General features: G+C 37.2%; 1 pseudogene across 1 annotated transcript; it reads right to left on the bottom strand.

Moving 5' to 3' along the window:
• Nucleotides 1-24,945: 24,945 nt before the first annotated feature.
• Nucleotides 24,946-49,331, bottom strand: LOC308609351 (transmembrane emp24 domain-containing protein 7-like; annotated as a pseudogene). Its single transcript has 2 exons — nucleotides 49,263-49,331; nucleotides 24,946-25,457 (listed from the first exon to the last, which is right to left on the bottom strand). The product of its transcript is annotated as a transmembrane emp24 domain-containing protein 7-like (transcript).
• Between the last annotated feature and the right edge of the window lie 22,758 nt (nucleotides 49,332-72,089).

Here is a 72,089-nt window from a genome sequence, read left to right on the forward strand (position 1 = left end):
ATCTTTACTATCATTATTCTGAATTATTTTTCATGTAGACTGCCTACTTCCTCTTCATTTGTTAGGCCTGGTGCATTTTTATCTTGCTCCTTCACCTGTTGTGTGTTTCTCTGTCTTCTCATTTTGCTTATCTTACTGTGTTTGGGGTCTCTTATTTGCAGGCTGCAGATTCATAGTTTCCGTTGTGTTAGGTGTCTGTCTCCAGTGGCTAAGGTTGTTTCAGTGTGTTTTGTAGGCTTCCTGTTGGAGGGGACTTGTGCCTGTGTTCTGGTGGATGAGGCTCAATGTTGTCTTTCTGGTGGACCAGTCCAAGTCTGGTGGTGTGTTTTTGGGTGTCTGTGGCCTTTTTGTGTTTTTGGGCAGCCTCTCTGCTAATGGGTGGGATTGTGTTCCTGTCTTGTTAGTTGCTTTGCATAGGGTGACCAGCACTGTAGCTTGCTGGTCGTTGAGTGAAGCTGGGTGCTGGTGTTGAGATGGAGATCTCTAGGAGATTTTTGCCATTTGATATTATGTGGAGCTGGAAGATCTCTTGTGGACCAGTGTCCTGAAGTTTGCTCTCCCACCTCAGAGGCACAGCACTGACTCCTGGCTACAGCAGCAAGAGACTTTCATCCACCCAGCTCAGAATAAAAGGGAGAAAATGTAGAAAGAACTAATTAGTAGAAGAAAGAAAGAAAGAAAGAAGGAAAGGAAGGAATGATGGAAGGAAGAAGGAAGGAAGGAAGGAAAGATAGAAATGAGGGAGGGAGGGATGGAGGGAGGGAGGAAGGAGGGAAGGTAAGAAAAAGAGAAAAAGAGAAGATGAAGTAAAATAGAATAATGTATGATAAAATATAACAGTGTTATTAAAATTAAAAATAATATTCAAAAAAATTTTTAAGTAATTAAAAAAAAAGGTAGGATAGAGCCCTATGACAAATGGTGGAAGCACAGCTCTACAGACAAAATCTCACACAGAAGCATACACATACACATTCACAAAAAGAGAAAACGGGGAAAAATCATAAATCTTGCTCTCAAAGTCCACCTCCTCAATTTGGGATAATTTGTTGTAAAAATAGGAAAAAGGGAAACTATCATAAATCTTGTTATCAAAGTCCACCTCCTCAATTTGGGATGATTTGTTGTCTATTCATGTATTCCACAGATGCAGGGTGCATCAACTTGATTGTGGAGCTTTAATCCACTGTTCCTGAGACTGCTGGGGGAGTTTTCCCTTTCTCTTCTTTATTCTCACAGCTCCCGGGTCTCAGCTTTGGATTTGGTTCCGCCTCTGTGTGTAGGTCGCCGAAGGGTGTCTGTTCTTCACTCAGACAGGACGGGTTTAAAGAGCAGCTGCTTCTGGGACTCTGGCTCTCTCAGGCTGTGGGGAGGGAGGGGTACGGAGTGCAGGGGGAGCCTGTGGTGGAATAGGCCAGCGTGACGTTGCACCAGCCTGAGGCACGCCGTGCACTCTCCTGGGGAATCTATCCCTGGATCCCAGTACCCCAGCAGTGGCGAGCTGCACAGGCTCCCCAGAAGGGGGGCGAGGACTGTGACCTGCACTCACACACAGGCCTCTTGGCGGGGCAGCAGTAGCCCCAGCATCCCATGCCCTTCTGTGGGGTCTGCGCTTTTAGCTGTGGCTTGCGCCTGTCTTTGGAGCTCCTTTTAGCAGCGCTCTTAATCCCCTCTCCTCATGCACCAGTAATCAAAAAGGGAAGCAAAAGTCTCTTGTCTCTTCGGCAGCTCCAGACATTTTCCCAGACTCCCACCCAGCTAACCCTGGTGCGCTAGGCTGTGTTCACGTTGCCAACCCCAGTCCTCTCTCTTCTGGTCTTGTTTATGGTTTCCTTTGCTGTGCAAATGCCTTTAAGTTTCATTACGTCCCATTTGTTTATTTTTGTTTTTATTTCCATTTCTCTAGGAGGTGTGTCAAAAAGGATTGTGCTGTGGTTTATGTCATAGAGCTTTCTAAGTTTTCCTCTAAGAGTTTGATAGTTTCAGGCCTTACATTTAGGTCTTTAATACATTCTGAACTTATTTTTGTGTATGGTGTTAGGGAGTGTTCTAATCGCATACTTCTACATATACCTGTCAAGTTTTCCCAGCACCACTTATTGAAGAGGCTGTCTTTTCTTCACTGTATATTCTTGCCTCCTTTATCAAGGAAAAGGTGACCATATGTGCGTGGGTTTATCTCTGGGCTTTCTATCTTGTTACATTGATCTATATTTCTGTTTTTGTGCCACTACCATACTGTATTGATTACTGTATCTTTGTAGTATGGTCTGAAATGAGGGAGCCTGATTCCTCCAGCTTCATTTTCCGTTCTCAAGTTTGCTTTGGCTATTCAGGATCTTTTGTGTTTCCATACAAATTGTGACATTTTTTGTTCTAGTTCTGTGAAAAGTGTCTGTGGTATTTTGATAGGGATTGCATTGAATCTGTAGATTGCTTTGGGTAGTGAAGTCATTTTCACAATGTTAATTCTTCCTCTCCAAGAACATGGTATACCTCTCCATCTATTTGTAACATCTTTAATTTCCTTCATCAGTGTCTAATAATTATCTGCATACAGGTCTTTTGTCTCCTTAGGTAGGTTTATTCCTAGATATTTTATTAGTTTTGTTACAACGGTAAATGGGAATGTTTTCTTAATATCACTTTCAGATTTTTCATCATTAGTGTATAGGAATGCCAGAGTTTTCTGTGCATTAATTGTGTATCTTGCTACTTTTCCAAATTCATTGTTTATCTCTAATAGTTTTCTGGTAGCATCTGTAGGATACTCTATGTATAGTATCATGTCATTTGCAAACAGTGACAGCTTTACTTCTTCTTTTCTTATTTGGATTATTTTATTTCGTTTTCTTCTCTGATTGCTGTGGCCAAGACTTCCAAATCTATGTTGAATAAGAGCAGTGAGAGAGGGCAACCTTTTCTTGTCCCTGATCTTAGTGGAAATGGTTTCAGTTTTTCACCATTGAGGATGATGTTTGCTGTAGGTTTGTCATATATGACCATTATTATGTTGAGGAAAGTTCCCCCATGCCTACTTCCTGCAGGGTATTTATCATTAATGGCTGTTGTGTTTTATCAAAAGCTTTCCCTGCATCTATTGAGATGATCATATGGTTTTCCTCCTTCAATTTGTTAATATGGTGCATCACGTTAATTTATTTGCATATATTGAAGAATGTTTGCATTCCTGGAATAAATCCCACTTGACCATGGTGTATGATCCTTTTAATGTGCTGTTGGATTTTGTTTGCTCGTACTTTGTTGAGGATTTTTGCATCTATGTTCATCAGTGATAAGAGCCTGTAGTTTTCTTTCTTTGTTCCATCTTTGTCCGGTTTTTGTGTCAGGGTGATGGTGACCTCATAGAATGAGTTTGGGCGAGTTCCTCTCTGTGCTGTATTTTGTTTGAGAAGCATAGTCGTTAGCTCTTCTCTAAATGTTTGACAGAATTTCCCTGTAAAGTCATCTGGTCCTGATCTTTTGCTTTCTGGATGATTTTTAATCACAGTCTCAATTTCAGTGCTTTTGATTTGTCCGTTTTTATTTTCTATTTCTTCCTGATTCAGTCTTGGCAGGTTGTGCATTTCTAAGAATTTGTCCATTTCTTCCAGGTTGTCCAATTTATTGGCATAGAGTTGCTTGTCATAATCTCTCATGATACATTGTATTTCTGAAATGTCAGTTGTTACTTCCCGTTTTTCATTTCTAATTCTATTGATTTGGGTCTTCTCCCTTATTTTCTTGATGAGCCTTGCTAATGGTTTATCAATTTTGTTTATCTTCTCAAAGAAGCAGGTTTTAGTTTTGTTGATCTTTGCTATCATTTCCTTCATTTCTTTTTCATTTATCTCTAATCTGATCTTTATGATTTCTTTCCTTCTGCTAACTCTGGGGTATTTTTGTTCTTCTTTCTCTAATTGCTTTAGGTGCAAGGTTAGGTTGTTTATTTGAGCTGTTTCCTGTTTCTTAAGGTAGGATTGTATTACTATAAACTTCTCTCTTAGGACTCCTTTTGCTGCATCATATAGGTTTTGGGTCATCGTGTCTCCATTGTCATTTGTTTCTAGGTATTATTTAATTTCCTCTTTGCTTTCTTCAGTGATCGCTTCGTTATTAAGTAGTGTATTGTTTATCCTCCATGTGTTTGTATTTTTTTAAGATTTTTTCCTGTAATTGATATCTAGTCTTATAACGTTGTTGTCGGAAAAGATACTTGATACGATGTCAATTTTCTTAAATTTGCCAAGGATTGATTTGTGCCCCAATGTATGATCTATCATGGAGAATGTTCCATGAGCACTTGAGAAAGATGTGTAATCTTCTGTTTTTGGATGGAATGTCCTATAATATCAATTAAGTACCTCTTGTTTAATGTGTCATTTAAAACTTGTGTTTTTTATTTATTTTCACTTCGATGATCTGTCCTTTGGAGAAAATGGGGTGGTAAAGTCCCCTACTGTGAATGTTATACTGTCGATTTCCCCCTTTAAGGCTGTTAGTATTTGCCTGATGTATAGAGGTGCTCCTATGTTGGGTGCATAAATATTTACAGTTGCTGCATCTTCTTCTTGGATCGATCCCTTGATCATTATGTAGTGTCCTTGTTTGTCTCTTGTAATAGACTTTATTTTAAAGCCTATTTTTTCTGACATGAGAATTGCTACTCCAGCTTTCTTTTCATTTCCATTTGCATAGAATATCTTTTTCCTTCACCTCACTTTCAGTGTGTATGTGTCCCTATGTCTGAAGTGGGTCTGTTGTAGACAGCATACATATGGGTCTTGTTTTTGTCTTCATTCAGCCTTCTGTGTCTTTTGGTGGGAGCATTTTATCCATTTACACTTAAGTTAATTATTGATATGTATTTCCTTTTCCCATTTTCTTAATTGTTTTGGGTTTGCTATTGTCAGTCTTTTCCTTCTCTTGTGTTTCTTGCCTAGAGAAGTTCCTTTAGCATTTGTTGTAAAGCTGGTTTGGTGGTGCTGAACTCTCACAGCTATTGCTTGTCTGTAAAGGTTTTAATTTCTCCATCAAATTTGAATGAGATCCTTGCTGGGTAGAGTAATCATGTTTGTAGATTTTTCTCCTTCATCACTTTAAATATGTCCTACCACTCCCTTCTGGCTTGCAGAGTTTCTGCTGAAAGATCAGCTGTTAACGATGTGGGGATTCCCTTCTGTGTTATTTGTGGTTTTATCCTTGCTGCTTTTAATATGATTTCTTTGTGTTTAATTTTTGACATTTTGTTTAATATGTGTCTTGGCGTATTTCTCCTTGCATTTATTCTGTATGGGACTCGCTGTGCCTCCTGGAGTTGATTGACTATTTATTTTCCCATATTAGGGAAGTTTTCATCTATAATCACTTCAAATATTTTCTCAGTCTCTTTCTTTTTCTCTTCTTTTTCTGGGACCCCTATAATTCGAATGTTGGTGCATTTAATGTTGTCCCAGAGGACTCTGAGACTGTCCTCGTTTCTTTTCATTCTTTTTTTCTGTATTCTGCTCTGCAGTAGTTATGTCCACTATTTTATCTTCAAGGTCACTTATCCGTTCTTCTGCTTTAGTTATTCTGCTATTGATCCCTTCTAGAGTATTTTTAATTTCATTTATTTTGATGTTCATCATTGCTTGTTGCCTCTTTAGTTCTTCTAGGTGTTTGTTAAATGTTTCTTGCATTTTCTCTGTTCTATTTCCAAGATTTTGGATCATGTTTACTATCATTATTCTGAATTATTTTTCGTGTAGACTGCCTATTTCCTCTTCATTTGTTATGTCTGGTGGGTTTTTATCTTGCTCCTTCATCTGCTGTGTGTTTTTCTGTCTTCTCATTTTGGTCATCTTAATGTGTTTGGGGTGTCCTTTTTGCAGGCTGCAGGTTCGTATTTCCCATTGTTTTTGCTCTCTGTCCCCAGTGGCTAAAGTTGTTTCAGTGGGTTTTGTAGGCTTCCTGGGGGTGGTGCCTAGTGCCTGTGTTCTGTTGGATGAACCTGGATCCTGTCTTTCTCTTGGGCAAGTCCATGTCTGGTGGTGTGTTTTGTGGTGTCTGTGGCCTTATTATGTTTTTAGGCAGCCTCTCTGTTAATTGGTGGAGTTGTGTTCCTGTCCTGCTAGTTGTTTGGCATAGGGTGTCCAACACTGTAGCTTGCTGGTCTTGAGTGAAGCTGGGTCTTGGTGTTGAGATGGAGATCTCTGGGAGATTTTTGCCATTTGATATTACATGGAGCTGGGAGGTCTCTTTTCGACCAGTGTCCTGAAATTGGCTCTCCCACCTCAGAGTCACAGTATTGACTCCTGGCTGCAGGCCCAAGAGCCTTTAATCCACATGGCTCAGAATAAAAGGGAGAAAATATAGAAAGAAAGAATGAAAGAAAGGAAGAAAGAAAGAAAGAGAATAAACTAAAAGTAAGATAAAATAATGTTATTGAAATAAAAAGTAATTATTAAGAAAAAAATAATTAAATTAAAAAAAAAACGGACAGACAGATCCCTAGGACAAATGGTGAAAGCAAAGCTATGCTGACAAAGTATCATGCAGAAGTGTATACATACACACTCACAAAAAGAACAAAAGAGTGAAAAATAATATATCTTTCTACCAAAGTCCACCTCCTCAATTTGGGATGATTCATTCTCTATTCAGGTATTCCACAGATGCAGGGTATATCAAGTTGGTTGTGGAGACTTCTCCAGTGCTCCTGAGGCTGCTGGGAGAAATTTCCATTTCTCTTCTTTGTTCGCACATCTCCCTGAATTCAGCTTTGGATTTGTACCCGCCTCTGCATGTAAGTTGCCTGAGGGCATCTGTTCTTCGCTCAGACAGGACGGGTTTAGAGGAGCAGCTGATTGGGGGGCACTGGCTCACTCTGGCCGGGGGGACATAGGGGTGCGAGGTGAGCCTGCAGTGGCAGTGGCCAGTGTGACATTACATCAGCCTGAGGCGCATCATACATTCTCCCAGGGAAGTTGTCCCTGGATCACGGGACCCTGCCAACATAATATCTCATCAGTAAGGCCACTGCAGTCCATAGCATTTCCAACTGTGTGGTTCTTGTCAAGTTCTATAGGGTTCCGTAATGGTGACTAGGACTGTTGGTGTCCTCAGAGTCACCTCCTTGTCCAATGGCAAGACACCAATGCATACAGCATTGGTGGTTGAGACCAGTGGTGGTCAGACTCTCAGCTGTGGGTGTGTTATGACTTTGTTAAATTAACATTTGTTCAGTAGAGCACAGAATGTTCAACAGTGAGCCATGGTTCGAAATAGACTACAAAAAAAATGGAAATTGAGAAATTTGTTACTCACAGGTCCTGGTGGAAATACATAACATGCCTTGTTGGACTACATAAGAAGGTCAAGGCAGAATGTAGACAGAGAAATATGGGACCTGGGCCTCATGTGTTTATTAAGTTCCATAGGTGGAGTACATTGTGGTTTCCCAGCTAGCCTGGGATGGTCAATAAAAGCTAGAAGAGAGGAGTTTGATAAGCTCCATAAGGGTCTTATTTAAGAAGTGTATAAGGCATACAGGCCCTAGGAAGCAGGGAAGACTGTTGATAACAAGGGCTGTTGGGGAAGTCATATCAGAAACTTAAATTTGCTTATGGATCTGCGGCTGCTATCTAGGGAATGCACTTGCATGAGGGAGCTATTGTCAGTCTAAAGTGAACAGCTGGGGGTGATATCTGTAGGTGCACGCAGTGGTATTGGCCAGTGACAGGAGATAGGCCAAATCCAGGCCCACAAACAGCTGGTATCTTGGCTGTCAGCATGCACTTCCATAGTTATAGGGTCTCACCACTGGCATAGCACATGGCAGTAGAGGCTGATGATGAGAGTTAGGACAGCAGCATGTATGTGCACAGCTGGAGGATTTATCCCCAAGTAAACTTTTGTTTGAAGGGGTCAGCCGAGGTGGGTTTAGGCTGGTGATTTGCACTCATGCATCTTCAGATGCTGCCTGCATGGATCATGTGCTCCAGCAGGGGTGAAAGGGAAAGGAAGTGAGAAGGGACTCAGGATGCTGGTGTCTGTGGTCAGGAGTAGTTCTTGAATAAAAGCAAACAAAGGGCTTCCCTGGTGGCACAGTGGTTGAGAGTCCACCTGCCGATGCAGGGGACATGGGTTCATGCCCCGGTACAGGAAGATCCCACATGCCGCAGAGCGGCTGGGCCCGTGAGCCATGGCTGCTGAGGCTGCGCCTCCAGAGCCTGCGCTCCACAATGGGAGAGGCCACAACAGTGAGAGGCCCACGTACCGCAAAAAAAAAACAAAAAAAACAAAAAGAAAACAATAAAATCTGCAGTGGATCCATGGTGGCTGTGCTGGTCTTTGCTTAGTTCAGTGGTGACAATTGCTGGAGTCTTCTCCAAGACTGGAAACTTCTGCAAGAACAACCAACTGGAAACCGTGCTTGCTCCCACTGCATGGCTACTACTGGTAGTCTCTGCTATTCTTCCTTGTTCATATCTGTTTCTGTAAGTCACAGATTTGCCATTGTCTGGGTGAGGTGAAACCAAGGTAGGTCCTTCATGCTGTGCTCTAAAAGGTGGGCAAGGCTAGACACTCATCCCACTCTCCTTTTCTCAGTGAGGGTAATTCTTTCTAGCTGAGGAGTTCCCCCCAGGTGCTGAGACATGCTGGCCTGGGAGATGAAGTGATGCAGGCAAAATGAAGCCGCTCCATCTTCCCTTTTTGTGCATTTATTCTCAGATTTTTTTGTTCCACTGTGTTGCTGAGGTTTCTTAAATGGACGCCTATGCTCTCACAGAGCTGTTTTGTTCATGGATAGCTGTCTAACTGTTGATATTTGCAGTGAAATAGAGGCTGGGGTCTCCTACTTTGCCATCTTGGTGACATCACATTTTTTAATACTGACTTGCACTTATTCTAGTCTGCCTTTTATTCTTTATATGCTAAGTGTCTGTCTCCTTCCATTAAACCATAATCCCCTAGATGGAAGGGTTAATGAAACATTCCTTTCTGTGAGTTATATAGTCCCTCACATAATAGGGATTCAATAAATATACATTGAATTCAATTAAGTCAATGATTAGATAGGGAGACTGGGTGGGTTTTCCTATCAATGTTATTTAAACAAGAGTCTCTGTTTCTTTTGTGTAATCTAGTGTGATACATAAATATGTGGTTTCAATTATTTTATTATGGTCTCTATATTATTTTTCCCCAAAGCACATTCTTTCCAATTTGAAGCCAACAAAGTGATCAGAGTTGTTATGAGATTCCTCCTGCTAGTGGTTAAATTCATAAGGTTATGTTCCTTACATTCCTTTCTTAATGGAGATTATTTTTAAATTGATATGTTAACAGTATTCTTCAGAGTGTAGTATCAATGTCCCATTACTAAGAATTATTTAGAATCATTGCTTTTGAAAATGGAAGAAACCACAAAAGATAAATTCACTCTGAATCCTTCCCTCAAGGACACAAGGTTTTATTATCTCAATTTTACAGAAAAGGCAATTAAGGCCTGGAGATGTTAAGTTACTTCAGATCATACTGCTGGTCAGTAGCAGATTCAGTTGCAGAATTTTCAATCAAAATTTCTTTCCCTAATAACACTTTACTTCCCTCTTGGGACAACAGAAAATCACTAGTAAAATTTATGTTTCAGTGCACCAAATGATAGTGTTGGTCTGATGGAGCAATTGAGGTGCATTAAATGATACAATGGTTCGTTAGAAGAAAGAGCTACTTAAGGTTAAAGTATACTTGCTAAAAAAAAAAAAAAGTAAGAAAAAAAAACTAAAAAATAATACTCACCATAGTGTTAAATTCTGAAAAGGAAACCTAGTTTTTAGCTTTATATGATTGCTTTATATGATTTTATTTTAAAAAATATGAAATGTAAAATGTTCTTTTACTCTCATCTTATGGATAGTAAATATGTATTAATTTCAATCATTTATTCAATATTCAACATACAGGTATATGTCCTGTACAAGATATAAAATTGTAGAAGGCAGTTTAAGGAGATGTGACCAAGAGGACTCACCATCAAATACACATGAGACTAGACTACTTGTAAATGTCATTTTTAACTCTGATACCCTGTGAGCTTATGCATGTATAAACTCACTTCTGCTTTTCTGCTGTGTTTTTCTTTCTTTTTTTGTTCTCTCCCAATACTGCCTGCTCAAATCTAGGTTACTGCACTTGCCATCTTAACAATTTCTAGACTTTTCATACACTTTTTAAAAACGGAAATATAGTTGTCTTATAATACTGTGTTAGTTTCAAGTATATAGCAAAGTAATTCAGCTATATATTTTTCAGATTGTATTCCATTATAGGTTATTACAAGGTATTTAACATAATTCACTGTCCTATATCATAAATCATTATTGTTTATCTATTTTATGTATAGTAGTTTGTATCTGTTAATCCCATACTGCTAATTCATACCACCTTCCCTCTCTCTCCCCTTTGGTAACCATAAGTTTGTTTTCTATGTCTGTGAGTTTGTTTCTATTATGTATATAGATTCATTTGTATTATTCTTTAGATTTCACATATAAGTGATATCATATAGTGTTTGTCATTGTCTGAATTACATCACTAAGTATAATATTCTCTAGACCCATCCATATAGCTGCAAAGGCAATATTTTATGCATTTTATGGATGAGTTATATATATATATATATATATATATATATATATATATATATATATATATATATATATATATGCCTCACATCTTCTTAAGCCAGTCGTCTGTTGATGGGCACTTGGGTTGTTTCCATGTTTTGGTTATTGTAAGTAGTGCAGCTGTGAACATTGGGATGCATGTATATTTTTGAATAAGAGTTTTCATTCTTTCCAGATATATGCCCAGGAGTGTGATAGCTGGATCATATTGTAGCTCTATTTTTAGTTTCTTAAGGAACCTCCATACTGCTCTCCATAGTGTCTGTACGAATTTATATTCCCACCAACAGTGTAGGAGGGAATCTTTTTTCTCCACATTCTTTCTAGCATTTATTGTTTGTAGACTTTTTGATAGTAGCCATTCTGACTGGTGTGATGTGATACCTCATTGTGGTTTTGATTTGCATTTCTCTAATAATTAGCAGTGCTGAGCATCTTTTCATGTGCCTGTTGGCCATCTGTATATCTTATTTGGAGAAATGTCTATTTAGTCCTTCTGTTCAATTTTTGGTTGGGTGTTTGTTCTTTCAATATTGAGTTGTATGAGCTGTTTGTATATTTGGATATTAACCCCTTGCTGGTCACATCATTTGCAAATATTTTCTCCCATTGTATAGGTATCTTTTCATTTTGTTGATAGTTTGCTTTGATGTACAAAGGCTTTTAGGTTTGATTAGGTCCTGTTGATTTATTTATTTATTTTTCTTCTATTTCTTTTGCCTTGGGAGACTGACATAATAAAATATTGGTATAATTAATGGCAGAGAAAGTTTTGCCTATGTTCTCTTCTAGGAGTTTTATGGTGTCATGTCTTATATTTAAGCCTTTAAACCATTTTGAGTTTATTTTTGTATATGGTGTGAGAGATTGTTCTAATTTCATTAATTTACATGTAGCTACCCAGCTCTCACAACACCACCTGTTGAACAGTCTCTCTTTTCTCCATTGTGTATTCTTGCCTCCTTTGTAGTAGATTAATTGAATGTAGGAGTGTGGGTTTATTTCTGGTCTCTTTATTCTGTTCCCTTGATCTATATGTCTGTTTTTGTGTCAATACCACATTATTTTGATTACTATAGCTTTGTAATATATTCAGAAGTCTGGAAGAGTTATGACTCCAGCTTTGTTTTTATTTTGTTATGCTTTTCCCCCTTCAGGATTGCTTTGGCAATTCTGGGTATTTTGTTGTTCCATATAAATTTTAGGATTATTTGTTCTAGTTCTGTGAAAAATTTCCTGGGCATTTTGATGTGGATTGCAATGAACCTGTGTTTGCTTTGGGTAGTATGGCCATTTTAACAACATTAATTCTTCCCATCCAAGAGCATGTGATACCTTTTTATATTTTTGAGGTGATTTTACTTGGGATTTTTTTAACATTCTGATATTTCATTATTCGTGTAAAAAATGCCACAGACATATACACACACACACACACACACACACACACACACACACATATATATATATATATATATATATATATATATATATATATATATATATATTAATCATGTTTCCTGCTACCTTACTGAGTTCATTTATTAGTTCTAATAGTTTGTGTTTGGAGACTTTAGGGCTCTCTATATAGAGTATCATGTCCTCTGCAAATACAAGTTTTACCTCTTTCCTTCAAATTTGGATACATTTTATTTCTTTTTCTTTTCTGATTGCTATGGCTAGGACAGCCAATGCTATGTTGAATAAAAGTCATGAGAGTTGGCCTCCTTATCTTGTTCTTGATATTAGTGGGAAGGCTTTTGGCTTTTCACCACTGTTTATTATTTGTGGGTTTGTTATAAATGGCTTTTATTATGTGGAGATATATTCTCCCTATACCCACATTGGTAAGACTTTTTACCATGAATGCATGTTGAATTTTGTCAAATGATTTTTCTGTGTCTATTGAGATGATCATGTGGTTTTTGTTTTTCTTTCATTAATATGATGTATCACCTTGATTAATTTGCATATATTCAACCATTCTTGAAATCCCAGAATGAATCTGACTTGATCATGGATCATGGTGTATGATCCTTTTTATGTATTGTTGGATTCACTTTTCTAATACTTTGTTGAGGATTTTTGGATGTATATTCATCAAAGATTGACCTGTAATTTTTTCTGTTTTGCAGTCTCTTTGTCTGGTTTTGTTATCAGGGTGGTGGTGACTTCATAGAATGAATATGGAAGTCTCTTCTCTTTAATTTTTTAGAATAATTTAAGAAGGATGCATATAAGTTCTTCTTTGCATGTTTTCTATAATTCTCCAGTGAAGCTGTCTGGTACTGTATTTTTGTTTGCAGGAAGTTTTATTATTATTATTATTACAGATTCTATTTCACTCCTAGTGATTGATCTATTTAAATTATCTGTTTCTTCTTGACCTAGTTTTTGCAGGCTGTATATTTCTTCAAACTTGTCCATTTCTTCTAGGTTATCCAATTTATTGGCATATAACTGTTCATGGTATTCACTTATGATTTATTTTTACTTACGTAGTATCAGTTTTCGTTTCTCCTTTTTCATTTTTTATTTTCTTTATTTGGGTCGTCTCTCTTTTCTTCTTGGTGAGCATGTTAGAGGTTTGATGATTTTGTTTATCTTTTAAAAAACCAGCTCTTGGTTTTATTGATAATTTTTATTGTCTTTTATCTCTGCTTGATTTATTTCCTCTCTGATCTTCATTATTTCATTCCTTCTGCTGACTTTTTTTTCTGTTTATTTTTATTTTTATTTTTTTTTTGCTGTATGCGGGCCTCTCACTGTTGTGGCCTCTCCCGTTGCGGAGCACAGGCTCCGGACGCGCAGGCCCAACGGCCATGGCTCACGGGCCCAACCGCTCCGCGGCATGTGGGATCCTCCCAGACCGGGGTACGAACCCGTGTCCCCTGCATCGGCAGGCGGACTCTCAACCACTGCGCCACCAGGGAAGCCCTCTGTTTATTTTAGATAGTAGGTCTGGTTGTTTATTTGTTTTTTTGTTTGTTTGTTTCTTGAGGAAGGCCTTATTGCTATGAACTCCCATCTTAGAACTGCCTTTGCTTTATCCCATGAATTTTGTTAGGTTGTGTTTTTACTTTCATTTCTCTTGAGGTATTTTCTGATTTCTTGTTTGATCTCAACTTTGACCCATTGGTTTTTCAATAGCACATTTCCTAGTCTCCATGTGTTTGGTTTTTTTCCCATTTTTTCTTTCTGTGCTTGATTTCTAATTTCATTCTGTTGTGGTCAGAAAAAAAAATGATTGAAATAATTTCTGTCCTCTTAAATTTGTTGAGAATTGATTTGTGACCTAGTGTGTGGTCTATCCTAGAGAACATTCCATGCATGCTTGAAAAGAATGTGTACTCTGTTTTGTAGGGGGATGTACTGTCCTGTAGATATCAATTAAGTCCAACTGGTCTATTGTTCCATTTAGGACTTCTTTTGCCTTCCTGATTTTCTGTCCAGGCAATCTGCCCTTTGATATCAGTAGGGTTTTAAAGTCTCCTAATTCTATTGTGTTATTGTCCATTTCTCCCTTTATGTCTGTTAACACTTGTTTTATATACTTAGGAGCTCCTCTATTGAGTGAACATATGTTAATGAGTGTAATATCCTCTTCTTGTATCGATCCCTTTTTCATTATATAATGTATTGCTTTGTGTTTCCTTATAGCCTTTGTTTTAAGGTCTATTTTGGCTATGAGTTTTGCTACCTCCACTTTCTGGTCATTTCCATTTGCATGAAATATCTTTCTCCATCTCCTCACTTTTTGTCTGTGTATGTCTTTCACCCTGAAGTGAGCCTATTGTAGGTAGCATATTATAGGTTCTTTTTTTTAATCTAATGTGCCATCCTATGTCTTTTGATCAGAACATTTAGTCCATTGAGAATGTGTAATTTTGACATCAAATTTTTATCTTCATGCCTATCTTTTTACTGTTAATTGTCGCTGTAATCACTTTTAAAATATTTTTACTATTTTTTAGTCTATATATTTTTTTATTTAGGAGACCTTCAATCCTTTTATCAATTTCCTACTGTGATTTTCCCTTTTCTATAGATTGTTGCTTCTTTTATATTTAGGGAAAACTCTTAAATATTTTTTAGGGTAGGTTTAGCATTGTTGTATTCTTTTAGTTTTTGCTTGTTTAAGAAATTCTTTATCTGTCCTTTTATTCTAAATTATAATCTTGCTGGTTAGGCTATCCTAGGTTGCAGTGTTTTCCCTCTCAGGACTTTGAATATATCATTCCATTTCTTTCTGACCTGCGAAGTTACTGCAGGTAAATCAGCTGATAAACCTTATGGGGACCCTTGTAAGTGACTGTTTTCTCTTGCTGTCTTTAGAATCTTCTCTTTATCAAATTTTGCCATTTTATAATGATGTATCTGGTGTGGGTCTGTTTGAGTTATTCTTGTTTTGGACCCTCTGTCCTTCCTGTATGTGGATATCTGTTTCCTTCTTTAGTTTGGGGAAATTTTCAGGCATAATTCATTCAGAAGCATTTTTGATTTCTTCTCTCTATATTCTACTTCTGGAATCCCTTTTATGCATAAATTGGCACACTTTATATTACCCCATAGATTTCGTATGTTGCTTTAATTTTTTTTGTCTTTCTGTCTGCTGTACTTGTTGGGTGATTTCCATTAATCTATCTACTTGTCACTTAATTGTTATTTTGTGCTGTTTCGTCTGCTGTTTGTTGTTTTTAGATTGGTTTTTATTTTGGAAATTTAATGTCTATTTTTGATTGGTCCATCTTAATAGTTTCTAGTTTCTTGTTAAAGTGATCTGCATTTCTATCGATATTTTTTTCTTAATTTCTGTGGCATTTATATTACCTCCTTTTTGAACTCAGGTTTTAGTAGATTGTTGAAGTCTGTTTTGTTATTTGATTTTCAGGGGATTTCTCTTTTTCTTTTAATTGTGAATAATTCCTCTGTCTTTTTTCATTTTACTGAACTCTCTGTCTCTATGAATTTAGTTGAAATAGTTACCTATTTACAATGGAGAAAATACACTCTCTTCAGTAAATGAAGAGAATAAATGATGCTGGGAAAACTGGACAGCTACATGTAAAAGAATGGAATTAGAACATTCTCTAACAACATACACAAAGATATATACGCAAAATGAGTTAAAGACCTAAATGTAAGACAGGATACTATAAAATTCTTAGAGGAAAACTTAGGCAGAACACACTTTGACATAAATCACAGCAAGATCTTTTGTGATCCACTTCCTTAGAGTAATGAAAATAAAAACAAAAATTAAAAAATGGGATTTAATTAAACTCAAAAGCTTCTGAACAGCAAAGGAAACCATAAACAAAATGAAAACCCACATAATGGGAAAAAATATTTGCAATTGATGGGATTGACAAGGGATTAATTTCCAAAATTTACAAAGAGCTCATTCAGTCAATATAAAAAAAAAAGAAAACAAAGAACCCAATCAAAAATGGACAGAAGGCCTAAATAGACATAACTACAAAAAGACATACAGGGAGAGGAGAAGATGGCAGAAGAGTAAGACGCGGAGATCACCTTCCTCCACACAGATACATCAGAAATACATATACACGTGGAAGTGCTCCTATAGAACACCCAATGAACACTGGCAGAAGATCTCAGACCTCACAAAAGGCAAGAAACTCCCCACATACCTCGGTAGGGCAAAAGAAGAAAGAAAAAACAGAGACAAAAGTTTAGGGACAGGACCTTCACCAGTGGGAGGGAGCTGTGAAGATGGAAAGGTTTCCACACACTATTAAGCCACTTTGCGGTGGAGACTGTGGGTGGCGGGGGCGGGAAGCTCCAGAGCCACAGAGGAGAGTGCAGCAAAAGGAGTGCGGAGGGTAAAGAAGAGAGATTCCTGCAGAGAAGGGGCAGCACCGAACAGCACTCACCAGCCCGAGAGGCTTGTCTGCTCACCCGCCGGGGCTGGCAAGGGCTGGGAGCTAAGGCTCGGGCTTCAGTTGGATGGCAAGGAGAGGACTGGGGTTGGTGGCATGAACACAGCCTGAAGGGGGCTACTGCACCATGGCTAGCCAGGAGGGAGTCTGGGAAAAAGTCAGGACCTGCCAAAGAGGCAAGAGACTTTTTCTTCCCTTTTTGTTTCCTGGTGTGCGAGGAGAGGGGATTAAGAGTTGTTGCACTGCTGGTGGGAATGTGAATTGGTACAGCCACTATGGAGAACAGTATGGAGGTTCCTTATCAAAACTACCAATAGAACTACCGTATGACCCAGCAATCCTACTACTGGGCATATAACCTGAGAAAACCATAATTCAAAAAGAGTCATGTAACAAAATATTCATTGCAGCTCTATTTACAATAGTCCAGAGATGGAAACAACCTAAGTGTCCATCTTCAGATGAATGGATAAAGAAGATGTGGCAAATATATACGATGGAATATTACTCAGCCATATAAAGAAACCAAATTGAGCTATTTGTAATGAGGTGGATGGACGTAGAGTCTGTCATACAGAGTGAAGTAAGTCAGAAGGAGAAAGACAAATACCATATGCTAACACATATATATGGAATTTAAGAAAAAAAATAATGTCATGAAGAACCTAGGGGTAAGACAGGAATAAAGACACAGACTTACTAGAGAATGGACTTGAGGATATGGGGAGAGGGAAGGATAAGCTGTGACAAAGCAAGAGAGTAACATGGACATATATACACTACCAAACGTAATATAGATAGCTAGTGGGAAGCAACCACATAGAACAGGGAGATCAGCTCGGTGCTTTGTGACCACCTAGAGGGGTGGGATAGGGAGGTTGTGAGGGAGAGAGATGCAAGAGTGAGGACCTATGGGAACATATGTATAAGTATAGCTGATTCAGTTTGTTATAAAGCTGAAACTAACACACCATTGTAAAGCAATTATACTCCAATAAAGATGTTAAAAAAAAGAATAGGAAGTCTCATAAATTGTTGGTGGGAATGTACAGTGATGCAGCCACTGTGAAAACCACTTTAGTGTTTCCTTCAAAAGTCAAATAGAGTTACAATATGGCCCAGCAATTTCATCTGTAGGGATATACACAAGAGAATTGAACACTTATGTCCACACAAAAACTATACATGAATGTACATAGCATTATTATTCACAATAGTCAGCAAGTGAAATAACCCAAATATCTATCAACAGATGGATAGATAAAATGTGGTATATCCATACAAATGGATATTACTTAGCCATAAAAAGGAATGAAGTACATATGCATGCTACAACATAGATGAACCTTGAAAACAGTATGCTAAGTAAAAGAACCTAGGAACAAAAAACTATATTTTATTATTTCATTTTTATGCAATGTCCAGAATAGGCAAATTCATTGAGACAGAAAGTAGACTATTAGTTGCCATGGGATAGAGGAATAAAGAATGGGGAGCTACTGCTAATGCATACAGTTTCTTTTGGGGGTGATGAAAATGTCTGGAATTATATAGTAGTAATTGTTGTACAATTTTGTGAATTGTATGCTTTAAAGTGTAGATTTTATGGTATGTGAATTATGCCTCAATAGTAAAAAAAAAGTACATGTGTTGGAAACAAAAGTGTCAGCTATATGCTTAAGAGCCATTATTATATTATAATCAAAACAAGAAAGCCTTTAATATCTCTTCCCAAAGGGTGTGTATATATATATATATATATATATATATATATATATATATATATAATTTATACTCTTATCTACTTTCATATTTCATAGAAGGTTTGAAATGATTTACAATAATGACACATATTATAATGAACAATTAAGACTAAATTTAAGGGACTGAAAACATAAAGAAAATGGAAATTTTTGGCAATTTTGCATCAGTTTCAGTTCTGAGATTTCTAGCAACCAAGACACAAAGGGAAATATTAAAGGCTATTATAGTTATTATATTCAATACAAAGCATCATACTACTCATTAAAAGTGAGGAAATATCTCCTGGGTCCTCCTAAGACAAATAATGGATCCTTGTATTAGGATCACAGAGTGTTACAATAAATAGCTCATGTTATGGAGATTTTCAATTGAGTTGCAAAATTTTTCAAGTAACTATTTTTTTTCTTTTGCATTGATCCTTGATGAAAGCAGTTTTAATGGGTGAAATCAGATCAGCACATGAGTGGGTATTAGGCAGTAAAACAGTTGAATTGGGAAGTTCGGTTTGTACAGAAAGTGTCAGGTTGGGTATCACGTGTATACAGCTGGGACCCAGGCTGGGAATGCTGGTCAGTTTGTTCTGCCAGGTCCACTAGAGCCTTGAAGCATTGGTCTCCTATTTATTCATGGCATGAAGGGTGTGCCAGGGAGAGTAAGGCTTTCAGCAAACAGGTACCCTGCCTTTGGGAGGTGTCAGTTACAAGCTCCAAGTCTGTTATAAAGAGAGACGACAGGGTAACCACTTCTCTCCCAGAAACCCTCTTAGTTCTGATAATTAGGAAAGCAAGGGAGCTAGAAAGACCTGCCTATGAGGAAAACTGTGTCCTTTGAAGTTTGTCTTGAAGAGAGGAGAGATCGTTGAATCCAGGTTACTTTAATTCTTCATTAAAGTTAAAGTAATATCACTAAAGGGACCTTCTCACTAACTTTCTGAAGTAGCCTCCCACTGACTTCCTTCTCCTGCAACAAGCTGAGCTATTTGTTCCTCTTAGTAACATCTAGATGTTGGATAAAAATAATTTGTGCACAGATAACTTCTTCTGGAGACTGATTGCTCCTAAAAATCAAGGTAACCACATTGTTACAGAAGTTATCTGGAGTGGTTACTGAGGAAGACTTAATAGTTTATTGAGAACTAGGCTTGGCCCATCATTCTTCCAAAATTACCCAGCTTGGTGGGTTATAGTGGAAAGATGATAGCCTTTTCCAGTGAGCTGACATGAATAGCAAAATTTTCTTCTGGGACTGGAATGGGAGCTCTGTTTGGCAACTCCCAGAAGGGCCTTTGCAAAGTTGATGAAAGAAAAAAAACTCAATACTCCTGAGGTATTTTTTTTTAATGTCTGAATAGATATGCATTTTCTACTCTATATATGCATACCCAGCTGAATATAGACAATTATCAAACTTTAACCAGTTGCATACAGACTAGACTAAGCCTGTATTATTTTTACAACAGGTAACAGTGGTGATTTCAAAAACTTTAATATATCTCAATAATTTCATGAAAAGTTATCCATGGGTGGTGTTAGAGGTTTATATGCAAGTTGGTCTCATTCTGCTGCTTGGATTCCTAGTGATAGTGTCATCAACAAGTGGTCACTGAGATCCATGAAGCAGATTTCGTCCCAGGTGTTGTTCTTCAATGGCTGACAAGGTGTCATTTTTCATGTGAAAATTCTCTAAAAGCCAAGTTGACATGTGAACCTGGAGTAGCTATCTGAAAACCCTCCTTCGTGCATCTCTCTTGCTCTTGCTCATCACATTGTACCTGTGAATACAAGGCTCTGACTCAGGGACAAAGGGAACCAATACAAACAGGCTAACATTCCTTGAAGAAGGGAGTAATCAAGTCACAGGTCCAACAGGTTTGATGATGGAAATGTGCCTTTCTGGAAGAGGTAGAACAGTAGTGGCCAGGCTGGGTGGAAAGACAGAAAAGAATCTGGAATCCAGTAATGAAAACTCTTCCCCTAGATATTTGCAAGAAGAGGGAACAAGGATCCCTGCTGCCCTACTTATTTTTTTCTTTTTTTTAACATCTTTATTGGAATATAATTGCTTTACAATGGAGTGTTAGTTTCTGCTTTATAACCAAGTGAATCAGTTATACATATACATATGTCCCCATATCTATTCCTTCTGGTATCTCCCTCCCTCCCGTCCTCCCTATCCCACCCCTCTAGGTGGTCACAAACACCGAGCTGATATCCCTCTGCTATGCGGCTGCTTTCCACTAGCTAAATATTTTACGTTTGGTACTGTATATATGTCCATGTCACTCTCTCACTTTGTCCCAGCTTACCCTTCCCCCTCCCCGTGTCCTCAAGTCCATTCTCTAGTAGGTCTGCATCTTTATTCCCATCTTGCACCTAGGTTCTTCATGACCATTTTTTTTTAGATTCCACCTATATGTGTTAGCATATGGTACTTGTTTTTCTCTTTCTGACTTACTTCACTCTGTATGACAGTCTCTAAGTCCATCCACCTCACTACAGATAACTCAGTTTTGTTCCTTTTTATGGCTGAGTAATATTCCATTGTATATATGTGCCACATCTTCTTTATCCATTCATCTGTTGATGGACATTTAGGTTGCTTCTATGTCGTTGCTACTGTAAATACAGCTGTAATGAATATTTGGTACATGATTCTTTTTGAATTATGGTTTTCTCAGGGTATATGCCCAGTAGTGGGATTGCTGGGTCATATGGTAGTTCTATTTTTATTTTTTTAAGGAACCTCCATACTGTTCTCCATAGTGGCTGTGTCAATTTACATTCCCACCAACAGGGCAAGAGGGTTCCCTTTTCCCACACCCTCTCCAGGATTTATTGTTGGTAGATTTTTTTTTTTTTTTTTTTTTTTTTTGCAGTACACGGGCCTCTCACTGTTGTGGCCTCTCCCGTTATGGAGCACAGGCTCTTGATGCGCAGGCTCAGTGGCCGTGGCTCATGGGCCTAGCTGATCCGTGGAATGTGGGATCTTCTCAGACTGGGGCACGAACCCGTGTCCCCTGCATCGGCAGGCGGACTCTCCACCACTTTGCCACCAGGAAAGCCCTGTTTGTAGATTTTTTGATGATGGCCATTCTGACTGGTGTGAGATGATATCTCCTAGTAGTTTTGATTTGCATTTCTCTAATGATTAATGATGTTGAGCATTCTTTCACGTGTCTATTGGCAATCTGTGTATCTTCTTTGGATAAATGTCTATTTAGGTCTTCTGCTCATTTTTGGATTGGGCTGCTTGTTTTTTTAATGTTGAGCTGCATGAGCTGCTTGTAAATTTTGGAGATTATTCCTTTGTCAGTTGCTTCATTTGCAAATATTTTCTCCCATTCTGAGGGTTGTCTTTTGGTCTTGTTTATGGTTTCCTTTGCTGTGCAAAAGCTTCTAAGTTTCATTAGGTCCCATGTGTTTATTTTTGTTTTTATTTCCATTTCTCTAGGACGTGGGTCCAAAAGGATCTTGCTGTGATTTATGTCATAAAGTGTTCTGCCTATGCTTTCCTCTAAAAGTTTGATGGTTTCTGGCCTTACAGTTAGGTCTTTAATCCATGTTGAGTTTATTTTTGTGTATGGTGTTAGGGAGTGTTCTAATTTCATTGTCTTACATGTAGCCGCCCAGTTTTACGGGCACCACTTATTGAAGAGGTTGTCTAAGGCTCATCAGTAAGTGTATCAGTAGTTATGTCAGTTTGCTTTTCCTGAATTTCTCAACCTTATACAACCCTTACTTTTTTAATGTCACTTTATACACAGTTGACATTATGTGGAGTTTTAAAATACCAAAGTTTTTGCTATCCAATGTTAAAATTATTTTTTTTTACTTAGAACATGTACTCTATAATATAATAGATTACTAATAAGTTTGAAAAAGAAAGTTATTTGTGGTAATACCCTAAAATCATGATGTTTTGATAAAAAACAGATAAAATAACTGCATTATCTATGCCAAACTCAGCAGAGTGATGATACCCAACTCTGCTTAATTATGGTATAAGTATCTCAACACAGCAGAGCAGACAGGCAACCAGCAAAGGATATTTAACATATGCCCATGCTTATCAATCCTGTTAACATTAGTGTTTCAAATTTTCAAATCTAAATATAGAGGGGCATTTATAAATTTGCAGAATATAATATAAGAATTATAATTATATACAATCCTGTTTGAGGACAACTTGCTTTAGCTGGCATATGTAGTGGGGTTTTTCAGTAGAGTATTGATAATGATAACAATGACAATAAACTGTGTGTTTTAATAGTCTTTACAGTATAAAATGATGGGAAACAACATGTGAACATTTGTTCATCTTTATTGCCATACACACACACACACACACACACACATATCTTCAGCAAGACTGAAGGGCTTGTGGTAGGCTAAATAATGGTCCCCAAACGTTATCCACTTCCTAATATCTGGAACCTGTGAATGTTACTTTATATAGCAAAAAGGACATTTAGATGTGATTAAGGATCATGAGATGAGGGGATTATCCTGGAGTATCTGGGTGGGCCCGAGGTAATCACAAGAGGCTATGAGAAGGATTCAGAAGGAGATTTGAGTACAAGAGATGAGAAAACAGAGTGAACACAGAAACAGAGATTGGGATAATGCAGCCAGTAGAAGAGGCAAGGAACAGACTCACCCTGAAGCTGCCAGGCTTTACTTTACCCTCATTAACACTCATATTTTTACTTGTTCCCTTTAGAACTATAAGAGAATAAACTTATACTGTTTTAAGCCACTAAGTTTATGGTAATTTGTTATAGCTTCAACAGGAAACTGATAGGGGGCTCAAGGTCACAGTGCCTATATTGCTACTTGCCCTTCAATGCTTTAACTTCAAATTCTGACTTCTGCATTATCCATCACACCAGACACTTGACAGAAAGCAAGCCAATATAATAACCCTAATAGATCAATCTGCACAAATTTAAAATTCACTTCTAATCTATTGGTAAGTATTGTTTAAGGAATAGTTATTTGGTCTTCAAAAATTTTAGAATTAAAGGTTTAAAAACATGTTCATCCCTTGAAACATTGTAGCGTTTGAAATTAAGAAGCAGAGCAACTTTAATTTGTTTTGCTCATACATGCTGAAGTGTATATGCTTTTAAACACAGCTTAGAATTAAGAGTTAACTTCTAATAAGTAGTGGTAAGGGCTATCCAACCAGTTTTCTATGGTACCACATATCAAAGTCTCTAAAATATGACAGTCTCATTAGCACTCAGCACTTTAGGGTGAGGGAGAGAGGCATGGCTAAAAGCAGTTGCAAATTAATTTTTAAGAGCAGAAAAGCTTTAAAGACCTATACAATTTTTCATCATCTCATATTCTATTCCAGAATACTTGGAACAAAGTCTTATTTCAATCAGCTCAATCTATGCAAGCTATAAAATGCAAAAACAGTCTAAACCCTATAGTGTACAGAATATGCACTATTTAACACTCATTAAATGAAGTGCAGTCAATGAAGATTATTAAATAAGAAGCACACACAGCATTCTGAATTTTTAAATCACCTTAGGGCCACTAACTGGAGATTGTACAAATTACATGTGCAAGACAAAAAAAAAAGAAAAAAACAAAGAAACAAACTTCTCAGTGCATCACACCAATCAGGATAAAATGTATGACATTTTTATGATACTAATATTACATTATAACTGTCAATTTTAACTGGGAATGACAAAGAAATGAAATTCATATAAGAGCAAGAACCAGTCAATTAAAATGCTAAAATAAAACAGATCACATGTTTTCTTTATAAAAAACACTGAAAATGTAATGTGTGCAGGTAACTCACTAAAAATGTTCTCATTCATTTGCCCCCTAATAAAAGTGCCTTAACTTTTTTCCTGTAAATATTCTACCTGTTATAACAGTCTGATCTTAAGGCTTGTGTAAACTCTAATATGTTATTGAAACATAATATTTTTTGGCTTGATAAGAATGTCTTTATGGATAAAAAACATATCTGGTTATAAACCATAGAAGAAAGCCCCCAAAACAAAAATGTGACATTTTCTAAGCTAGTGATAAATAAATTAAACCATGATGTATCAGTTTAAAATTATATCAATATTAAATGACATTTCTATGTTCGATTTTTTCCCATAAAATTAAACAGTGCAGAATAGGGCTTGGGCTACTATTAATCACTTTTGATTCTCTTAAAAACAAAATTTTATTTGCTATAAACAATTAAAAGACAATTATCTTCCTTCACAACACACGTGGACATTAAATGTAAGGTTTTAAAAATATCCACAACCTAAAAGAAAACTACTTTTAAATGGCTAAAAGGAATCAAAATACCAAAGTTTAGTGTACAGAGGAGTAGATATAAACAACACCAACATCATTGGTGTTGAGTTTTGAATAGCTCAAAATAATTTCCAAAGTTTTTCTACCTGTACAAATAAAAAAAAAGTGTCCTTTCCAAAGTTTGAGGTTATGCACTGCACATCACCCCCCAACAAGTGTATGAATAAGGTTTTAAAAATGTTGCCAGTATTTAGTTCTTCTGTACATAAAATTAGAGGACAGCAATAGTACAGTGATTAGGGTGCATGAATTCTCAAAACGTAGTTATGATCCAACATGAGTTGTGGTGGTTCTTTTAACAGAGAAAAACTTTTCAGAAGAAATACCAGCCCTATGATAACCACCAGAAGAATGCGGGCTTCTACTGACCAAGGACACTCATATTTAGATCCTTGGCTGGCTTAGGCCTTGAGCTTCTTTCAAACGGAAATGAGTCTGAAAGTTGATGACAGGCTTCAGAGTTACGTGAATTGAAACACAGGCATATTCCATCTGGGTAAGAACCCTGACTCAGTTCTCACTAGGAAACAATGGTGGGTCTTCTCCAACTTCAAAATTAAAATATACGATTTTATGGATTTTATGTGTCAAAGCAGAATATTCATTGCTGACACAAAATTTGTATGTCCCAGTTTTGGAGGCTGTTTCTTCATCTTTTTGTATAACACATTGCCATCAGGACTGACAGATCGACGATCTACATCATAGTGACTGCCAGTAGTAGCCTGGAACTCGAGGGTGTACTTGGTGACAGGCGTAATGTCCTAGTAGAAGCCCTGCTAGGCATAGTTGGGCAGTTTGAAGCTGATCTCAGTGCCAACAGGTGGGCACCATTAGCAGCAGTGGCACAGTGACCTGCGGCACCCGCCCAGCTCTGTGCTGACACCATCCACGGCATCTGGAGAGGCTGTGGCAGCTGCCTCTACAGAGCTGTGGGGAGACTAGGGTCAGGTCTGCACCGACTCAGGGCACTCACTGCAGAGTCTCTCTGAGCCTAGGAGAGATTAAGGATGAGCAGTGATCCACTGGGTGTGGGTGAGGGGTGCTGAGCAACCAGGGTCTAGTGCTGGGAACAATCCAGGAACCAAGACTCCTGAGTTTTTAAAATGGATAACGTCCACAAATTTATGCTGACAATATGTACTCCATTTAAGAACCTAAAGGAAAACCATTTGTCAGTGAAGTCTGCTGAAACACAGAATACTGCAAGGGATTATATATATAAATTGTTAAAAAATAAACACGGAGCATTTTACAAAATAGGTCACAAATTCAAATCCAATCACTTATAATATACTGGATATGAAATAACACAGCTTTGAATCCAAAGTGGTTGGGTTTGAATCCAAGCTACATATAACTTTACCCTTATACCTGCAGTGTCTTTGTAAAATGAAAACAATAACATCTACCTTGTAGAGCTGTTTTAAAGATTAAATATGAAATGCTTATAATATTACCTGGTACTCAATATATGAAAATTATTAATATTACTAGAAGATGAAAAGATTAACTTCTTACTGCAACCAGGTAAGGTACAGAAAATTCTATATACAAACAGACACATCCACAATTGTCAAATGAAGTTTCTGGTCTTGGCTAGAGCATATTTGCAAGGAAACTTATCAGAGGGCAACATTGCAACAAGAAGCTTATGATTAAGTCCAGAAAACTCTAAACAACTTTAAACTACTTCAATTATTTGAAGTCCTCCCTACCCAACACCAAGAAGCCAGACAAATCAACTCCAACAATGTTCTTTCTGGTGCTTTCTGCAGGAGTGTACCTAGAGAGAAGCAAGAGAAGTCAATGTGTGTTCTGACTATTGAGTGATAGATTATCTGGAATTCACCAACTTGCTCAGTATCCTTTGACCTGTATTCTCCTTTTCAGGAATGTTCTTAGATAAATAGTTTGTCATCAGACTTTGTCCTACATCCTAATTTGCCTTCAACCCATTCCAAACTTCTCCTTCCCAAGTCTATTCAGCTTAAAGGTTTACTAACAATTTCGGTGGTTGCTGATTAAGGACGTAAAACGTGACCTCCCTGAAGTATTTGTATTTCTACAGTGGACAATATAAGACTCTCTCTCTCTCTCATGCACACACACACACACACAATTTCAACGTTTAACAGAATGATATTATACTAATGAAATGGCATATAATATGTATGGGTATATGTAGGCATATGAAATTTTATAGATATGTTTATTTGCATTTCTGCTTTATAAATATACATGATATTTGCATTATTGCTTAGAAATGTACCTGTATTTTGATAGAAAAAATAAAAAAAGAATTTCTAACCTGAGTTCTGTCTCAAAGAATCTCCCCTGAATAACTCAGAAGTCATTTAATTTATAGTAATGTCATTTTTTTTGCTGTCAAATGTATCCTTTCCTCCTCTCCTTAACCTTAAGGAGCAGCTGGGGTTCAAATTGCACACTTGCTTGCTTACTGGAATTTTGCTGTTAAAAATTTCATGCTCCCAGGCATGGATTACACACGGTCCGGAGAAGAACATAGCCATGAGAATGCTATTCCCAAACCAGCCAGCGCTGCGTGTCTGTTGTAGCATTTGTCCATTTTCATTTGTTCTTCATAATGCTGTGTTTTTTGTCATTCACATACAACTTCAGTAACTGTCCAGAGTGATTTGGCATTGATAATACAAACCATTTCTCGACCTGCTTTAACATAGTTGTTTTTTATCCCTTTATAAAATTAGATTCATTGTTAAATTTTGCTGAAAAATAAAATGGTAGTGTTAATTTTTAGAAACGTACTAATTAGTTCTGCCTTGAGTTACCTCAAGGTGTATTTATGTGTGTGTGTGCATATACACATGTTGTGTACATACTTCTAGGTAGGTTGAAAACTTAGGCTTCCATATAATTATGAATTGTTAAATTGACTGTATCACTTTACTAGGGTTTCTGTAACAAAGTACCATAAACTGGGTGACTTAAACAACAATTTATTGTATCAACGGTTGTGGAGATTAGAAGTCTGAACAAAAGGTGTCAGCAGGGTTGGTTCCTTCTGAGGGATGTGAAGGAAGGATCTGTTCCATGACTCTCTCCTTGGCTTATAGATGGCTGTTTATATGTCCACCTAATATTCTCCCTGTGTATTTAATCCTGTCTCCAAATTTCACCTTTTTATAAGGACACAAGTCATATTAAATTGGGGCCAACTGCAATGGCCTCATTTTAACATGGTAAAGACCTATCTCTGAATAAGGTTATATTATGAGGAACTGCAGGTTAGGACTTGAACATATAAATTTTAGAGGAATACAGTTTGGCTCATAACATTGAGTGAGATCTTCTTTTCAAAGATTATTTCAATGTCTTTAAGCAAAATTGAATAAACAGTTAGCCAGATTATTTAAGTATGAGTTCCATTTTTACTTTTAGGAGGTAGAGATTATGAACTCAGTCGCCTGATCAGTGTTTTGAATACAATAAATATTCAATAAATATTTGGAGAAGGAATGAAAGCATCATAGTCCAGGAGAAATAAATGGTGACATCATGAGCTTCCTTGATTTGTTTTATTTATTTATTTATTTTTTGAACCTGAGGGTATGGGTTGATGATATTCTGCTATGGGGGTTTAAGATAGGAACCATATTCAATTACCAAAACTCTTATTTGGAATAATTTTTCCACAGAGTTTCCTAGTGTAAGGCTTAGAACAAGAAGCTCAACAGTTTCCCTGGACTTATGGGTAAATTGAATTTTGAAATGTTTTATTTTAGCTTCTTTCTTGGTTTTGTCTTTGAAAGTCAATGTAAGAGGGTCTTGAGGCTTATGGAGAAAAGGTTGGCAATTTGGCTGAAAAACTGAGGCAGCCAATTTTTGATTCCTGATCTTACAAATGGTAGATGGAGGCACTGCTCTAATTATGAGCCAGGAACAATTTGAAGATAGAGCTCACATTCAACTAATTAAAGTTTAATTTTGACTGAGAGTAAACCCAAGTAGTCATTCACTCCTCCCTATGAAATTTGTTAAAGTTACTCAATCAATCCAAAGGGAATGGGAGTACAGTGATCACTTCTACTATAGCCTCTCCTTGCCTGCTTGCTAAAATATGGAATATCCTTTGGAAAGTATGAGGCTTATGTGTTTGCCTGCAGATCTATTCTATGTCTTCTAAAGAGAAAACCCTCTTCTCTAAGATCTGCTTTCATCTGAAGTGAAACTATTATATCACTAAAGTTAATATATATATATATACATATTTATTTTATATTTTTTATTTTTTATAAATGTATTTATTTATTTTTGGCCGTGTTGGGTCTTTGCTGCTGCGTGTGATCTTTCTCTAGTTGCAGTGAATGGGGACTACTCTTCATTGTGGTGCATGGACTTCTCATTGTGGTGGCTTCTCTTGTTGCAGAGCACAGGCTCTAGGCACACGGGCTTCAGTAGTTGTGGCATGCAGGCTCAGCAGTTGTGGCTCGTAGGCTCTAGAGTGAAAGCTCAGTAGTTGTGGCACACAGCCTTAGTTGTTCCGTGGCATGTGGGATCTTCCTGGACCAGAGATCGAACCCGTGTCTCCTGCATTTGCAGGCAGATTCTTAACCACTGCACCACCAGGGAAGCCCTATATTTTTATTTTAATATTTAGACATTCATGTGTTTTCCAAAACCCTCCAAATCTTCCTCTGCATTCTCATGTTTCTGTCATTCAAGATGATTATTGTCAGGCAGTATTTTAGATTAAGCAAATTAAAGAAAATAGTATTCGTGGTGGTGGTACATGCATGTTAGAAGTACATGCTTATTTGACATTAAACTTTTAAATATCTTCTCGATTTGAAATGAAACTTTAAAACAAAGAACCAAAACTGTTAGATCTAACTCAATACAATCCTTTCATTAGAATCCCTTAAAACTCTTAAGAAAGTTTGTAGGTACAGGCCAAATTAAAATTTTCCTTATGCTGTATTTGCTGTTTAAAGTTAGAATAACAAGTCTGATGAAATGGCCTACCTAGCATATTTACATATAATATTTGGATGTCACATGCTGCTCCCACCTCACTAACCTAGTACAAAATGGGTTTGCACCTGTCTCTATTTAGAGGTGGAAAGGTAGCCTTGCATGAAAGTTTTAAAAAGTTGTCTGACAGCCTGAAGTTTTATGCACCCACCTTCTGTAGAAACAGAGACAGGGAAATAGGCAAAATCCAATTTTTTTCCAGTAAAACTCTGCTTTATGAGCATGTGTTAGCAATAACAATAGCTAACATATATATGGCATCCACTATGTGTCAGCAGAGCCACTGTACTGTCCAAATCAAGGAGTTACCATTCACACTACATTCTATGTAAATAGCATCCACTGGAGTTATACAATGCAGAGGTACTGATTTTCAGTCTCTGTTCTAAGCACTTTACATATATTACCACAATATAATACTCATAACAACTCTAAGAGGTAAGTACTATTATGTCGACTCAACAAATGCAGAAACTGAGGTACAGAGTATGTAAATACTTTGCTCATGGTCACATAGTAAGTGACAGAAAGTAGATTCAAACTCAGACAATCTAATTGTAGAAGCCATGGTTTGTAACCACCACACATACTGACTCTGTGAAGCTTGGAAAGAGTATATGGCTTTGGAAATGAGGAGATAGCAGTGACTGAATAAAGAATGTCTGAATGCAGTTAGCATGCAAACTGCATGCTTGAAAATTTCTTCACATTTGCTAAACATGAGGTACAAATTTGATTCTGAACTTTTAAGCTTTCAATGCAAAGAAGGAAACCTTATCAGTTGTATGATTCACATTATCTAAATGACAAATATAGAAGCAGAGTTATTGCTACTGAGATCAGAAAACTATTGCTACGAAGATCAGAAAACTAGTCATTTTATGAGCAGTCTTGAAGAGTATGTTATTAACGATATCATCAACAGCACCTCCATAGTAAACACAGTAACATGTTTCTTAAGGCGTATTTCTATTAATATTGCTTACTGTAAATTGATGCCATAAAGCCAAAGTTATCTTCCCCCTAAATTATTATTGAGCTATACTTGGTCAAAGTAAAGTAACCCTGTCGTCCATATTCACATTTTTCTGGTGGTCTTGCTTAAGCCAACAATAGACTGCAAAGCATCCAAGGAAAAGAAAGGGACTTCTGTGTAAGTATAAGCTCTTTCCATTCAGAATTTGAAAATGTTGAGCAACACAAATTTCCAGGTTATACTCTGTGATGAGAAACTGATATGCAGGTAAAACATGTTAATTATATGCAGGTTCACCTGCTTTAAAAGTTGATGACCACTTTGTCATGGACTAGTTCTGCTACCAAGAATTCTGAGTGTGTAATCCAAGGAGAATCAGTGCCGTGTGAGTTAAGGTTAAGCATCTGAACTTTTGAGCAACTCATTCCTGATCCCAAGCGATTTAGTTACTATGTGACCTGGGATAAGCTACCAATCTCTTTAAATTTCCTTCTTCACTGGTAAAATAAAGATAATAATACCTATCAATACCTACCATTAAGTATTTAAAATTGTAGGGATATAAATATTTTTGTGTCAGAAATATATGATTATTGATTACTTTTTCGATATTCTGCACAAACTTTATATATAACAGGTAGAATCAGGCTTAGGAAAAATAGAAAAAAAGAGCATTACCTTCAGTTCCCCACCCTCCTTCTTTCTAGTTCTAATTATAGTAATCCTCCTTGCTTCTACCAGGAAAAAGCAGAACAAAAATCATTAATACTGAGGCATTAGTGAGTAAGTGTGGCAGTATAAAAGAGAGATTTTTCTTTACTCCAACAGACACATTCTCAAACTCTGACACTTACTTTTGTATTGTAAGACACAAATTTCTCATTTAGTAAACAAAGGCAATAAATCCTTCCCCACAGGTTTGTTGAAAGGATGGGAGGTAACCAATGTGAAAATATTAAAACAGTGGTGCCACATATAAGGTGTTCAATAAATGGTAGTTATTACTGGTATTGCTATTACGCTGCTATAATATTTAGCCTTGGAGACATGAACTTTAGACACAATTGTTATCCTAACTCATGGCGTGTCCTTGGGTGATATATAAATGTACTTAATAAATTACAAAGAATCATTTAAGTAGTATAGTAGGTAGGATTTAGTTTTTAATAGTAGTAGTATTTGTATACATTCATTTTTTAATATTATTTTCTGTTATAGTTTATCACAGGCTATTCAATATAGTTCCCTGTGCTATACATTAGGACCTTGTTGTTTATCCATTCTAAATGTAAAAACTTGCATCAACCAATACCAAATTCCCAAACCATCCCTCCCCCTCCTCCCCTCACCCTTGGCAACCATAAATTTGTTCTCTATGTCTATGAGTCTGTTTCTGTTTTGTAGATAGGTTCATTTGTGTCATATTTTAGATACCATATATAATTGGTATCATATGATATTTGTCCTCTTTCTGACTTTTGCATCCATGTTGCTGTAAATGGCATTATTTCATTCTTTATTATGGCTGAGTAGTATCCCATTGTATATATGTACCACATCTTCTTTATCTATTCATCTGCCAATGGACATTTAGGTTATTTCCATGTTTTGGCTATTGTAAACAGTGCTGCTATAAAAATAGGGTTGCATATATGTTTTTGAATTATAGTTTTTTCTGTGTATATTCCCAGGAATGGGATTGCTGGAACATATAGTAATTCCATTTTTAGTTTTCTGAGGAAACTCTATGCTGTTTTCCATAGTGGCCGTACCAACTTACATTCCCACCAATGCTGTAGGAGAGTTACCTTTCCTCCATATCCTCTCCAGCTTTTTCTATTTGTAGACTTTTTAATAATGGCCATTCTGACCCATGTGAGGTGGTACCTCATTGTAGTTTTGATTTACATTTCTCTAATAATTAGTGATGTTGATCATCTTTTCATGTGCCTACTGGCCATCTGCATGTTTTCTCTGGATAAATATATTAAGGTCTTCTGCCCATTCTTCGATTGGGTTATTTGCTTTTTGTTGTTGTTGTTGAGTTGTATGAGTTATTTGTATATTTTGGAGATTAAGCCCTTGTGTGTCGCCACATTTGCAAATATTTTCTCCCATTCAATAGGTTGTCTTTTCATTTTTTTAAGTTGTTTCCTTTGCTGTGCAGAAGCTTGTAAATTTGAGCAGGTCCCCTTTGTTTACTTTTGTTTTATCTTTATTGCCTTAGGAGACTGACCTAAGAAAACATTGGTACTATCTATGTCAGAGAATATTTTGCCTATGTTCTCTTCTAGGAGTTTTACAGTGTCTTGGCTTATGTTTCAGTCTTAAAGCAATTTGAATTTATTTTTATGCATGGGGTGGTGGTGTGTTCTAACTTCATTGATTGACATACAGCTGTCCAACTTTTGCAGCACCGCTTGCTGAAGAGATTATCTTTTACCCATTTTATATTCTTGCTTCCGTTGTTGAAGATTAATTGACCGTAAGGGTGTGGGTTTACTTCTGGGCTCTCTATTGTGTTCCATTGACCTATATGTCTGTTTTTGTACAAATGCCACACTCTTATGATTACTGTAGCTTTGCACTATTGTCTGAAGTCTGGGTGAGTTATGCTTACTGTTTTTTTTTTTTTTCCCTCAGTATTGCTCTAGCAATTCTGGGTCTTTTATGGTTCCATATAAATTTTTGGAATATTTTTTCTACTTCAGTGAAACATTTCATGGGAAATTTGATAAGAATCACATTAAATTTGTAAACTGCTTTGGGTATTATGGCCATTTTAACAATATTAATTATTCCAATACAAGAACATGGAATACCTTTCTATTTTCTTGAATTCTGTTTTATTTCCTTTATTAATGTTTTATAGTTCTTGTCTTTCACCACCTTGGTAAGTTTTATTCTTACTTATTTTAAATTTTGGAGTGCAATTTTAAAAGGTATTGCTAATTTATATTCCCTCCAACAGTTCAAGAGGGCTCCCTTTTCTCCACACCCTCTCCAGCATTTATTGTTTGTAAATATTTTTTAACATCTTTATTGGAGTATAATTGCCTTACATTGTTATGTTAGTTTCTGTGTATAACAAACTGAATCAGCTATACGTATACATATATCCCCATATCCCCTCCCTCATGCATCTCGCTCCCACCCTCCCTATCTCACCCTTCTAGGTGGTCACAAAGCACTGAGCTGAGCTGATCTCCCTGTGCTATGAGGCTGCTTCCCACTAGCTATCTATATTATATTTGGTAGTGTGTATATGTCCATGCCACTCTCTCACTTCATCTCAGGTTACACTTCCCCCTCCCTGTGTCCTCAAGTCCATTCACTACATCTGTGGCTTTATACCTGTCCTGCCCCTAGGATCTTCAGAACAATTTTATTTTTTTTAGATTCAATATATATGTGTTAGAACGGTATTTGTTTTTCTCTTTCTGAATTATTTCACTCTGTATAACAGACTCAATGTCCATCCACCTCACTACAAATAACTCAATTTCATTTCTTTTTATGGCTGAGTAATATTCCATTGTATATATGTGCCACATCTTTTCTTTTTAACATCTTTATTGGCGTATAATGGCTTTACAATTGTGTGTTAGTATCTGCTTTATAACAAAGTGAATCAGTTATACATATACATATGTTCCCATATCTCTTCCCTCTCGCATCTCCCTCCCTCCTACATTCCATATCCCACCCCTCTATGTGGTCACAAACCACCAAGCTGATCTCCCTGTGCTATGCAGCTGTTTCCAACTAGCTCTCTATTTTACGTTTGGTAGTGTATATATGTCCATGCCACTCTCTCACTTTGTCACAGCTTCCCCTTCCGCTTCCCCATATCTTCAAGTCCATTCTCTAGTAGGTCTGTGTCTTTATTACCGTCTTACCCCTAGGTTCTTCATAACCTTTTTTTTATTTTCTTGGATTCCATATATATGTGTTAGCATATGGTATTTGTTTTTCTCTTTCTGACTCACTTCACTCTGTATGACAGACTCTAGGTCGATCCACAGCACTAGAAATATCTCAATTTCGTTTCTTTTTATGGTTGAGTAATATTCCCTTGTATATATGTGCCACATCTTCTTTATCCATTCATCTGTCAATGGACACTTAGGCTTCTTCCATGTCCTGGCTATTGTAAATAGAGCTGCAATGAACCTTTTGGTACATGAGTCTTTTTGAATTGTGGTTTTCTCAGGGTATATGCCCAGTAGTGGGATTGCTGGGTCGGAAGCAAGAATATACAGTGGAGAGAAGACAACCTCTTCAATAAGTGGTGCTGGGAAAACTGGACAGGTACATGTAAAAGTATGAAATTAGAACACTCCCTAACACCATACACAAAAATAAACTCAAAATGGATTAAAGACCTAAATATAAGGCCAGACACTATCAAAGTCTTAGAGAAAAACATAGGCAGAACACTCTCTGACATAAATCACAGCAAGATCCATTTTGACCCACCTCCTAGAGAAATGGAAATAAAAACAAAAATAAACAAATGGGACCTAATGAAACTTCAAAGCTTTTGCACAGCAAGGGAAACCATAAACAAGACCAAAAGACAACCCTCAGAATGGGAGAATATGTTTGCAAATTAAGCAACTGACAAGGAATTAATCTCCAATATTTACAAGCAGCTCATGCAGCTCAATATCAAAAAAAGAAAATCCAAAAATGGTCAGAAGACCTAAATAGACATTTCTCCAAAGAAGATATACAGATTGCCATCGAACACATGAAAGAATGCTCAACATTATTAATCAGTAGAGAAATGCAAATCAAAACTACAATGAGATATCATCTCACACTGGTCAGAATGGCCATCATCAAAAAATCTAGAAAGAATAAATGCTGGAGTGGGTGTGGAGAAAAGGGAACCCTCTTGCACTGTTGGTGGGAATGCAAATTTATACAGCCACTATGGAGCACAGTATGGAGGTTCCTTAAAAGGTGTTTGCAGATTTTTTTATAGAGGTTCCCTAAAAAAACAAAAATGGCACTACCATATGACCCAGCAATACCACTACTCAGCATATACCGTGAGAAAATCATAGTTCAAAAAGAGTCATGTACCACAGTGTTTATTTCAGCACTATTTACAATAGCCAGCACATGGAAGCAACCTAAGTGTCCATTGACAGATGAATGGATAAAGAAGATGTGGCACATATATACAATGGAATATTACTCGGCCATAAAAATAAATGAAATTGAGATTTTTGTAGTGAGGTGGATGGACCTAGAGTCTGTCATACAGAGTGAAGTGAGTCAGAAAGAGAAAAACAAATACTGCTTGCTAACACATATATGTAAAGCTAAAAAAAATAGTTCTGATGAATCTAGGGTCCTGACAGGAATAAAGACAGTGACATAGAGAATGGGATTGAGGACACGGGGAGGGGAAGGGTAAGCTGGGGCAAAGTGAGAGAGTAGCATTGCCATATATACACTACCATGTGTAAAATAGATAGCTAGTGGGAAGCAGCTGTGTAGCATAGAGAGATCAGCTCAGTGCTTTGTGACCACATAGTGGTGCTATAGGGAGGGTGCGATAGGGAGGGTGGAAGGGAGGTGCAAGAGGGAGAGTATATAGGTATATATGTTTACATATAGCTGATTCACTTTGTTATACAGCAGAAGCTAACACAACACTCTAAAGGAATCATACTCCAATAAAGTTGTTAAAAAATAATAATTTATTTTAAAAAGGTATTTTTTTTACATTCCCTTTCTGATATTCCATTGTTAGTGTAAAGGAATGCAACTGACTTCTGAATGTAAATCTTGTATCTTGCTACTTTGCTGTATTCATTTATTAGATCTCATAGTTTTTGTGTGGAGTCCTTAGGGTTTTCTCTATATGGTATGATGTCATCTGCATATAATGACAATTTTACCTCTTCCCTTCCAATGTGGATAGATTTTATTTCTTTTTCTTATCTATGTTGAAGTGAAGTTGTGAGAGTGGGCATTCTTGCCTTGTTCCAGATCCTAGTGAGAAGGCTTTCTGTTTAACACCTTTGAGTATTATATTTGCTGTGGGTTTGTCATAAATTACTTTTATTAGTTTGAGATATGTTCCCTCTATTCCCACTTTGGTAAGAGTTTTTATCATGAATGGATGTTGAATTTTGTCAAATTATTTTTCTGCATCTATTGAGAAGATCATGTGGTTTTTGACTTTTGTTAATGTGGTTTATTATATTGATTGATTTGCATATGTTGAACCATCCTTTTGAACCTGGGATTTATCCCACTTGCTCGTGGTGTATGATCTGTTTTATGCATTGTTGGATTCTGTTTGCAGATATTTTGTTGAGAATTATTTGCATCTATATTCATCAAAGATATTGGCCTGTAGTTTTCTTGTTTGGTGGTCTCTTTGTCTGATTTTGGTATCTGGGTGATGGTGGCTACATAGAATGTCTTTGGTAGTGTTCCCTTCTCTTCAATCTTTGGGAAGAGTTTGAGAAGATTCGGTATACCTTCTTATTTGTATGTTTGGTAGAATTTACCTTTGAAGTCATCTGGTCCTGGATTTTTGTTTGTAGGAAGTTTTTTGTTTTATTACAGATTCTATTTCACTTCTTGTGATTGATCTGTTCAAATTATCAGTTTCTTCTTGATTCAATTTGGTGGTATGTATGTTTCTAGAAAGTTGTCCATTTCTTCTAGGTTGTCAAATTTGTTGGCATATAATTGTTTATAGTATTCTCTTATTTAATTTTTTTTGTATTTCTGTGGTATCAGTTGAGATTTCTCCTTTTTCATTTCTTATTTTGTTTATTTAGGTTCTCTCTCTGTTCTTCTTGGTGAGCCTGGGCAGAGGTTTGTCAGTTTTGTTTACCTTTTCAAAGAACCAACCCTTGGTTTTGTTAATTTGGTTATTATTTTTTTAATCTCAGTTTTATTTATTTCCTCCCGGATCTTTAGTATTTCCTTCCTTCTGCTGACTTTAGGCTTTGTTTGTTCTTCTTTTTAAATTATTTTAGATGATAGGTTAGGTTGTTTACTTGAGATTTTTCTTGTTTTTTGATGAAGGTGTGTATAGCTATGAACTTCCCTCTAAGAACTACTTTGGCTGCATCCCATAGATTTTGTATTGTTGTGTTTTCATTGTCATTTGTCTCAATGTATTTTTTAATTTCCTTTTTGACTTCCTCTTTGACCCATTGGTTCTTTAGTGGCAAGTTATTTAGTATCCAGGTAAATTTTTTATCATTTATTTTCCTGTTTTTGATTTCTAGTTTCATGCCATTGTGGTCAGAGAAGATGCTTGAAACAATTTATATACTCTTAAATTTGTTGAGGTTAGTTTCATGCCTTATGATGTGGTCAATCCTAGAGAATGTTCCGTGTGCACTTGAAAATAATGTATATCCTGCTATTTTTTGGATATGGTGTCCTGAAAATATCAATTAAGTCTCAATGTTCTATTGCATCATTTAAGACCTCTGTTGCTTTATTGATTCTTGGTCTGAAAGATCTGTCCATTGATGTGACTGGGGTGTGAAAATCTACTATTATTGTATTCCATTTCTCACTTTATGCCTGTTAGTATTTGTTTTATGTATTTGTGTGCTCCTATATTAGGTGCATGTATATTGATGAGTGTAAAATCCTCTCCTTGTATTGATCCTTTTATCATTATACACTGTCTTTTTTTAAATTTATTTTTATTGTGGTAAAAGTCACATAATATAAAACATACTATTTTAATCATATTTAACTGTACAGTTCAGTGGCACTAAGTATATTCACATTATTGTGCAACTCTCACCATCATCCCCAAATTTTTCACCTTCCTAAGCTGAAACTTTGTCCCCATTAAGCACTAACTCCCAATTCCCCCTCCCCACACCCTCTGGCCCTTGGCATCTACCAATGTCCTTTCTGACTATGAATCTGACTATTCTAGGTACCTCACATAAATGGAATCAAATGGTATTTGTCTGTGCCTACTGTATATTGGAATTCATTTTTAAGGTTAACTTAATATATCTCCTACAAACAGATTGTACCTTCTTTTTTTCCCCTGTGCTATACAGTAGGTTCTCATTAGTTATCTATTTTATACATAGTAATGTACACATGTCCATCCCAATCCCCCAATTTATCCCACCCCCCCTTTACCCCCTTGGTGTCCATACGTTTTTTCTCTACATCTGTGTCTCTGCTTTGCAAATAGGTTCATCTGTACTATTTTTCTAGATTCCACATGTATGCATTAATGTACGACATTTGTTTTTTTATCTTTCTGACTTACTTTACTCTGTATAATTGTCTCTAGGTCCATTCACGTCTCTGCAAATAGCATAATTTCATTCCTTTTTATGGCTGAGATTAGTATCCTTTTTATCTTTCTTTATAGCCTTTGTTTTAACATCTGTTTTGTCTGAATGAGTATTGCAATTCCCACTTTCTTGTCATTTCTGTTTGCATGAAATTTATTTTCCCATCCCCTCACTTTCAATCTATATGTGTCCTTTGCACTAATGTAGGTCTCTTGTAGGAAGCATATTGTAGGCTTTTGTTTTTTTATCCAGTCTGCCACTCTATGTCTTTTGATTGGAGCATTCAGTCCTTTGACACTTAAGGTAATTATTGATATATATATTTATTGCTGTTTTGAACATTGTTTTCCAGTTGATTCCTTGTTTCTCCTTTGTTCCTTTCTTTTTCTGGTTTGATGATCTCTTTTTATTTTATGCTTCTCTTCTCTTTTTTAGGTTTTTGTGAATCTATTGTAGGTTTTTGATTTGTGGTTGCCCTCTTTTTCAAGTATGTTAACCCTTTTCTATATCTGCTTGCTTTAGACTGATAGTCATATAGGCTCAAACACATTCTAAAAAAAAGAAAAAAAATCTGCATTTTCTTACTCTCCTTCCCCACATTTTATGACTGTATTGTCACTTTTTATATATTTGTGTTTATCCCTTTGCTGTTCCTTGTGTTTTTCATTGCTTTTACAAATAGTTTTTTTTTCTTTTTGATCTGTATACTGGATAACTTAAGTGATTTATTTTCCAATTGTGATTTCCTCCTTCATATTTCTTCTTGATTCTTTTCTATTTGGAGATGACCTTTAAATATTTTTTTAGGATAGGTTTAGTATTGCTTTATTTTTATTTATTTATTTTTTTTAGTTTTGGCTTATCTGAGAAGTTATTTCTCCTCTTATTCTTAGTGATAATCTTGTTGGGTAGAGTATCCTAGGCTGCAGATTTTTCTCTTTCAAGACTTTGAATATATTTTGCCACTTGCTTCTGGCCTGCAGTTTTCTGTAGAGAAATCAGCTGATAGCCTTATGGGGGTTCCCTTGTAAAGAACTCTTTCTTTTTCTCATGCTACTTTTTAAATCTTCTTTAACTTTTTTTTCCATTTTTATTATAATATGTCTTGGTGTAGGTCCATTTGAGTTCATTTTGTTTGGTACCCTCTGTGCTTCCTGTATCTGAATATCTGTTTCCTTCTTTAGATTTAGGAAAATTTCAGCCACAGTTTCTTCAAATACATTTTCAATCCTCTTTGCTCATTCTTCTCCTTCTGGAATCCTTATTATGCATAGATTGGCCCACTTTATATTATCCCATCAGTCTCTTATATTGCTTTCCTTTTTTTTTTCATTTGGCTTTCTGTCTGCTGTTTTGATTGGGTAATTTTCATTAGCCTATCTTCCATGTCACTTATATTTTCTTCTGCATTATTCATTCTGCTATTCATTGCCTTAAACTCAGCTTTCATCTCAGAAAATGAACTTTTCTAATTTTGCTTGACTTCCCTTATAGTTTCTAGTTCCTTTTTTCAGTAATCTGTATTTCTTTTGATAGCCTTTCTTAATTCCTTTAGTATTTTCATTACCTCCTTTTTGAACTCAGTGACTATTAGACTGAAGAGGTCTCTTTCATTATTTGTTCCTTCAGGGGAATTTTCTTGGTCTTTTAAATGAGAGTGGTTCCTCTGCTTCTTCATTTTGCTTATATTTATCTTACTCTGTGAGTTTAGGAGAAACAATTATCTACTGTAGTCTTGGAGGGTTATTTATAAGTGGGAGCATCCCTGTGTAGCTTACGTGGGTTTGATTTTTTTTTTTTTGACATGAGAGTTGTTTTTGGTTTGGATGCTTGCTGTCAATTTCCTCAGTGTGTGTTTGCTCTTATCCCCTTGATAGGGGGTGTGCAGGTGCACAGGTACATGCTCCCAGGAAAGCAGGTGCAGTGGTTGGTTCCAGTAGTGTGTCCCTATACAGCTACAGCAGCTAAGGTGGTGCATCCCTGGGGAAGTTGGCCTCAGATTGTAGGACCCTAGGGAGTGACAGCATGTTGCGCACCCTGCAGGGAGGTGGGGGAAGTGGTTGCCACCATGTTGTGGGGCCCTCACAGCAGAAGTGGTCTGTGCACTCCCACAGAAATTGGGCCTGGATCATGGGACACTTGTCATTGGTGGGCTGTGCCGGCTCCCTGGAAGGTTGGGGTAGTGACCTTCACCCACATTCACAGGAGTGGCGGCAGCAGCAGTCATCTGCATCAGCCTCTGGAGTCTGAGATGGCAGCCCACAGCTTGCACCTGCCCCTGGAGCTCATGTAGGTGTTGCCCTGACACCTGTGAGCATGCAGAGAAAGAAGCTTCTATGGCAGGCCTGCCCTTCTCCTTGCATGCCCTCTAAAATTATACCTTATTTTACTGGCAGGCCCAGGCTTCTTCCTGGACTCCCTCAGTTGTGGCACACTACACTCTAGCCCACTCAGGAGCTCAAAAACCTCAGTACCCAACCCCACCCACTCCAGCAGGTGAGTGGACAAACATCTCAGGCTGGGGAGTGCCAGTCAGCCCTGATCCTCAGTGCAGGTCTCTCTCTGCTTTGCCCTCTGCACACCTGTTGCTGCACTCTCCCCTAAGGCTCTGAAGCTCTCTCTATCCCCGTTATTAAGGGGACTTCCTAGTGTCTGGAAACCTTTCTTCTTTCACAGCTCCCTGCCAGAAGTGCACATCCTGTCCTGATTCCTTTTTCTCTTTTTTTTTCTTTTGCCATAACCAGTTACGTGGGTATTTTCTTGCCCTGGTGTCTTCTGTCAGGGTTCAGTAGATGTTCTGTGAGAGTCGTTCCACATGTAGATGTATTTTCGATGTATCTGTGGGGAAAAGGTGAGCTCTGCATCCTACTTCTCTGCCATCTTGATCTGGTCTTGTAGTAGTAGTATTTGGTAAAAAGTGAGTGAATGGGAAAACCAACAACTACTGTATGCTGATAACTTTAATGTAAATTATCTTATTTAATACTTACAATAAGTGAAGTTGAGGTTATTTACTGCATATCTGTTGGGAAACCCCACACAGTTTCTCTATTGCATAGCCTCAGGACTCAAACATAGATTAAAAGTCACTGTTCCCCTTCCTATCCTTCTTCTTTTCTTGTATGAGGCTTTAGGATGTTACATGGGGCCTACTTTCTGCTCCTTTAGGGGCTAGTACTTACCACTCTACCCAGTGATGTCCTTCTCTTATTTTCTCAAGCTTAGCTCTGAAGTGGAATTCATGTCTGAGTCAGTGGAGTTTGAAGAGATAGAGGTTGTGGTTCCATCTTGGAGAAACTGAGTTTCACCTAGGAACACAGTTCACCCCAGTTCAGGGAACCACGTTCTAGAAGGAGGGAATTCACTCGTCTATATGATGAGAAGATATAAGGTTCCTCCCTTCCTCTATTCTTTGCCTGTGCTCTAAACTTAGAAATGTTGAGGGTGGGAAAAGGGGAGCAGGGGGGATTCTCATATTTTTATGGTGCATATTGCTCCTCTAGCCCCTTTATTCTATTCTCATGGAACAGTACATAGACATTTTATTTTAAGGAATTTACTACAGCTGGCACAGGGGAAACCGATGAAACAACAAAAAAGAAATAATTATAAGGAAGACTATTTAGTTTTTAAAATTACTTTTGTGTAACAAGTCACCACAAATTTAGTATCTTAAAATAAAATCCATTTATCACTTCATAGTTTATTTATTTATTTATTTATTATATATATTTTATTAGTTTCTGCTTTATAACAAAGTGAATCAGTCATACATATACATCTGTTCCCACATCCCTTCCTTCATGCATCTCCCTCCCTCCCACCCTCCCCATCCCACCCCTCCAGGCGGTCACAAAGCACCAAGCTGATCTCCCTGTGCTCTGCGGCTGCTTCCCACTATCTATCTACCTTACGTTTGGTAGTGTATATATGTCCATGCCTCTTTCACTTTGTCACAGCTTACCCTTCCCCCTCCCCATATCCTCAAGTCCATTCTCAAGTAGGTCTGTGTCTTTATTCCCGTTTTACCCCATAGTTTTTTAAGGTAGAAGACTGGATGGACCTGACTGAGTTTTGTTCACAGGATGAGATCGAGGTGTTGTGCAGACTGAGTTTTTATATGGGAGACTTAGGGGAAAACCATTTCCAAGCTCATTTTCATTGTTGACAGAGTTCATTTATCTGCAGTTGTAGAACTGAGGTTCCTATTTCTTTGCTGGTTATTAGCCAGAGACTGCTTTTATTTCCTAGAAGCCACCCATATTCTTTGACACATACCCCCTTCATAGTTCAAGCCAGCAAACGTGCATCAAATCCTTCTCATCCTTCAAAGTTTTCAATTGCTCTGTCTAAGACATATAGACTCAGAATTAAAGTGATAATATGAATAGATCAGGTCCATCCAGATAATCTCCCTATTTTAAAATCAGTTGTGCCTTCTGCACATTATTGGATTGGGTTGTTTGTTTTTTTGTTGTTGTTGTTATTGAGCTGCATGAGTTGCTTATATGTTTTGGAGATTAATCCTTTGACAGTTGCTTCATTTGCAAATATTTTCTCCCATTCTGAGGGTTGTCTTTTCGTTTTGTTTATGGTTTCCTTTGCTATGCAAAAGCTTTTAAGTTTCATTACGTCCCATTTGTTTATTTTTGTTTTTATTTCCATTTCTCTAGGACGTGGGTCCAAAAGGATCTTGCTGTGATTTATGTCATAGAGTGTTCTGCCTATGTTTTCCTCTAAGAGTTTGATGGTGTCTGGCTTTACATTTTTGTCTTTAATCCATTTTGTGTTTATTTTTGTGTATGGTGTTAGGGAGTGTTCTAATTTCATTCTTTTCCATGTAGCTGTCCAGTTTTCCCAGCACCACTTATTGAAGAGGCTGTCTTTTCTCCACTGTATATTCTTGCCTCCTTTATCAAAGGTAAGTTGACCATACGTGTGTGGGTTTATCTCTGGGCTTTCTATCCTGTTGCATTGATCTATATTTCTATTTTTGTGCCAGTACCATACTGTCTTGATTACTGTAACTTTGTAGTATATTCTGAAGTCAGGGAGCCTGATTCCTACAGCTCCGCTTTTCTTTCTCAAGATTGCTTTTGCTATTCGGGGTCTTTTGTGCTTCCATACAAATTTTGAAATTTGTATTTCTAGTTCTGTTAAAAATGCCACTGGTAGTGTGATAGGAATTGCATTGTACGTTTTGATTGCTTTTGGGTAGTAGAGTCATTTTCACAATTTTGATTCTTCCTATCAAAGAACATGGTATATCTCTCCGTCTATTTTTATCATCTTTAATTTCTTTCATCAGTGTCTTATAGTTTTCTGCGTACAGTTATTTGTCTCCTTAGGTAGGTTTACTCTGAGATATTTTATTCTTTTTGTTGCAATGGTAAATGAGAGTGTTTTCTTAATTTCACTTTCACATTTTTCATAAATAGTGTAAAGAAATGCAAAGATTTCTGTGCATTAATTTTGTATCCTGCTACTTTACCAAATTCATTGATTAGCTCTAGTAGTTTTCTGGTAACATCTTTAGTATTCTCTGTGTATAGTATCATGTCATCTGCAAACAGTGACAGCTTTACTTCTTCTTTTCCAATTTGGATTCCTTTTATTTCTTTTCCTTCTCTGATTGCTGTGTCTAAAGCTTCCAAAACAATGTTGAATTATAGTGGTGAGAGGGGGCAAACTTTTCTTGTTCCTGATCTTAGTGGAAATGGTTTCAATTTTTAACCATTGAGGACAATGTTGGCTGTGAGTATGTCATATATGGACTTTATTATGTTGAGGAAAGTTCCCTCTATGCCTTCATTCTGCAGGGTTTTTATCATAAATGGGTGTTGAATTTTGTCAAAATATTTCTCTGCATCTATTGATTTGATCATATGTTTTTCTCCTTCAATTTTTTTTAAATGATGTGTCACATTGATTGATTTGCATATATTGAAGAATCATTGCATTCCTGGGATAAATCCCACTTGATCATAACGCATGATCCTTTTAATGTGCTGTTGGATTCTGTTTGCTAGTATTTTGTTGAGGATTTTTGCATCTATGCTCATCAGCGATATTGGCCTGTAGTTTTCTTTCTTTGTGACATCTTTGACTGGTTTTGGTATCATAGTGATGGTGGCCTCGTAGAATGTGTTTGGGAGTGTTTCTCCCTCTGCTATGGAAGAGTTTGAGAAGGATAGGTGTTAGCTCTTCTCTAAATGTTTGATAGAATTAGCCTGTGAAGCCATTTCTCCAAAGAAGATATACAGATTGCCAACAAACACATGAAAGAATGCTCAACATCATTAATCAGTAGAGAAATGCAAATCAAAACTACAATGATATATCATCTCTCACTGGTCAGAATGGCCATCAGAAAAAAATCTACAAACAATAAATGCTGGAGGAGTTGTGGAGAAAATGGAACACTCTTGTACTGTTTGTGAGAATGTAAATTTATACAGCCACTATGGAGAACAGTATGGAGGTTCCTTCAATAACTCAAAATAGAGCTACCATACGACCCAGCAATCCCAGTACTCAGCATATAACCTGAGAAACCATAATTCAAAAAGTGTCACGCACCAAAATATTTATTGCAGCTCTATTTACAATAGCCAGGACATGGAAGCAACTTAAGTGTCCCTCGACAGAGGAATGGATAAAGAAGAGGTGGCACATATATACAATGGAATATTACTCAGCTATAGAAAGGAACAAAACTGAGTTATTTGTAGTGAGATGGATGGACCTAGAGACTCTCATACAGAGTGAAGTATGTCAGAAAGAGAAAAACAAATACTGTTTGCTAACACATATATATGGAAACCAAAAAAAAAAAAAGAAAATTGTCAGAAGAACCTAGGGGCAAGATAGGAATAAAGTTGCAGACCTACTAGAGAATGGACTTAAGGATACGGGGAGGTGGAAAGGTAAGGTGTGACAAAGTGAGAAAGTGGCATGGACATAAATACACTATGAAACGTAAAATAGATAGCTAGTGGGAAGCAGCTGTATAGCGCAGGGAGATCAGCTCAGTGCAGTGTGACCACATAGATGGGTGAAATAAGGAGGGTGGGAGGAAAGGATATGCAAGAGGGAAGAGATATGGGAACATATGTGTATGTATAACTGATTCACTTTGTTAGAAAGCAGAAACTAACACACCATTGTAAAGCAATTATAGTCTAATAAAGGTGTTAAAAAAAAAGACCTGGCACAACCAAATAAAAAAAAAATACAAAGAAGGCATTCTGGAGATGGTTAGTGGTGATGGTTGCACAATAATGTGAGTGTACTTAATGTCACTGAATTGTTCAATTAATATGCTTAAAATGATAAAATTTTGTTATGTATATTTTACCACAATAAAAAAAACTTCAAAAAAATCAATTTTGCCATATAACACAACCTAATCATAGGAGCAAGATATATAATATTCCCAGGTATTATTCAGGACCTTACATAAAGAAGCAAGGATCTTGCAGCCCATCTTAGAATTCTGCCTAGAATAAAATGTTAATACATCATTATAGGTGTGTCTCTTATTTACTACTACTACTACTACTACCTTTCTTCCTTCTTCTTCACTTCCTCATAGTACAAACAATACCATGCTGTTGTGATAACAACAACAACAACTAACTTTTTTTGAGTGTTTACTACGGGTTCAGGCACAGTTGTAAGCACTTGGCATGTATTAACTTTTGCAATTCTCACATGACCTTATGAACAGTGAGGTGCTGTTCTTAACTACCAGCGGTCTGGGAGAGAAAAAGACCCCTGATGTGTAATGTTTCTGGTTTCTGTGGTACAAATATTCCACTATGGTCAATTTCAATCTCGCAGCATGATGCCATTTAATTCAGATTTGGGAAGACATGTGCAGTAGCACAGCATCATATAATATTTCCATCATACCGAAAGAAGACCTTAAGAACATAGATAATAGTAAAATAATTAAGAAGTGTAGAAAATAAAAATTAACTTGGGATATAAAAATTCACCCTGCTATTCATCATGCTGGAATAAAAGACAGAGATAAAGCCAGCTGCAATGTTAAGAGAAATCAATGCTTTTCCCACCAACATCTGCAACTGTAAAATGTCATATCATCCCCCTTCTTTCTGTGTCTCCTGCTGTCTTACTCACTAGAGAACACTGTTCCCTAAAAGACTTTAGAAACTTGGTTGTTTGTAATTATATCATTAATAATGAAATATCCTACTCTTGCCTATGAAATCTAAGTCACTTTGACCCAGAGAAGCATCCTTGATTTTCCAGCTCAGATAAAGAGATTCAGATGAAGACTTTCTAGCATAACATCCCACATCTATCTTAACATTATATTTCTAAGGAAACAGGACCCTGAGTCCACTTTGCTGTCCATACATGATGTTGGTCCCTTTACATGCAACTCTGCTTTGCTTTGAGACTATCAAAACACTCTTTCATTTAAATTTCACTTAGCTCCATAAATCTATCTCCAAAATTCTGTAACTCCATCTTGTCCTCTGTTTGGGAGATGCCCCATGATTCCTCTGGTTTGTGATCTCTTTCATTGCAATGGGCCAGTAAGTCTGATTTTGTCAGAATGCAGGTTTATTCATGGTGTCCTTAGGCTTATTATACTGGGAAAAAGTGATGAGTTTTAAGTATTTATTCACTTTTTCTTAAATACAACTTACTTTATATTAAGTTTATATGATTCAGTTTTTTTTTTTTTTTTTTTTTTTTTTTTTTTGCGGTATGCGGGCCTCTCACTGTTGTGGCCTCTCCCGTTGCGGAGCACAGGCTCCGGACGCGCAGGCTCAGCGGCCATGGCTCACGGGCCCAGCCGCTCCGCGGCATGTGGGATCCTCCCAGACCAGGGCACGAACCCGTGTCCCCTGCATCAGCAGGCGGACTCTCAACCACTGCGCCACCAGGGAAGCCCGATTCAGTTTTTAATAATGGCTATGTTTAACCTCCAGTTCACAAAATAACTGAAAATCAAATATTGATTTTTTATGAGCAGGTGTTATCCAGCTATATCACACTATGAGTTAGATTTTATCATCTCTATTTTACCAGTGAAGGAACTGACACTCAGACAAGTTATGTAATATGACCTGTGACCTGGGTCACACAGCTAATAAATAGCAGAGCTGGAATTTCAACCCCAAATTTTAGCTCCCGACTCTGTGCTTTTAATCACCTGCTTCCTCTAATATGTTAAGTTAAAGTTGCATGAGGATTTTGTCCTTTGTTTTCATCTGTGAGAATGGAGCCTGTCAACTTTGTGGCCTCCTTTCTCCAGGAAGACTTTACTGTAGACTGGATAGTCTACAGATGAAATTCTTCCAAAATATCAGATATCATCTTTGCCCCAAGTGGGTGATTTGCTGCCATTAGGTTTCTGTCAGGTTCAAAACAGTGCTCTCTAGGAATTTACTGTCACTTTAAGCATCAATTTATTTATCTTTAAAAAGTAGCCTGTAATGCTAAGCCCAGAAAGAACCTTAATTCTAAAATGGTGTATTTTTTAAGGCCCACTAAGTGCCATGTGTTTTGTGTACATTATATCAGGGAAGGAGATATTATATCCCAATTTAAAGATTAGAAAATTCAGCATGTTGCTCAATATCAACCATTTAGCAAAATGGGGAAATTAGGATTCAAGCTTGGGTCTAATTAACTCCAAAGCTCATGTTCTTTAACTAGTTCAGATTTGGGAATATCTGACTGATTTCCCTCTCAGAAAAGCATACTGTAAAGAAAAACATAAGGAAAAAAAATAATGTGAACCTTCCTGAAAGGCTTGGAGTTTTCTGCAAATGTAAACTGTGCCTACAGGGGAGTTAGTCCCCGGTTAAACTTTTTAACACTGTTCCACTATACTCACTCTCATCAGTCAACCGATTCCTTTTTTACCTACAGCCTGAACTTTAGCCTTGAGAAAGGAAAGGGTAAAATCAGACTCTGACTTTTGCTGCAATGTGAACTTGAACATGGATTAGTCATACTCATCTCTCCAATACATTTAGTCTCCTGAAGAGGAAGCAATTACCTTTTAAATTGAACACTTACCCTGTGTACAAAGTTCTGGCCCAAGGAGGGAAAAACAGAATCTTAGTTTTTGAATGCTGACTGCTTCACTGAGGTGCAATTTCATTATATGCTTTTGTTTGTACACTTTGGAATGGTTTTCAGCTGCTAGTTAAATTCAGCTTTCTCTAGCCAGATTTTAGAGCAGAACCCTCTTTAAAATAAATGATTGCTTTTAAAATTTAGTATCAAAGTACCCAGACCTCAGCCACGATAATCTCAGCCTGGTAGAATTCTGGGAACACGCTGTCATCACTGCCTTCCATTTCTCCTGAAAGGTTGATTGCTCAAAGATTCCAGTAATAACACACTGCTGCCTGGAGACTTAAGTAATAACATATTTTAAATTTTGGTCTGAAAGCTTAGTAATATTAGTGATTTCACTCATTACTCAGCATTGTGATATATTAGAAGATGAGGTTAACATAATCCAAAAGGTGGTGAATTGTGGTTTCTCACCATTGCATTTTAATAAGGAAGAAATATAAAAGTGAGCTTTTGCATTGTTTCATCTGCTCCATGAGTCACCTCAAAATGATTCTTTTAGTGTTTATCTCCTTTGAAAATCCAAAGGTCTATTAATGAAATGAGTTCTACTTCCAGTTTTAGATGTTGGTCTATTTAACATCCATTCCTCTTTAAGTCAGTACCCAGTTACTGTGATCAATGCTTTTAAATAAGGAAGGATGCATAATTGAATGATTAGAAGTTTGATTGAGAAACCTAAGATTGAAGTCCCTGGTTGTAGCTCTGATTGATAGAAGCAAAGTTTGGGAAGCCTTGTTTCCCATTTTTCTAAAATAAAAATAATTTCTATGCACCTACATTGTCAGAAATATTTTTAGGATGTTATTGAGTGGGTTTACAAGATGCACTGAGATCCTACATTGCTAAGAATGTTCTATGTGTGAAATATTTTTAAATGGTCTGATGGAGAAAATCCAAGCCACAGATAGATTTTATTTGAAACCCAAGTATTTTATCTTGAGCCGTTTCATAACTCATGTGTAGTTGAAGCTTTGATTGAGGTAATGTGTCATGAGAACAAGACCATGAGGCCCCAAATTCTCCTAGCTTCATGCTATTCTGAAGTTCTGGAACCAAATTTTTTTTAAGTCTGAGAGTCCTGGTAAGGCTTCTAAGCTTTGTGCTAAAACAAATGTGTTACTGATCTTTAGAAATGAAAAAAACAACAACAACAACAACAAAAAAACTCAGCCTTGTAAATAAGGCCCCTAAATCTACCTAAGTCATAAATTTGCAACCCAAATGCAAATATGAATAATGATAAATGTCTACAGAAGGGTGAACTATGAGTCAACATTAAGAGGAGGGAAAACTGAATGTATTACTCCCAGATAGGACTTCTATGAGCAAGAGGCCAACTACAACAAAGTTTCCCAACATTGGTACTACTAACATCTTAGATTGGATAATTCTTTGCTGTAGGGGCTGTCCTGTGCATTGCAGCATATAGCAGCATTCCTAGATCTCTACCAACTAGACACTAGTACCACCACCCCTGTGAGTTGTAACAACCAAAATGTCTCCAGATATTACCAAATATCCCCAGTGTGTGTGCAGTCACTCCAGGTTGAGAACTACTGATTTATAACATATGAATAAGATGTTCTTTCTTCCCCGCCCCACTGTCTTAAATTTCAGCTAATAGAGATTCCTTTCTTTTTTTTTTTTTTTTTTTTTTTTTTTGTGGTACGCGGGCCTCTCACTGTTGTGGCCTCTCCCGTTGCGGAGCACAGGCTCCGGATGCGCAGGCCCAGCGGCCATGGCTCACGGGCCCAGCCGCTCCGCGGCATATGGGATCCTCCCAGACCGGGGCACGAACCCGTATCCCCTGCATCGGCAGGCGGACTCTCAACCACTGCGCCACCAGGGAGGCCCGAGATTCCTTTCTTCAGAATAAAGCATTGCTTCATAATAAAGCATTGTTTCATGTTTCATTTAAAATACAGATAATACAGACACACTTAGCAAAATCAGCAAATTAAGCTCTAAGTGGCCATTGGCACATAGCAATGATCCATTCATAAAAATTATAATAGCTAACACCTTTTCATATATATTATCTTATATAGTTAAGAGTTTGAGCCATAGGAGCAGACAAACCTGAATTCCAGTTTGAAATCTAAAACTACCTAACTGACTTGGGACAAAATTCCCTTAAGCTCTTCTTCAGTTTCTTCATTTGTAAAGTGAGACACTAACAGTATTAATCTTGTTTTTTTACAGTTATAAATATTACACAATTAACTTAAGGTGTTTTGCACAATGTATGGATTAATACATTTTAGTTCTGATGTTATTAGTTTCATTTTTTGTTTAATAGGGACCTTGTGAGGAAAATACTAGTATTATTTCCATTTGATATATAGGACATATATGATGATATATCTGAAAACAATTTGCATGTAGTAGGTTTTTACTTAGAGAGGTAAAACTTATTCAAGGATACAATTAACTATGAACCTGGGCTCAAATGTAGTTCTTCTGACTTCAAATCATTTTCTCTTACTTAACAGAACTTACAAATTTTAGGGAATGTAAACTTTGACTCAGAGAGGTGAAGGAAGATGGAGGCATAATTTGTAGATCTGAGAAAGACCTAGATAAATCAGCCCTGTTAGGAGCCCTGTGTATTGGGTAGCCAAGAGGAAGCACAGAGGAACCTAGTTAGGTATCCTAAGAAGGTAAGGTGAATAATACATTGCAGTTAAGGCAGGTCCATTCTCTGCCCTCTGACTGACTAGCAAAACTACATTGGCTCCTGAAGGTCCATCTTTAACATTGTCCAGGTCTAGCAAAGGAGTATAAATGGAGGCGTTTTGAGGCACACAGTCCACCTTCCTTCATTTCCCACCTCTATCTCTGCCCTGTACCACAAATATCTCTTTGGTTTGTGTGTATACACAACTTCCATATATTCAAGTCCATCCATCTCTTACAACATGCTGCCTCTTGGCTATCTCCAGGTCTAAGGTTAAACACACTTGTGGATCAGTCTGTTCTTGGAAAGATGGACATAAGCAAGAGATGGTTTTGGTCCTTGACAGAAGATTCTGGACCATTTGAGTAGGAAATTTTGTGTAATTGAAGCCTGATTCAGAAAAGAGAGTTAAATCTTCAATTGGAGTACATACCGGTGGACTTGTAGAGGGAAGTAACTGGAGAAGAACTAAAAGCAGGACATTTTAAAGCACAAGGGGAATACTGAGCTTCTGTGTCTGGAGTTCTGCCTGTCTTTAATTTTTCCTCAGCAAATGTTGTACGTCTTTCAAGGTCTTACATTCTCTTGTGATATCTAGCTAAACTGAATAATAAACCTCTATTTTGGGGGGAAAGGGAAGTTGGACACAGAATTGCTAAAGGTTTACTGACTCTCAGTTGTCAGTAACTGTATTAGAACAGCAACCTTCTGGGGCCCAAATGAGTGCTTCAGATAGTGGACATTTAAATTCCTTAATGTCCACTATCAGGAGAAATGCATTACTGGGAAGAAGAGAGCAGTTAATAATTCACAGATCTGGAGAGATTAGTTCAAGATGGCAGAGTAGAAGGATATGTGCTCACTTCCTCTTGCAAGAGCACTAGAATCACAACTAACTGCTGAACAATTATCAACAGGAAGACACTGGAGCTCAATAAAAAAAGATACCCCACATCCAAAGGCGAAGGAAAAACTGAAATGAGATGGTAGGGAGAGTGCAATCACGATAAAACCAAATCCCATAACTACTGGGTGGGTGACTCAGAAACTGGTAACAAATATACCACAGAAGTCCACCCACTTGAGTGAAGGTTCTGAGCCCCACGTCAGGTTTCCCAACCTGAGAGTCTGGCAATGGAAGGAGGAATCCTTAGAGAATCAGACTTGGAAGACCAGTGGGATTTGATTTCAGGACTTCAGGAGGACTGGGGAAAACAGAGACTCCACTCTTGGAGGAGACACACAACGTCTTGTGCAGGACCCAAGGAGAAGAAGCAGTGACCACATAGGAGACTGAATCAGAAATACCTGATAATGTTGGATGGTCTCCTGCACAGGGGGTGAGGAAGTGGCTCACCATGGGGGCAAGGACACTGGAAGCAGAAGTTCTGGGAAGTACCCATTGGTGTGAACCCTCATGGAATATACCATTAACCCCACCAAAGAGCTCGTAGGCTCCAGTGCTGGTCGCCTCAGGCCAAAGAACCAACATGGAGGCAACTCAGCCCCACCCATCAGCAGAGAGGTGGATTAAAGTTTTGCTGAGCTCTGCCCTCCAGAACAACATCCAGCTCTACCCACCACCAGGCCCTCCCATCAGAAAGCTCGCACAAGCCTTTAGATAGCCTCATCCACCAAAAGGGCAGACAGCAGAAGGAAGAAGAATTACAATTTGCAACCTTCAGAATGAAAACCACAATCACAGAAAGACAGACAAAATGAAAAGGCAGAGGATTTTGTCCCAGATGAGGTCACAAGGTAAAACCCCAGAAAAAGAACTAAATGAAATGGAGATAGGCATCATCCTAGAACAAGAATTCAGAATAGTGATAGTGAATATGATCCAGCACCTCAGAAAAAGAATGGAGGCAAGGTAGGAGAAGATGTAAGAAATGTTTAACAAAGACCTAGAAGAATTAAAAAACAAACAGAGATGAATAACACAATAACTGAATTAAAAAATACACTAGAAGGAATCAATAACAGAATAACTGAGGCAGAAGAATGGATAAGTGACCTGGAAGACACCAGGAAGAATGGTGGAATTCACTGGCTCAGAATAGAATCAAGAAAAGAGAATGAAAAGAAATGAAGACTGCCTAAGAAACCACTGTGACAATTTTAAAGGCATTAACATTTGCATTATAAGGGTGCCAGTAGGAGAAGAGATAGAGAAAAGACCCAAGAAAATATTTTAAAAGATGTTATAGTCAATAAATTCCCTGACATGAGAAAGGAAATAGGCACCCAAGTCCAGGAAGTGCAGAGACTCCCAGTCAGGATAAACCCAAGGAGAAACACGCCAAAACACATAAAAATCAAACTGACAAAAAATAAAGACAAAGAAAAATTGTTACAAGCAACAGGGAAAAATGACAAATAACATACAAGGGAACTCCCATCAGGTTAACAGCTGATTTCTCAGCAGAAACTCTGCAAGCCAGAAAGGGGTGGAATGATATATCTAAAGTGAGGAAAGGGAAGAACCTACAACAAAGAATACTCTACCGAGTAAGGATCTCATTCAGATTTGATCAAGAAATCAAAAGCTTTACAGACAAGCAAAAGTTAACAGAATTCAGCAGGACCAAACAAGCTCCACAACAAATGCTAAGGGAACTTTTCTAAGTGGGAAACACAAAAGAAGAAAAGGACCTACAAAAACAAACCCCAAACAATTAAGAAAATGGTAATAGGAACATACATATCACTAATTACCTTAAATGTAAATGGATTAAATATTCCAACCAAAAGACACAGACTGGCTGAATGGATACAAAAACAGGATCCATATACATGCTGTCTACAAAAGACCTACTTCTGACCTAGAGACACACACAGACTGAAAGTGAGGGGATGGAAAAAGATATCCCATGCAAATGGAAATCAAAAGAAGCTGGCATAGCAATTCTTTATTTTTATTTTTATTTTATTTTTTTTTGCAGTATGCGGGCCTCTCACTGTTGTGCCTTCTCCCATTGCAGAGCACAGGTTTGGTGGCCATGGCTCACGGGCCTAGCCGCTCTGTGGCATGTGGGATCTTCCTGGACCAGGGTATGAACCCATGTCCACTGCAACGGCAGGTGGACTCTCAACTACTGCACCACCAGGGAAGCCCCTGGAGTAGCAATTCTTGTATCAGACAAGATAGACTTTAAAAGAGACTATTACAAGAGATAAAGAAGGACACTACATAATGATAAAGGGATCAATCCAATAAGAAGATAACAAAATTCTAAATATTTATGCACCCACCATAGGAGCACCTCAATACCTAAGGCAAATGCTAAGAGCTATAAAAGAGGAAGTACACAATAATACAGTAATACTAGAGGACTTTAAAATCTCATTTACATCAATGGACAGATCATCCAGGCAGAAAATTAATACAGAAACACAAGCTTTAAATAACACAATAGACCAGATAGATTTAATTTATATTTATAGAACATTCCATTCCAAAAGAGCAGATTACACTTTTTTCTCAAGTGCACACCAAACAATCTCCAGAATAGATCATATCTTGGGTCACAAATCAAGCCTCGGAAAATTTAAGGAAACTGAAATCATATCAAGTATCTTTTGCAACCACAATGCTATGAGATTAGAAATAATTTACAGGAAAAAATAAAAACAAAAACACGTGGAGGCTAAACAATACGCTCCTGAATAACCAAGAGATCACTGAGGAACTCATAAAATACCTAGAGACAAATGACAACAAAATCATGATGATACAAAGCATATGGGATTCAGTAAAAGCAGTTCTAAGAGGGAATTTTATAGCAATACAATCCTACCTCAAGAAACAAGAAAAATCTCAATTAAACTATCTAACCTTACACTAAAAGGAACTAGAGAAAGAAGAACAAACAAAGCTCAAAGTTAGTAGAGGGAAAGAAACCATAAAATTCAGAGCAGAAATAAATGAAATAGAAACAAAAAAAAACAGTAGCAAAGATAAATAAAACAAAAAGCTCGTTCTTTGAGAAGATAAACACAATTGATAAACCATTAGCCAGACTCATCAAGAAAAAGAGGGAAAGAACTCAAATCAATAAAATTAGAAATGAAGAAGTTACAGTGTACTCTACAGAAATATAAAGCATCATAAGAGACAATTACAAGCATCTATATGCCAATAAAATGGAAAACCTGGAAGAAATGGACAAATTCTTAGAAATGTATAACCTTCCAAGACTGAACCAACAAGAAATAGAAAAGATGAACAGACAAATCACAAGTAATAAGTTGAAGCTGTGATTAAAACTCCTCCCCAAAACAAAAGTCCAGGATAAATGGCTTGACAGGTGAATTATATGTAACATATAGAGAAGAGCTAACACCCACCCTTATCAAACTGTTCTAAAAAATTACAGAGGAAGAAACATTCCCAAACTCATTCTACAAAGCCACCATCACCCTGACACCAAAACCAGACAAAGATACTGCAAAAATAGAAAATCACAGATGAGTATCACTGATGAATATAGATGCAAAAATCCTCAATAAAATACTAGCAGACAGAATCCAACAGCATATTAAAAGGATCATACAACATGATTAAGTGGGATAATTCTGAATGATGCAAGGATTCTTCAATATATGTAAGTCAATCAATGTGATACACCATATTAACAAATTGAAGAATAAATACCATATGATCATCTCAATAGATGCAGAAAAAGCTTTTGATAAGTTTGAACACCAATTATAAAAACTCTCAGAATGTGGGCATAGAAGGAACCTACCTCAACATAATAAAGCTCATATATGACAAACCCACAGCAAGCATCATTCTCAGTGATGAAAAACTGAAAACATTTCCTCTAAGATCAGGAAAAAGACAAGGATGTCCACTCTCCCCACTATTATTCAACATAGTATTGGAAGTCCTAACCACAACAATCAGGGAAGAAAAAGAAATAAAAGGAATACAAATTGGAAAAAAAAAAAAGAAGTAAAACTCTCACTGTTCGCAGATGACATGATACTATACATAGAAAATCCTAAAGATGTCACCAGAAACCTACTGGAGCTAATCAATGAATTTGGTAAAGTTGCAGGTTACAAAATTTATGCACAGAAATCCTTTGCATTCTTATACACTAGCAATGAAAAATCAGAAACCAAAATTAAAGAAAGAATACCATAAAACAGTGCAACAAAAAGAATAAAATACCTAGGAATAAACCTACCTAAGGAGGCAAAAGACCTGTACTCAGAAAACTATAAGACACTGATGAAAGAAATAAAAGATGACACAAAGAGATGGAGAGATATATCACGTTCTTGGATGGGAAGAATTAATATTGTGAAAATGACTATACTACCCAAAGAAATCTACAGATTCAATGCAGTCCTTATCAAATTACCAATGGCATTTTTTACGGAACTATAACAAAAAAAATCTTAAAATTTGTATTGAGACACAAAAGACCCAAAATAGCCAAAACAATCTTAAAAAAAAACTGAGCTGGAAGAATCATACTCCCTGACTTCAGACTATAATACAAAGCTACAGTAATGAAGACAATATGGTATTGGCCCCCAAACAGAAATATATATCAGTGGAACAGGATAGAAATCCCAGAGATAATCCCACACACATATGGTCACCTAATCTATGACAAAGAGATAAGAATACTCAATGGAGAAAAGACAGTCTCTTCAATAAGTGGTGCTGCAAAAATTGGACAGCTACATATAAAAGAATAAAATTAGAACACTCCCTAACACCATACAGAAAAATAAACTCAGAATGGATTAAAGATATAAACCTCCTAGAGAAATGGAAATAAAAACAAAAATAAACAAATGGGACCTAATGAATCTTAAAAGCTTTTGCACAGCAAAGGAAACCATAAACAAGATGAAAAGACACCCCTCAGAATGGGAGAATATATTTGCAATGAAGCAACTGACAAAGGATTAATCTCCAAAATATACAAACAGCTCATGCAGCTCAATATCAAAAAAAAAAAACAAACAAACCCAATCCAAAAATGGGTAGAAGACCTAAACAGACATTTCTCCAAAGAAGACATACAAGTGGCCAAGAGTCACGTGAAAAGCTGCTCAAGATCACTAATTATTAGAGAAATGCAAATCAAAATGACAATGAGGTGTCACCTCACACTGGGCATCATCAGAAAATCTACAACCAATAAATTCTGGAGAGGTTGTCGAGTAAAGGGAACCCTCCTGCGCTGTTGGTAGGAATGTAAATTGATCCAGCCACATGGAGAATGGTATGGAGGTTCCTTAAAAACCTAAAAATAGAACTACCATATGACCCAGCAATGCCATTGGACATATACCAATAGAAAACCATAATTCAAAAAGACACATGCACCCCAATGTTCATTGCAGCACTACTTACAATAGCCAGGTCATGAAAGGAACCTAAATGTCCATTGACAGACGAATGGATACAGAAGATGTGGTACATATATACAATGGAATATTACTCAACCATAAAAAGGAATGAAATTGGGTCATTTGTAGAGACGTGGATGGACCTAGGGACTGTCATACAGAGTGAAGTAAGTCAGAAAGAGAAAAACAAATATCGTATATTAATACATATATGTGGAATCTAGAAAAATGCTATAGGTGAACCAGTTTTCAAGGCAGAATTACAGACACAAATGTAGAGAACAAACATATGGACACCAAGGGGAGAAAGCAGGTGGAGGTTGATTGGCTGAATTGGGAGATAGGGATTGACATATATACACTAACACGTATAAAGTAGGTAACTCATAAGAACCTGCTATATAGCACAGGGAACTATGCTTTGCAGTAGAAACTAACACAACATTGTAAAACATCTATTTCCGAATAATAAAAAAAATAAGTATAATTCTCAGATCTGCCTAAATTAATAAAACAGATATTAACTTATAGGAAGCCTACTCAATTAATTAATTCAACACACATTTAAGAAGCTTATACTTTATCAAGCACTGTTCTAGATGTTGGTCCTGCATGGAATAACAGAAGATGTTTAAGTGGAGTGGGGGAATGAGGATCACAGATTTCAGAGGATATGATGTTTAAAATGATATTTTAATAAATGAACTAACCAATGGGAGTATTTGTGTGTGTATGTATGTGTGTGTGTGTATGTGTGTGTGTGTGTGTGTCTGTATGCATTCCTATTAACTAAGGGAAAGGATAAGACATTCCAGGTAAGTGGACCTTAACTTCAAATATTGATATTAATAGAAATACTTTTAATTCCATTTTCCAGATGCAGAAACCAAGGCTGAAGTGATTATTGGACTTTCCCAAGACCACATAGCCACTACATTTTGGGGCCCCAAATCAAACCAAACAGGTCTATATAACTCCAAATTTGATCTTTCTACATTATACATTGTCCTTCCTCCAGCCAAGTCTTGTTATTCAAGGATCCTAAGCTAAAAATATATATTTCTGGGAATTTTTTGGTGGCATTTTCATGTTGGATTAAATCTTATCTTGTTAAGAACACACACATACATACATACACACAGAGCCACTTAATTCATGTTTATTAAATTAATGAATGAACAAATGAATAAATAAAATATTTGAGTTAGCAAACATTTATTAAAGTCTGCTGTCTGCAAATCAATATGCTTCTGATACATGCTGTGAGGGAAGCAGGCACTGTTCCTACTATTAATTCGCTTACTATCTAATTAAGGAAATTACATATTTTCAAAATAACTGAAATATAAGGTAGAATATTATAAACTACACAAGAAAAGTTTAAAACACTCAGATGATTAAAATATAAATAATAAATAAAGGTACAGGGTAAAATTTTTCTAGAAAATGTGCAATTTAAACTGGACTGAGAAGGTTATATAGACCTTCTCTAGTCAGATATTGAGAAATGGACAATCCAGAGAGAAGGAACAGTCTGGTGGCAATTATAAAAGTGGGAAAATAAGAAAGTAGCATAGAATAATAACTAAGCCCTCAAGGACTCTGAAGTTAGATCGGGCATGTGTTAAATTTCTAGTTCTGTCATTTACTAGCTACATGACCAGTGGATAATTACTTAACCTTTCAACATTTTACCTTTTTTATCATTAGCAATATAAGAATGAATTTGATAATAACTGAAAGGCACTTAACATGATGTCTGGCACCTGGCAGTTGGTAAAAAATTAGATAGTTTATTATAAAACATAAAGCATATAGAACATAAAGTATTTTATTTGGGATAGAAATATTATTAAAAAGATGGGGATGAGAAGAGTACATATATTTAATTTGGTCTTATAAGTTATTTGTAGTTTGTCACCTAACCTAATGTTAATTACATTCTGAGTACACCCTGAAATTGAAGGCCTGGGCTACAAGATAAACTGTTTTACACGGGATAGTTAGTTATGAGGTGCCAGACAGAAGGAAAGATCCCTAAGGTCTGTCTTAAGCATTGAAGAGAAACAATAATTGCTTACTGCTTTGAAACCAAAGTGTTTTGTGTATTAGGAGTGGACATAAAAACTTTATTTTATATTTCAGTCACGAAGGTTCATGAAATCCTTTGGCCCACAAAACCCAGGCAACATGCAAGCACCAGCTCTTCTGAAGTGTCAGAAAGAGATGTGTCATAAATAGCTTGAGGATACATTTTGCATTTTTATCAAACTGACTAGACTCTAACCAGGCTACTCTTCTGGACATGGGCCAACATTCATTGACAACTGGTTCCAGCCGTTGGCAGCAGTAAGCTATTCATCTCTTTAATTCTCTTACTTCTTGTTTCAAACTATCTCTCCCTTTCCTGGATGGCATCACCACCACTCTTCTAAATCTAATTTTCCTCCTTTAAGCAATATCATGTTGTGATATTACCACATCCAGAGGCCTTTATAATTAAAAAAAATAAAGAAAAGAAGAAAGAAAAAGACAAACTATTTTTGCAATGAACAAACTCTTTAAAATCTAAAGGAAGAATCTTATATAGTAGATCTTCAGGGGCCTTTGCAGTGTCTTTTTAATCACACCATTTAGATGTAGTTCTCTACACCTTGCTAGATTATATAAAGTCACAATATTGTTTGTAGGGGCAAACTTGTTCATAAAATGGTAGGTGTGTTGCACAGACTTTATTTGCTTTCTAATCCACCAATATCTATGTTCCACCCTCCTCTACACTGCTCTATGCCACAGGAGAGTGATCTGTATGGACTGTATAACCAAGAGTCCCTTGACTTCTGATTTCAGTTGGATTAAGCAATAAGAGGCAAGGGATTGGGGTACAGGAAGAGAGAGAGATGTCATGACATATCTTTACCTCTCTGCAACAACTGTGTGACCAGAGTTCTTGTTGGTCAGCTCCTTTTTGATAGCTTTAGTTCTTGCTATATTCTAGTGACACAGTTCTTTCTGAGGTCACTTCAAGCCTGCAAGTACTAAAAGCTTATTACTGCGTCTAGACACTATATAACTCATCATTCCTTATTGGTTCTTTAATCCTGTTCACAACTTTGCAAAAAGTACCTTCGTTAAATCTCTTAAACCATTTTGTGTATGTTATTTGTTTCCTACTGAGATACTGAATGATACAGTACAAATTATCTTGGCTTCCCTATCTTCTAGGAATATGGGGTTGGATAACAAGAAAAAAAATAACAAAATTCAAAAGGCCTATACATGTTTTATATTTTTTTTCTAAATATCACGTCTCAATCTGCCTGTTTAAGGCAGAATAAGATCACACATGTGAAAGTGCTCTATAACCTACAAAGTATTGTGCAAGTCTAAAAGGATAATGATGATAATGATGATGCCCCCTCATATTTAATTATATTTTTAAATTTTAAACCATGATTAGATTTAGTCCCAAGATGGAGGAGTAGAAAGACCCTCAGCGCCCTTCTTTTCATGAGCACACCTAAATCACAACTATTTACAAAACAGTTATTGATAAAGAGTATTGGAACCTACCAGAAAATATCTTCTATGATTAAAAATATAAAGAAGGGAACTCAACTGAGATAGGTAGGAGGGGTGGAGTTGCAGTACAGTCAAGACCCATACCTCCAGGTGGGAAAATCCCAAATAGGAGAATAATTACATTGCAGAAGTTCTCCCCAAACAGTAAGCAGTCTGAGCCACACAAAAGCCTCCCCAATCCGGGGTTTCTATGCCAGGAATATGAATCCCCAGGATGTTTGGCATTGAAGGTCATCAGGGCTTACTTTTGGGAGACCCAGAGAGCTGTGGGAAATAGAGACTCCACTCTTAAAGAGCACATACAAATTATCACATGTTCTGGGACACAGGGCAGAAGCAGTAATTTGAAAGGAACCTGAGTCAGACCTACCTGCTGATCTTGGAGAGTCTCCTGGAGAGGCAGGAGGAAACTGGACATTATCCTGGGGACATAGACACTGGTGACAGCCATCATGGGGGCTCTTTCTACCATGTGGACAGTGTTGCTTGCAAACACCAGTTTTAAATTCTTCCTCTAGCTTATTTACCTCAGGACCAGCCCTGCCCATGTCCACCATCCTGTAGGCATTAGTGCTAGGATACCTACACATAGCTCCACCCAGCAGCGGACAGGCTGCCTTAACACCTCCTGAACCCAGAGCCACTCCTGGACATGGCCTGCCCGCCAAAGGGCCCAAGACCCAGCTCTAAACACTAATGCACAGGCACTATAACTGTTACACCCAGGGCTATACAGCCAGAGACACTGGGATCCAACTCTACCCACAAATGGTCAGTCAAAAGCCCCAAAATTCTCTGGACTCCATTCTCACAGACCAGAGTGTCTGCTTTAGCCTGGTGACCAGCCTCACCCAACACTGGGCAGACACCAACACCAGGACAACCACAGCCCAGTAAAGTGCAATGGCAGGAGCCAAGTCATCTAACAGCAGGCCAGCACCAGCCCTGGTACCAGCTGGGCCACATTTGGATCATCACAGACACTACAGCTAGCTGTGTCAGGAATTGTCCACACCACCCCCAGCAGACTGACACCAGCTCTGAGACCCCTGGGACCTGCAGTCAGACCCCAGAACCAGATTCTTCCCACCAGTGAGCCAAAACAACCATAGGAACTGGCTTCACTCGCCAATGGGTGGACACCAGCCCCAGGATCTCCTGGACCATGATTCTGTCCGTGAGTGAGCCAGAACTAAACCTGGCATACCCTGGGATACCTCTGCCAGCTGACTTGTAAAACACTTCCACCAACCAGTGGATGGCAACCTCCACAGAAAGCAGGGCTTGACAATCAACCAGACCCAGGGCCAGCCATAACTATGGGACAACCCACAGGAGTCAGACCACCAAAACAGAAGGACCCACACACCCACATAGGGAGCCCACCTATAGCATATAGCTCTGATGATGAGAGGGGCCTGTGCTGCTGGGACTCATATGACGTCACCAACAAAGGCCACTTCTCCAAGGTTGGGATATGTATCTACCAGGTACATTGAAATAAAAGCAGCAAGTTAGGCAAAACAAGGCAACAGAGAAATATGTTTGAAATGAAGGAACAAGATAAAATCTCAGAAGAGCTAAGTGAAGTGGAGATGGACAGTCTACCTGAGAAAGAGTTAAAGGTAATAATCATAAAGATGATCAAAGAACTGAATGGATGAATAGAGTGAGATATTAGAAGTTTTAGGCAAAGACTATGAAAATATGAAGAACAACCAAACAGAGATGAAGAATACAATAACTGAAATGAAAAATACATTAGAAGGAAACAACAGTAGACTAAATGATTCAGAGAAACAAATCAGTGAGCTTAAAGATGGAGAAGTGGAAATCACTGAGGCTGAATAGAAAAAAAGAAAAAAAGAATAAAGAGAAATGAGGACAGATTAAGAAACTTCTGAGACATCATCAAGTATATTAACATTCACATTATATGGATACCAGAAGGAAAAGAGTGAGAGAAAGGGGCAGAGAACATATTTAAAGACATAAGAGATAAAAACTTCCCTAACCTGGGAATGGAAACAGACATCCAAGTCAAGGAAGCACAGAGAGTCCCAAACAGGATCAGCTCAAAGAGGACCACACCAAGAGACACTGTAATTAAAATGGCAAAAATAAAGATAAAAAGATATTTTTGGGGGGTGGGCTGAACTGTATGGATTGAGGGATCTTAGTTCCCTGACCAGGAATTGAACCTGGACTCACAGAAGTGAAAGTGCCAAGTCCTAACCACTGGAACACCAGGAAACTCCCCATGTGAAGGAACAAGATAAAACCCCAGAGGAGATTGATTCAAGATGGAGGAGTAGAAGGATGTGTACTCATTCCTTCTTGCAAGAGCACTGGAATTAGAACGAACTGCTGAACAATCATTGACAGGAAGACACTGGAACATACCAAAAATGATACCTCATATCCAAAGACAAAGGAAAATCTGTGATGAGGTGGTACGAGGGGCACAATCATGATAAAATCAAATCCCATAACTGTTGGGTGGGTGACTCACAAACTGGAGAACAATTATACCATGGAAGCCCACCCACTGGAGTGAAGGTTCCGAGCCCCACATCAGGTTTCCCAACCTGGGGGTCTGGCAATGAGAGGAGGAATCCTCAGAGAATCGGACTTTGAAGGTCAGCAGGATTTGATTGCAGGACTGTGGGAAACAGAGATTCCACTCTTGGAGGGCACACACAAAGCCCTGTGCACACCATGCTCTGGGGGAAGAAGCAGTGACCCCATAGGGGACGGAACCAGACCTACCTGCTAGTGTTCGAGGGTCTCCTGTAGAGGCAGGTGTGGCTATGCCACACCACGGGTACAAGGACACTGGCAGAAGAAGTTCTGGGAAGTACTCATTAGCGTTAACCCTCCCTGAGTCAACCATTAGCCCTGCCAAAGAGCCTGTAGGTTCCAGTGCTGGGTCACCTCAGGCTAAACAACCAACAGGGAGGGAACACAGCCCCACCGAACAGCAGACAAGCAGATTAAAGTTTTGCTGAGCTCTGCTCACCAGAGCAACACCCAGCTCTACCCACCACAAGTCTCTCCATCAGGAAGCTTGCACAAGCCTCTTAGATAGCCTCATCCACCAGACGGCAGACAGCAGAATCAAGAACAACAATCTTTCAGCCTGAGGGGAAAAAAAAAAACACACAATCACAGAAATATAGACAAAATGAAAAGGTGGAGGATTATGTCTCATATGAAGGAACAAGATAAAACCCCAGAAAAACAATTAAATGAAGTGGAGACAGGCAAACTTCCAGAAAAATAATTCAGAATAATGATAGTGAAGATGATCCAGAACCTCGGAAAAAGAATGGAGGCAGGATGGAGAAGATGCAAGAAATGTTTAACAAAGACCTAGAAAAATTAAAGAACAAACAAACAGAGATGAACAATACAATAATTGAAATGAAAAATACACTAGAAGGTATCAACAGCAGAAAAACTGAGGAAGAAGAATGGGTAAGTGATCTGGAAGACACTGATGGAAAACAATGACATGGAACAGAATAAAGAAAAAAGAATGAAAAGAAATGAAAACAGCCTGAGACCTCTGGGACAACATTAAATGCACCCACATCCAGATTAGAGGGGTCCCGAAGGAGAAGAGAGAGAGTATGGACCCAAGAAAATATTTTAAGAGATTATAGTAGAAAACTTCCCTAACATGAGAAAGGAAATAGACACCCAAGTCCAGGAAGTGAAGAGAGTGCCAGGCAGGATAATCCCAAGGAGAAACACACCAAGACACATAGTAACCAAATTGACAAAAATTAAAGACAAATAAAAATTATTAAAAGCAACAAGGGAAAAACAACAAATAACATACAAGGGAACTCCTATAAGTTTAACAGCTGATTTCTCAGCAGAAACTCTGCAAGCCAGAAGGGACTGGCACAATATATTTAAAGTGATGAAAGTGAAAAACCTACAACAAAGAATACTCTACCTAGGAAGGCTCTCATTCAGATTTGACAGAGAACTCAAAAGCATTACAGACAAGCAAAATCTAAAAGAATTCAGCACCAACAGAACACCTTTGCAACAAATGCTAAAGGAACTCCTATAGGCAGGAAAGAGAGTAGCAACTTAAAACAACGTTGTATATATACAGACTGCTATATGAAAACCTTATGGGAACAGCAAACACCAAAACTACAAAAGATACACCTACAAAAAAGAAAAAGCAACCCCAACACAACACTGAACATGGTCATCAAACCACAAGGGAAGAGAATAAGAGGAAGGGAAGAAAAAAGACCTACAAAAACAAACCCAAAACAATTAAGAAAATGGCAATAGGAACACACATATTGATAATTACCTTAAATGTAAATAGATTAAATGCACCAACCAAAGACATATACTGGCTGAATGGATATGAAAACAATACCATATATATGTTGTCTACAAGAGACCTACCTCAGCTCTACAGACACATACAGACTGAAAGTGAGGGAACAGAAGTTATTCCATACAAATGGAAACCAAAATAAAGCAGGAGTACCAATATTCATATCAGACAATATAGACTTTAAAATTAAGATTGTTATAAGAATCAAAGAAGGATACTATATAACAACCAAGGGATCGATCCAAGAAGAAGATATAACAATTGTAAACATATATGGACCCAATATAGGAGCACCTCAATATATAAGGCAAATACTAAGAACCATAAAGGGAGTAATCAACAGTAACACACTAGTAGTGGGGAAAGTTAACAGCCTAGTTTTGTCAATGGACAGATCATCCAGACAGAAAATCAAGAAGGAAACACAGACCTTAAATGACACATTAGACCAGATAGACTTAATTGATATTTATAGAGCACTCCATCCAAAAAGAGAAGAATACACTGTCTTCTCAAGTGTGCATGGAGCATTCTCCAGGATTGATCATATACTGGGTCACAAAGAAAGCCTCAATAAATTTAAGAAATTTAAAATCATACCAAATATGTTTTCTGACCACAAGGCTATGAGATGAGAAATGAAATACAAGCAAAAAAAAACTATAAAAATAAATATGTGGAAGCTAAACAATAGGATACTAAAGAACAAATGTATCACTGAAAATATCAAAGACGAAATAAAAAATACCTAGAGAAAAACGAAAATGAAAGCACAACAATCCAAAACCTATGGGATACAGCAGAAGCTGCCCTATGAAGAAAGTTTATAGCAATACAATCTTACATCAGGAAACAAAATAATCTCAAAGAAACAAGCTAAGCCTACACTTAAAGCAAATAGAGTAGGAACAACAAACAAAACTGAAAGTTAGTAGAAAGAAATCATAAAGATTAGAGCAGAAATAAATGAAACAGAGACAGAGAAAACAATAGCAAAGATCAATAAAACTAAAAGCTGGTTCTTTGAAAAGATGAACAAGTTTGATAAATCTTTAGCTAAGCTCGTCAAGAAAAAGACAGAGAGGACTCAAATCAATAAAATTAGAAGTGACAAAGGAGAAATTACAGCTGACACACAGAAATACAAAGGATCATACTATATGCAACTGTATGCCAATAAAATGGACAACTTGGAAGAAATGGAGAAATTCTTAGAAAGGTACAATCTACCAAGACTGAACCAAGAAGAATTAGAAAATATGAACAGTCCAATCACAAGCACTGAAATTTAAATTATAATTAAAAAACTCCCAACAAAATAAATGTCAAAGACCTGAGGGCTTCACAGTAGAATTCTCTCAAACATTTAGAGACAGCTAACACTTATCCTTCTGAAACTGTTGCAAAAAATTGCAGAGGAAGGAAAACTCTCAAACTAATTTTATGAGGCCACTATCACCTTGATACCAAAACCAGACAAAGATACCACTAAAAAAGAAAATCACGGGCCAATATTGCCGATGAACATACACACAAAAATCCTCAACAAAATACTAGCAATTTGAATCCAACAATACATTAAAGGAATTATACACCATGATCAAGCAGGATTTATCCCAGGGATGCAAGGATTTTTCAATATCTGCAAATTAAACAGTGTGATACACCATATCAACAAACTGAAGAATAAAATCCATATGATTATCTCAATAGATATAGTAAAAGCTTTTGACCTAATTCAACATCCATTTATGACAAAAACTCTCCAGAAAGTGGTCAAAGATAGAACCTACCTCAACATAATACAGGCCATATATGACAAACCTACAGGTAGCATCATACTCAATGGTGAAAAGCTGAAAGCACTTCCTCTAAGACATGGAAGAAGGCAAGGATGCCCACTCTCACCATTTTTATTCAACATAGTTTTGGAAGTCTTAGCTACGGCAATCAGAGAAGAAAAATATATATATAATGAATCTAAATTGGAAAAGAAGTTAAACTGTCACTGTTTACAGATGGCATGATACTATACATAGAAAGTCTTAAAGACACTACCAGAAAACTACTAGAGTTCATCAAAGAATTTGGTAAAGTTGCAGGCTACAAAATTAATATACAGAAATGTGTTGCATTCCTATACACTAACAATGAAAGATCAGAAAGAGAAATTCAAGAAACAATCCCACTTACCATTGCATCAAAAATAATAAAATACCTAGGAATAAACCTACCTTAGGAGACAAAAGACCTGTACTCTGAAAACTATAAGACGTTGATGAAATAAATAGAAGAAGACAGAAACAGATGGAAGGATATACCATGTTCTTGAATTGGAAGATTAAATATTGTCAAAATGACTCTACGACCCAAGACAATCTACAGATTCAATGCAATCCCTATCAAATTACCAATGGTATTCTTCACAGAACTAGACCAAAAATCTTAAAATTTGTACAGAGACACAAAAGACCCCAAATAGCCAAAGCAATATTGAGAAAGAAAAATGGAGGAATCAGGCTCCCTGAGTTCAGAGTGTACTACAAAGCTATAGTCATCAAAACAGTATGGTACAGGCACAAAAATTGAACTATAAATCAATTTCACATGATGCAAATCCCAGAAATAAACCCATGCACCTATGGTAAAAAAATCTGTGAAAAAAGATGCAAGACTATACAATGGTGGAAAGACAGTCTCTTCAACAAATGACACTGGAAAAACTGGACAGCTACATGTTAAAAAAGGAAATTACATCATTCTTTAACACCATACACAAAAATAAGTTCAAAATGGATTAAAGACCTAAATGTAAGGCTGGACACTACAAAACTCCTAGGCTAAAACTTAGGCAGAACACTCTGTGACATAAATCGCAGCAATATCTTTTACAATCAGTCTCATACAGTAATGGAAATAAAAACAAAATAAACAAATGGAACTTAATTAAACTCAAAACTTCTGCACAGCAAAGGAAACCATAAACAAAGTGAAAAGATGACCCACAGACTGGGAGAAAATATCTGCAAAAGATGTGACTGACAGGGATTAGTCTCCAAAATTTACAAACAACTCATGCAACTTAATATCATCAAAACAAACAACCCAGTCAAAAAATAGCCAGAAGACATAAATAGACATTTTTCCAAGGAAGACATATGGATGGCCACGAGGCACACAAAAAGATGTTAAACATTGCTAATGATTAGAGAATTTCAAATCAAAACTACAATGAGATATCAACTCACACCAATCAAAATGGCTATCATAAAAACATCCACAAGCAGTAAATGCTGGAGAGGGTGGGGAGAGAAGGGAACCCTCTAACACTGTTGGTGGGAATGTAACTTGGTACAGCCACTATGGAGAACAGTATGGCAGTTCCTTAAACTAAAACGTGAGCTAACATATGACCCTGCAATCCCACTGTTGGACATATATCTGGAGAAAAACATTGTCCAAAAGGATATATGCACCCCAGTGTTCATTGCAGCACTGTTTACAATAGCCAAGACATGGAAGCAACCTAAATGTCCATAGACAGAGGAATGGATAAACAATATGTGGTATATATATAAAATGTAATATTACTCAGCCTTAAAAAATGAAATAATGCCATTTGCAGCATCATGGATGGACATAGAGATTGTCATACTGTGTGAAGTAAGTAAGACAGAGAAAGAGAAATATCATATGATATTGCATATATGGAGAATCTAAAAAGAAATAGTACAATGAACATATTTACAAAACAGAAGCTGTCCTGCAGACTTAGAGAATGAACTTATGGTTACCAGTGGGGGAAGGGTGGAGTGAAGGGATAGTTAGGGAGTTTGGGATTGACATGTACACACTGCTATATTTTAAAAGGATAATAAACAAGGACCTACTGTATAGCACTGCGAACTCTGCTCAGTGTTATGTGGTAGCCTACATGGGAGGGGTTTCTCGGGGAGAATGGATACATGTATATATATGCCTGAATCTCTTTGCTGTGTAGCTGAAACTATCACATTGTTAATTGGCTATATTCCAACACAAAATAAAAAGTTAAGAAAACACAAAAACAGAAAAACAACTAAGTGAGGTGGAGATGGACAATCAACTGGAAAAATAATTCAAAGTAATGATAGTGAAGATCGTCCATGGTCACATAGAAAGAATACAGGCACAGATTGAGAAGATACAAGAAATGTTTAACAAAGACCTAGAAGAACTAAAGAACAAACAAACTGAGATGAACAACACAATAAGTGAAGGAAACACTAGAAGGAATCAAAAGCAGAGTTACTGAGGCAGAAGAATGGATAAGTGAACTGGAAGACAGAATGGTAAACGTCACTGCCCTGGAGCAGAATAAAGAAAAATGCATGAAAAGAAATGAAGACTGTCTAAGACACCTGTGGGATATTAAATGCACCGGCATTCACATTATAAGCATCCCAGAAATTGAACAGTGAGAAAACAGACCCGAGAAAATATTTGAAGAGATAATAGCTGAAAACTACCTTAAAACAGGAAAGGAAACAGGCACCCAAGTTCAGGAAGAGCAGAGAGGCCCAGACAGGATTCACCCAAGGAGGAACACGTTGAGACACATGGTAATCAAAGTGACAAAAATTAATAACAAAGAGAAAATATTAAAAGCAATGAGCAAAAAACAGCAAACAATATACAAGGGAATCCCCATAAGGTTAACAGCTGGTCTTTCAGCAGAAACTCTACAGACCAGAAGGGAGTGGCAAAATATATTTAAAGTGATGAAAGGGAAAAACCTACAACCAAGATTACTCTACCCAGCAAAGATTTCATTCAGGTTTGATGGAGAAATCAACAGCTTTACAGACAAATGAAAGTTAAGAGAATTCAGCACCACCAAACCAGCTTTACAACAAATGCTAAAGGAATTTCTCTAGGTGGAAAATAAAAGGCCACTTCTAGAAACAAGAAAATTACAAATGGAAAAGCTCACTAGTAAAGGCAAACATAAAGTAAAGGTAGGAAACCATCTGCACACAGATATGATATCAAAGCCAGCAATTGTGAGAAGAGGAGAACACAAGTGCAGAATATTGGAAATGCATTTGAAATTAAAAGACCAGCAACATAAAACAATCTTGTTTACATATAGACTGTTATATCAAAACCTCATCATAACAGCAAATGAAAAATATACAACAGATACACACACACAAAAGAAAAAGGAATCCAAACACAGCACTAAAGTTACTGATCAAATCACAAGAGAAGAGAACAAAAATGGAAGGAAAGAAAAAAGACCTACAAAAACAATTCAAGACAATTAAGAAAATGGCAATAGAAACATACATATAGATAATTACCTTAAATGTAAATGGACTAAACTATACAATCAAAAGACTTAGACTGACTGAATGGATATAAAAACAAGACCCATATATATATATGCTGTCTACAAGAGACCCACTTCAGACCTAGGGATACACACAGACTGAAAGTGAGGGGATGGAAAAAGAAATGTTATGCAAATGGAAATCAAAAGAAAGCTCTAGTAGCAATATTCATATCAGACAATCTAAACTTTAAAATAAAGACTGTTGGAAGAGACAAAGAAGAATACTACATGATCATCAAGGTATCAATCCAAGAAGGAGATATAACAATTTTAAGTATACATGCACGTAATATAGGAGCACCACATTATATAAGGCAAATACTAATGGTCTTTAAAGGATAAATTGACACAAACACAGTAATAGTGGGGGACATTTACACCTCACTTACATCAATGGACAGATTATCCAGACAGAAGATCAATAAGGAAACACAGGGCTTAAACATCACATTAGACCAGATGGACTTAATTGTTATTTATAGAGCATTCAATTCAAAAGCAGCAGAGTACACATTCTTCTCAAGTGCCCATGGAATAATCTCTAGGCTTGATCACATGCTGAGCCACAAAGCAAGCCTCAGTTAATTTAAGAAAAT

Source organism: Mesoplodon bidens (genome assembly GCF_964165515.1).
Source record: "Mesoplodon bidens genome assembly, chromosome: X".
Classification (NCBI taxonomy): domain Eukaryota; kingdom Metazoa; phylum Chordata; class Mammalia; order Artiodactyla; family Ziphiidae; genus Mesoplodon; species Mesoplodon bidens.